A 60948-nucleotide genomic window follows, 5' to 3' on the forward strand; every position below is an offset into this window, starting at 1 on the left:
CCAAACAGCTTCAAGGTTCACGTAGCTTTCAAAATAAGTAAATTCACACAGATATTTGAAAATGAAGAAAAAATATGTTATTAATTAAATCATTCTTCAAAATATAATACCACAACCGACTCGTCGTTTACTCCATTCACAGTCCTACATTCCAGTCACACGTACTAAGATACGGGAGAGAAAATGTTGTTAGAAAGTCAATTTATAATCCGTTCTTCATTCTGTTTTGTTTATGTATTTAATATTTTTAAAGGCTGATTAGTTACAATTTACTTGTAAAACTATGTTAGAGTTATATCTTAGATACACGATAGAGAAGAACGGGCCCAAAAACTCAGGATGCTTTTTTTGTTATAAAATTTCATCGCAGTACAATTTCGTATTATGAAATTTATTGTTATACAGCCTGAGGGCGGCCGCTCCATTCTCATTCTGTGGTATCATTAAGAAAGTCATTTATGTTACTACTGGGACGTTACTCGTACATGTTAACCACATAAACGTTTTTTAACAGTTCTTTTGAATTTCGTAATACATTTGTGTTGTATATTTTCTGGGATCATGTTATAAACGCAGTTCTTTTCTTGCTAAGAATATTTAAAGCTGCTTTCAAGGGGGGCAAAGAGATAACCCTCCTACTTTGAACACCTGCATTTCCTTTCAACTTTGTCCATTCGGATCAGTCATTTGATAAAGGATTTTATGCGATCACTGATGTATTTTAGAATAAAACATGATCCGTCACGGGACGCTGCATGTTTTATTATCGGGCAGATGTTAAACATTACAATTATGCTGAATTTACAGGTCATTTGCATAAAAGGATAGTTCACGACAGGATCCCCGATAACCTGAGTTTCTGAACAACTAGTTGGTGTCAGATATTATGTTGCCAGAATTTGTTGACAACTTGGGGAGACAGTTGCCGTAATATTTCACTAGTTCCTTAATAACTCATCCATCAACTTGACATGAAATAGTTTCAAATAATAATATAAAACTATTAATAAAAGCTAAAATAAATAAAGGAAATGCGTGCTTGGGACACATGAGTAGAAGTGAAACTTCAACGGACAAAGTTTAAAATAAATTATTTAAAAGAAAAATATTAAAAAAAAAGTCCACAAAACATTCAGTAAACTAGATTGCCCGAAAGTGTATTGACCCCTCCTCCTTGCATCAAATTCAAAGAAAAAAAAATTATATCTTGATTTAGTAAAGTTTGCAGATTTCGCAATCTCGGAAAGGGAAAGTACTTCATTGCGATGTAGGTAATGATAGCTTAATAATAATACTTGCGTCGTGTTTCTTAACTTAGTTTTTTATCGTTGCTGAGTATCCATTATACTTCGTTATAACTTATTACTTGTATGCTTTCACAGATTATTTCAATATCATGTATTTTTATTCTAAATGTTTTATAGGAGGAGTGAATAACATTTAAAGTAATTATTCGACCGTCGGAGAGACCCAATTATAAAATATGAAAGATATTTGATAAAGAAAAAATGTGTCAACGGATACAACGTGTCTCAAAATTCAACAATTGCTTTTACTTAGAATACGGACAAATCAATGACCATTCAAAAATAAGAAAAAAAAGTGTCTGCGTGTAATCTTTACGCGCGATTGAAGTAAAACTTAATTATAATTAACTTTAGGAATAATTAACAGATAAGCAATATAATATATGTATATGCTTATCTGTTAATTATTATTATATATTATAGACAAAATATGTTATTTTCGTTTGCCGTTGTTTGTCCCACATATTCTAGGACATCCAGTATATAACAAATATTCATAAAAAGTTGAAAGACAACAAGATTTAATTTATACCATTAAATATATACTTACATTAAATTAAAGCCGTGTTTACAATAAATATTTGAATAAAAATAACTAAATTATTAATATCACACATATCAATATAACGTTGTTATTTAATATTAACGAATATGGCTCTATGGACGAAGAAAAATTAACGAATGTCGCAAACGTCGGACTGTAAACTTTTATTTATTATTTATAACAAAGCAGTCATAAATGAACAAATACACTTGGAGATTTTCAGAAAAAAATACTGAGCAATTTGAAACAATTGTTTGAACTGACTTTTAGTACTTCCGTCAGAAAAATATTCTGAGTTACCCCCAAGTCACGCCTAAAGAAGTTTTACTTCAAAAACAGTATTTTTTTAATAAAACGTATTATAACCGATACTAAAATCTATAACATATTAATACGCGATACAAAATTTATTGGTATTTATCGTGATGTGAAGAAATTTCGTTGAAAACCCCCTAATTGTAATTATTCAACTAAATGCCATGGATTTTCGGTATCAATCCACTTTGTGGCTTAAAATTCAATTATATTATTAAAGTTTTGATAAATATTATCTTCTTAGAATTAAATGAATGTACTATACGACCACATTATCTCTGGACCTCGCTGGATCGAGAAGCCCCCTCCCGTTCCTATTTAACCCCCTCGCGCTCGTTCTGTTGCGTCAGTACGGTTTGCAGTTTCATTACCATTAGATACGTCATGTTGTGATATTCTTATGCTGCTATGTTTTAAAATTTTTATTGTTTAATAGTTCCGATTTTTTTTATAGTAATTTTACCAGGAAAATAAATCTCGGAGATTTATTTGGATTTAAAATCGGGCGTCACGGTGTTGGTATCCTCCATGTTGTTTTAAGTCGATCAGTGCGCACAACTGGCGCGGGCGCTAGCTTGCAGACGAATGCGACTTCTCAATGAGCGCTCTACTGATGGACAATAATAACTAACTTCAATCGCGTCACCGACAGTCACGTACACAGTGACAACTTCAAACACACTTTGAAAGATGACGTTCGCTATCAGTTCAGCCCAATACACAGAGTAGAATATAATCATACAGGCCATATTACTTTTATATTCTAACAATTCTTTACCAAAATTCATGAACGATGTGGGACTCAAACCAGCGCCTCTCGGGCTCCGCCCGAGCCGCACCCCATCTGAACCAACCGTCCAAGCGACGCATCGACCGACATTTTAATATGTCTTGTTCAACTTGTTCAATCCGTGAGGGATATCATTTAAAAATAACAAACTGAACTTAAATTGCGTATCAATTTAAAATCACTTGCCATGGAAATATCAGCTCACGGCGACGCACCACACCTTTTCCGTAACTGTTGAACGTAACGCCGGAAAAAGCTTCAAAATCAAGCGGCATGGTTGTAAATGCGATCCCGGTCCTGAAATATCCCTGGTATCGGGTAGCAGACTTCCAAGAAAACAAATAGGATGTAAGCGAAGGCGATCCGACCGCTGCTCTCGGAGATTTATTTGGATTTAAAATCGGGCGACACGGTGTTGGTATCCTCCATGTTGAAGACGAATGCGACTTCTCAATGAGCGCTCTACTGATGGACAATAATAACTAACTTCAATCACGTCACCGACAGTGACGCACACAGTGACAACTTCAAACACACTTTGAAAGATGACATTCGCCATCAGTTCAGCCCAATACACAGAGTAGAATATAATCATACAGGCCATATTACTTTTATATTTTAATTCTCCGACATATATAAATAATATTAATAAGTAAAATAACATTTCATTCACGACCAATTATATTATTTAACGGTGAATATAATATCTTAACGATTCGATGTATCCTGCTTTTGGCGTTGAAATGTCGAGCTGTGTAACTTGCTGTAGTTCTTTTATTTTCAACACATCTGCGGGATGGTGTTTAGGTATTTTTAAATTGGTATCCTAACCTATCTATTTCTTATAAATTATGGCAGGCAAGCGTCATCAATACTGTTGGAAATTAGATTCAAATGCAGATTCAGGTGACGGATGACACAATATCTGTACCTATTCTTAAATATAATTTTAATTGGAGACTAGCTAATATTGATAAATTAACTAAAGTAAAAATATAAATACTTTTGAGGTTATTATGAGTACATCCATTATTTATATTATTTGCATTTGGTAGTTCAATTTAATGTTAAATTTAAAATTAATTAAAAGTGTGGTCAACTAACTATTATAGGTTAATATTATTTTTATTTCATGTTGCGAAGCTTTTAGCTATGTTCCACCAGGAATAATAGTAAATATAAAATACTTGACGTATAGACAATCCACTCAACTAATTTAATTTAATTTAAATGTTGTGAAACCAACTGTCTGTTACACCTTACACTAAATCAATTAACAGATGTCAATGAAGTTTAAAAAAATTTTTTGGCAATGAATTACGATACCAGGAAAACGTTCCTCTGAAAGTAGATAATACGCCCTGGCTATTACAATGCATTGCCGCTCAGGAGAAAAATCCTGAATAGGAAATTTTAAGAAAAAACCCAAAACTTTGAGCATCCGTGCAACTCTCATACAACATACCTATAATAAGTAGGTATCTGCAGTAATTTTTAATTAGTATTGCGGTTTCCTTGCCTTGTCTAACCTTGTCGGGTAGAACTTAAGAATAAACATGTTCATATTATCAAATGCCACATCCATTATAGTCTACTTTCAAAAGCTACGGCCGAACCATCTCGTCACTTTGAGACATAACATGTTAATTCAAACTGTTAAACGAGCCTCGCTACACGATGTTTCCAGGAAGATACGACATGAGTTCAAAACCCATTCAATGTGTATTGAACTCATGTCGTATCAAAACCAATTCAAGGTGTGGAAAACACCTATAGTGTCTCACTCAAAACAACATAATATAATAAATATACAGTATTATAGTACAATTAAAATAAGACATATAGGTTTTGTACAACAGGTACAATAGGATGTCGAAGTCGCAGGTCATGTAAACTCATGTACAATCAATTAAATGTATTTCATCAGTAACAATAATAACATAACGGGCTTTAATTTTTGTTTTATTTTTTTTTGCTAACGTTACCTCGTAGCACCTTAAATTTATCACAGATTCGAAAACAGTGGACGCGGCATTTCATAATACTACTACACACAAACCTTCCTTTGACTATTTAAAGTATTGAAACAGACCAATATTATATATCTCCAGTAATTTATAATTAGTATTGCGGTGTTTCAGCGTTCTGTGTTCTATGAAAGCCTTGTCGGGTTGTACTTGAGACATAAGATGTTCATAGTATGAAATGCGACATCCATTTTTAGTCTATTTTATAAATCTTTTAATTTTCATAATATTACGTATTCGTGTAATCCTTTCTCACTCCGGTGTCTCTCATAAGAATATAGTTTGACTGTTTCATTTTAATAGATTTCTTTTTTTTTATTTTAACTACCTACTTACTAGTGGAAAGTGATGGTGTGTTTTTGTTGATTTTGACACTCGCCATAAGCACAAGAAAGTATTTTTAAAATTAAATGAAATTTATATATTTGTATAATCGTACATACTTAGTTCTTAAAATTATTGGTAGTTCCATAATACAATTCGCCGATTAACCAATATACAAATATTTGAATGTCAATATAAAATTTAATATATTTTTTGTATTTTACACACATTGCTGCTCGAAGTGTCGGGGACCCAGTGCTCTGTGAATGGCTGGATCACTTGGCGCTGCGTAGAGACATCGCTTCATTGTGTGTCTTCCTACCGCATTTATCACGGGAAGTGTTCCGAAAAACTGTTCACCTCATTCCTGCCGCTGAATTGCACCTTCGCACAACACGCCACAAATTAGCATATCATCCCTCTGAATGTGTGGCGTTTCTCCATAGTGCCGTGTGCTTAAGTAAGTTAAGGTTACCTACAATAAAAGCACGTACACCTTTCTAAAAGGCCGGCAACGCTCCTGTGACTCCGCTGGTGTTGCAAGAGAATGTGGGAGGCGGTGATCACTTAACACCCGGTGACCCGTACGCTCGATTGTCCGACTCTTCCATAAACAATTCTTTACTTTTATACCGCTCAATTATGACAAGATGGGTATTAGAGTGAACAGCAGATACTTCTTGATGGCGAGCAATTCTTACTAAACTCACTCTGTCAACAAGCACACTTGGTATATTAGTAACATATAATTTATACGTATAGATATATGTATATATATTTCTCTTGCTGTAAGGTAACGCGTGACAACAGGCCAGGTTTATTACTTTTGTGTGAATGATAAACTACGTCTGTGGGTGTCGGGCAAAGGTAGACGTCAGGAACCAGGTTAAACAGCTCTTCGAAACACTCCCCGTGATAAATGCGGTAGGGAGACACATAATGAAGCGACGTCTCTACGTAACACAAAGTGATCCATCTGGTGACTGGTCTGGTGTCATCAGCTGAGTAATAGAACTATGATCATAAACTAGCTGACGCGACAGTCGTTGTTCTGAACATATTATAATAAATAAAATACTGCTATTTGTGGATTTGTCAATAATCTTACATAATATCAATAATTATTTCGTAAAATATGCTCTGCGGAGCGGATATGCGAAGCTGAGCGGAGCTCCCACCGGTTGACTCCAATTGATTTCTGTGTTAAATTGTTTCTCCGCTATTTTTGGACTGATTTAAAAAAAAAAATTAACTAATAGAAAGCTTTCGAAATTTTCTAGGTTATTGTCGCGGCATTATTTTGAATTTCGACTTGATTCCATAATTATAATTAAAAAACAAAAATTACTTACAAATTATTCTAAATTAGCACGCGCTATTTAATTGCGCCGATTAATCAAATCTTTTTTGATTAATTATGACCTAGTTTACCTCGCTTCGCTCAAAGATACGCCGCAGCGAAGTGGTACGACGAGCGACTGCGGCATTCTAGTATAATGAAATTTTTTCATAGCGTCAATAAAGTCTCTTATAGAAAATATGTCAATACAAAACAAATATTGGAAATAAAAATAATTATGGGTCCCAAATCGAAATAAAAACATTCCTGTCTCTCAAGTTGGACTTAACTGCACCCCATGAACTAATCCCGATTTAAAGCCGTTCATTCGTTTAGGGGTTCACTGGAAATAAATATCAGGACACTGAATTTATATATATTAAGATTTCACGTACACTAAAGTAATAAACCTGGCCTCTTTTTAAGCTATTGCGTAGCTTCTATCGCGGGCCTTGACCGAATCCAGAAATTCCTTAACGAAAATAACCTAACACCTCCCCACACACCAGATGTATATAGATATTTCGCCACGGTCGTTACAGTTGCCGTGGAACAGAGGTTTTCACGTATGCTTTTTGTGCAGAAGGTCCCAGGTTCGAGCCTGGGGTACTGGTTGATTTTTTTTTAATTTCTATATTTATTTTTATCGCGTTTTTTAATTTTCATTATTATGACAAGCATTTTTATTTCGTTTCACCTGTCCCGTTGTCTGTCTGTAATCAAATCTTGCAAGTTAAATTTTACTCACTTCCCGTTTGCTTTATTTTTTTAATTAATTTTATCAAAAATAACCTCAATATTATTACTTTTTTATTTTCATTGTTCTTTTTGAAATATTAATAATATGAAAATGTGTCAGTCGACAGTTGTGGTCCATTCAATGGGAAACGAGTGCCATCTTGTGTTAAAATATAAAACTACGATAAATAAATTTATCAGCTTCTTTTCACTTTTTTGGATCACTTAGTCCAAAAAATAATCCGAGCAACTGGAGTACACTGAAGAAGAAGGGTCGAAAATACTTGGTACAAATGGTAACAAATTTCCACTTTTTTGGCTGGCGATTTTAACATCAACTTTGCTGATAAAAAATCAGACAACTTTTCTTTCTATAATATTGAATTTGAAAATGAATAATGATCCACAAGAATCCACAACAAAATATGGGACCACCCTTGACGCGGTATTTTTCCATATATTTAGCTTAACTTGATTATTTCAGTTACCATAAACCTATAGTTTCAATGATAAATATTCCTGAATAACCTACATGTATTGTAAGATAATAAAAATATTTTAAACAATATTAACTTCTCATTTATTTAATGAAAGAAAAAAAATTGTTTTCTTATCGGTCACCACGCTCAAAAAGTGTAACTTGAATTAATATCAAAGAAAAAAAAACAAAGGAAAAAAAATACTGCATAAATAAAATAAATTAATTATTTTTTATCAACTTCTGCAATTTTAATTAATTAATTAATTATAATTGCATAAGTTGATAAAAAATGCTATGCAATAGCTTTACCGCGGCAGTCCCCGAGTGCCACACGTCTTTTTTATCAGTTGTCTATGAGGGTCTATCTAGACGTACTTATATATAATTAGAATGGATATTATTATAAAATATTTTATTATTATGTACTATACTACCACAGAACTATGGCTCCTTGGCTACCTTGTACGCCGGGCTCTCGGCACATTACCTAAAATACACCTTATTTCTGTGTTATTTTTTTTTTTAATACATATCAAATCAAGGCGATATTAGCGATGTTTAAGATAGAGTCAATAGTATATAATACATAGATAATATAATAGAGAGACACTGATAATTTTAGAGGTTTCTAATGTGATATCGTAAATATACACGTTTTGGCTAACACTTGGCTGAACCCTGCGAGATAGATCAAAATAAAGTACTTCAATATTGTACAACTTAACAAGGTCTACAAAAAAATCCGCGATGGTTTCAACCTTAACTGTTCAAATATTAATCAACATAGATAAACTTCTGAATATTAATTATTATAAATAGATACTTCTTTTCTAAAATTATCATAAATCACTATCATTTTTTATCAAAGTAGACGCTTTCTTTTCTAAAACTATACCTAAGTATACGTACAACCCGTCTAATATTATCTTGTTTTAGTAAAAAATTATATATTTAATCAAAACAAATCTTATAACTATATTTACAATACTACGACTACATAAAATTAAAACTATCATTACGTGGAAGCGTACCAAGAATACCGGCAGCATTACCCCGTTGGATAGCAAGGCTGATCCGTTGACCGAAATAGCTACCAGCGCTTGGGTTTCCAGTAGCCTTATTGAGGCGCGAAGATAGTATTTTGAACATTCTAAAAAAACATAAAAAAAAAAAATCTATCTAAAATGTGGCTGTCATATCATTCTTCCAAATCAGAATTAGGTACAATTCTTACATTCCTACAATACCTGATTGCATTTTGCATTTATTTAGAATGAGCGCATATCTTATTTGTAATGCAATCAATCCAATTGAAACTTAAATCTTAATATGTTCATATTACACACCACGTTTCATCATCAAATTAAGCAGTTCTTGAGTTTTAGACGTTGTCTCAGTCGTAAAACAAATATTTTATCACAAAATTGTACAAACACTTGTATGTATAGACAGAGCCTACAGCTGACTATAGTAAACATCTCACAAATTCATTTTACAAATTAAAATATTTTTATTCAAAATAGTATTTTAAATCGCTTATATGTATTGAACGTCACCACTACCTCCCAATCCAAAATGTATGAAGAAGACCGGGCGCAAGAAAATCATCGGGTATTTAAAAAAAAACATTTCGATACCATAAAATTAATTAAATAAACAGCCTGAGGGTCGTCGCTCCATCCTCAATCAGTGGTAAAGAAAGTCTGTGGTAAGAAAGTGTGAAAATTTATGTTATAGTAACTTTTACCACATAAACGTTTTTTAACGAATATTGTAACATATTTATTTTGAATATTTTTTTGGGATCATCTTTAAAATATATTATCCATAATATATATTAATTAATATATATCATCCAACAAAGAACTTAACAACTCAATTTAACCGAGTAGTAGGCGTAACATGCTCATGTTTGTTCCTTGTGGTAGCATTATAATTACCACAATAGTCGTAATTTTTAAGCTATTGCATAGCTTTTATCGCGGGCGTTGAGCGTGGGGACCTAATCCAGAAATTCCGTAACGAAAATAACCTAACACTTACTTACTAGATGTATCTATATATTTCGGCACGCTTTTTACACTTGCCGTGGACAAGCGGTTATCACATATGCTCGTTGTGCAGAAGGTCCCAGGTTCGAGCCTTTTATCACGTTTTTTTTAATTTTTATTATTATTACAAGCATTTTTATTTAGTTTCACCTGTCCCGTTGTCTGTCTGTAATCAAATCTTGCAAGTTAAATTTTACTCAGATCCCGTTTGCTTTTTTTAAAATTAATTTTACTAAAAAAAATACTGCATAAATAAAATAAATAAATAAGTTGATAAAAATGCTATGCAATAGCTTCACCGCGGCAGCCCCGAGTGCCACACGTCTTTTTTTTCTATCGATGTTAACGTGACGCACGACAGTGGAAACGCGGCAGGAAAGCAAATCCGCGTACATTATACGGACGTCGTTCAGTCTGTCCGTAACACGCGGAATACATATACATACGTAACTATAGTTATATATCGTGGTGTAATATACTTACTTGAAACTTAGAAGTTATTATTTTGGACACTGAAAAGATTTTGGATTTTAAAGTGAGTAAAAATTTTTAATACATTCTGAAATGATTATTTTTCATCGCGTTCGGGATTCGAACCCACGTAACTCAGTAAATGTATTAGTATCATAAGTTTTGACGGTAATTTTTTCTATGATATGTTGGTGATGCTCATGTGGTTCCATGTGGTCTATTATATACGAAATGGTTAGAAATATTAAGGAGATTCGATTTCGACATATATAAATTCGGCTATGTTGGAATTTATTTGTTATACTTTGTTGCCACCCGGAAAGCACAATTCACAGACAATAATCGATGTTAAGTATTTTCACCGACATAAAAAATAGGAGATTCTAGTTGAATTGAAATTGTATAATATTTACGCCCGTACGAGTAATAATTAATTAAAAATAAATAATTATTATTAATTAATAAATATTGGTGACTTAAAAGAATTAAGACAACAACTAGATGATATTTTCTATATTATATTTATAGAAACAATAATTATTTTATTTGGAATAATATTAACAGAAAGTTTTGATTTAAACTAAATATTCCAAGATCAATTTATGATGTTTTAGTTAAAAATTAAAAGCACAATAACCATCCGTTGTATTAATTTAGAGAAAAATACTTATTACTGGAGTGAATTATAGATATTGAACGTCGATGCAGGCCTTAAAATACAAATAAATGGTATGTTAGTAGTTAGCACCCGTACCTACAAGAAATTTTATATTTCGACAGTTTATAATATCTCCTGGTAGGTAAACAGTAACATAGTTCAAACCCAATAAAAAAAGGCAAAAAAGTATTTATCTTCTCAAAATTGATTCCTTTAGAATTCTTTTTGATGTCATTTTTAATACTACTACCGCTTCGGAAAAAAAAATGTAGCTCTGAGAAAAAAAAAGCGGCCCAAGAAACTCTCCCAGCATTTGTTTTTTGCGCTCTTTTTAATAAAATATGCAATATTGTACTGACATTGCTGTTGCTATAAAATAATCATAAGATTATGACTAGATAGTCCCAGGCGGATCACTTAGATATTCAGCTATGGAGTAGAAGGATTAACGACAGAGCCATTTTTAATATAACATTTAAAAAATTAAAATAGGGACTTCATTATAAAAGCAGATCCAGTCTAATATAATATTTATACTTTCCATCTCTTTAAGTTAAAGTACACTTGAATTGCACTTTCGTTTTCATTCGAATGGCCTCTATCGAAATGGTTAAGTTGGAAAGGTCAAAACTTGAAAGTAAAGAACTTTAAGCGTCATAATTATTATAAAAAACCGGTTGAAAGCGAGCGGGACTAGCACAGCGACGCTCGCAATATCTGAACTATTTAAAATATATTTTTACAATAAAAAAAAATGTGGGTGTGTCCCTACAATATGCACGCACGCAAGTAGTTTAAATAATTATTAATTACTTACAAATAAAAATCAGACATCCACTCACACAGATTGAAAAGAATTTCAGCATTTTTGCAAATAAAAATTATATATTCCGAGGTCATTTTATGATTTTTTAGTTACAACATGTGATTTAAAAAAATTAAAAGTACAATAATATCATAACACTATAATACATTTTAATTCATTAGAACTACTAGTTATATTTAAGTCCTATATGACAGAGGGGCGGACTGACGGACGACAAAGTGATCCTATAAGGGTTCCGTTGTTTCTTCTTGAGGTACGGAACCCTAAAAATATAATAATATAGAATGGAGCGTGGTGTGCACAATAAACGATAAGTAGACACAACTAGTTACTAAAAAAATAAGGAGAAAAACTAAAACAACTGTTGCATTGAGTTTTGAACTAAAACTTAAGGCGACACTAAATGCCAGCGACCTTGAGCGATATGAGTTCACGGCTGCCGGACCGCCATCTATGTAACAAAGCCAATATTTTCAAAATTCTTCCGTGGAAAACAGTTTATTTGCTTACAATTATCGTTATTCACTACTTATCTGAATAAATGAACCTACACAAAAAAGTACGTAAGCTATAAGAAAAACTTTTCTGAGAGAAATACCACAAAAAATACGTCACGCCATGCCAGAAAACTTGTGCAAAAAAGTGGTAGTTCAAAAAGGCTCGGCAGTGTTAACTATAACCAACAGCACGCATTAGCAACCTACAAATAAGACTTAAGGATATGTGTAACAGGATTAAGTAGTGTTCATAGTTCGAAATGCTATACTTTCACCACAAAACTTGTCTAAAAACACCATGTTTGCGTGTTTTCTGCTTACTCTTCGCCTTAAATGAAAATGGATGCCATGTTGTACCAATGAGAGATCAAAGAAGCCTAAGAGATGAAATAAAATGACGGCGCGGTCCATCTTGAATAAGGAACAGAGGCTTAATTTGATAACTTCTTATGGGAGGGCAAACCACTTCGTAACGTAACGTGTTACGGCGCCAGTTTGTCTGGCTTCCCTTTCTCCCACGCGTACGGCATCGGCAAGCAGGCTCCTCCTCTCTCACTATAAGCAATTATTACTTGTATAGGATTGAATAATGATACTAATAATGTACATCCGCAAAATTCTAATGTACATATTCAAGAATTGTTACTAAGAATAAAATATATTTTATAAAGTTTGCATTAATAAATAAACTTTCTTTACCTTATCATATTCGTATACTATTTAAAGTAATAACCTAAACTTAAACTCAAGTTAAACAAATTCGATATTAAATAGTTCAACTTAGATTAGTTTAACGGCCGCTTTCAATAACCTATCTATCCTTAGTTTAACTTACTAGAGGTAGACAAATCTATCCTTTTACGCTAACTTACATTTCAATAACCTATTGACAGATCATGGTCCATAACTATATTGGACATAACTATGGATAGATAAAATCTTGTCATCATAGGGTGACAGCAATGTATCCGTAAGTTAAATTAAGGATAGATAGGTTATTGAAAGCGGCCGTAAGTTATCACTTCTGTCGCGGGCGTCCTGAAACGCGCACATTTTTTTTTTTTTTTAAGATACACACATTCTTAATACATACATACAAACCTACATAGTTATTCGTGTTCTAATACTAACAAAGAAACTCGTTCTGACAAGGTCTTGCAATTCTTACGAAAAAACCAAATCGCATAATGAATTCAAACGATCGAATTAAATCTGCTCTCTCTACGTACCTATAGAGATTTCATATGTAAGCTTGAATTTTAAATACTTAAGTAATATCAATCCTACCATTTTTTCTCTTCCTATATGAATATAAACGCCGTTTACTAAATACCACCAGTGGCAGGCTCCTTTGCACAGAACGCCGTCTTGATTATGGGTACCACAACGGCGCCTATATCTGTCGTGAAGCAGCAATGTGTAAGTGTTACTGTGTTTCGGCCTGAAGGGCGCCGCAGCGAGCGAAATTACTGGGCAAATGAGACTTAACATCTTATGTCTCAAGGTGACGAGTGCAATATTGTAGTGCCTATCAAAATTTTTGGGTTTTTCATGAATCCTGAGCGGCACTGCATTGTAATGGGTAGGGCGTATCAATTACCATCAGCTGAAGGTCCGCTCATCTCGTCTCTTATTTTCATAAAAAAAGAAACGTAACTAAACAGGACAAGTTCCTACCAACTAAACAATTTGTTATATTTAAAGTGATATCTATCACTTGTGGGATTAATTATACAAATTAAATTTGTAACCAAAATTTATAAACGATGCGGGACTCAAACCTGCGACCACTCGGGTTCCGTCCGAGCGCTCTTACCAACTGAGCCAACCGTTCGAGTATGCATGGATCGTAAATGTTGGCGTAATATCTGGTTCAACTCTAAGGTTATGGCTTCATTTACAGGATCTACTTTACAGTTGATAACCTGCTCAACCCCAATATTTGCATATTAGGAAATCGACTTGAGATGTCGCTCTTTCTCAGAACGTCAAAAATCACCACCCATTCGATAATTTATGCCACAGGTGTGAGAACAACGGGCGCAATAAACCCAGCGGTCTCTTCTTTTTCTTTTAAATTTTCGTGAAAAAAAAAAGCTTCAAGGCGGTCAAGTAAGTTATTTACGCTATAGAAATCTTTACCATAAAAACGTTTTTTAATAATTCTTTTGAATTTAATAACACATTAATTTTGTACACTTTCTGGGATCATGTTGTAACTGTATATACATCGCCCAACAAAAGATTTACTAACTCGATTTAACCGACTAGTAGGTATGAAAAGTAGGTGATTGTTCCTAGTGTAAAAATATGATTATCACTGTTTCTAGCAAATACGTATTATACCCATAGTATTCAAAAACATGGCAACACCCACCGATCGTCATCATATACATTGATTCACCGAAAGCGACCAAATATATATAGCGTCATCCAAAATAGTCATATATATCGCCAAAATATGGAACCATCCAAAGTATTCTAAAATATGGACACATTTGTGGAAAATTAACTTTCAGCGTAGGTATATAGGATACAAATTAGATTGTCGACAAACTTTAAGTTCAGTTGATATAACATGAACTACCTATGAACATACTAACATAACATTATCGAGAATGTTTTGAGATGCAGCAATTAAAATATCGATGACTATAAATTTTCCATTAATCAAAATAGGTATTTCGGTTCGACAACACGTCAAAACACTCGCGTGAAATTTTTATTTTTTGAAATGATAAGCATAAATCAAAATTAAGAGTTTCATCTGAGAGTGAATTAAATATAATCACAGCTATAGAGACATGAAAGTTGTCAACGAGCTTCTAGATGCTTTCACTTTTTTAAAAACTGCAAAATAAATTTATAATTTAATTGTTTTAAAAGTATGAATGATCTCATTGAGAGTACATTTACGTGTGTAACGAGCGGAAAGCGAAATCGTGGTCATTATAAACTACAAAGTTCTATTATGTTCGTATCTTGAATGCATCTTTTGGCGGCCATATTGTTTTGTGATAATCGCTAGTGCCAATGATCAAAGAAGATTATCATTGTAATAGCAACCTAATTCCAACAATTTTTAGGCTAATTTTTACTGTATAAGTAATTAAAAATATAGAACGAGCAGGAAAAAGAAGCGGCAAGTATATTATTATTTTGGTTATTATACAATTTATTGTACAATGTCAAGTTTCAGGTTTTACACCAGTTTTGTTTTACAAAGGTGCGCTGAACTCTCGTATCTCTTCTACTTGAACTCTTGTCAAAGTTTGGAAGGATTGAGGAAGCAATAATTTTTAGTTTGTTACCTTCATAAATATAATAGTCCAAGTACATTTTATGTGATGGTTTGGCTGTTATTAAAATATTTGATATCTTCTATCTTTAAATGAGCAATTCTTGTATATATATATATATATATATAGGCACTAGCGATTATCACAAAATAATATGGCCGCCAAAAGATGCATTCAAGATACGAACATAATAGAACTTTGTAGTTTATAATGACCACGATTTCGCTTTCCGCTCGTTACACACGTAAATGTACTCTCAATGACATCGTTCATACTTTTAAAACAATTAAATTATAAATTTATTTTGCAGTTTTTAAAAAAGTGAAAGCATCTAGAAGCTCGTTGACAACTTTCATGTCTCTATAGCTATGATTATATTTAATTCACTCTCAGATGAAACTCTTAATTTTCATTTATGCTTATCATTTCAAAAAATAAAAATTTCACGCGAGTGTTTTGACGTGTTGTCGAACCGAAATACCTATTTTGATTGATGGAAAATTTATAGACATCGATATTTTAATTGCTGCATCTCAAAACATTCTCGATAATGTTATGTTAGTATGTTCATAGGTAGTTCATATTATATCAACTGAACTTAAAGTTTGTCGACAATCTAATTTGTATCCTATATACCTACGCTGAAAGTAAATTTTCCACAAATGTGTCCATATTTTATAATACTTTGGATGGTTCCATATTTTGGCGATATATATGACTATTTTGGATGACGCTATATATATTTGGTCACTTTCGGTGAATCGATGTATGATGACGATCGGTGGGTGTTGCCATGTTTTTGAATACTATGGGTATAATACGTATTTGCTAGAAACAGTGATAATCTATTTTTACACTAGGAACAATCACCTACTTTTCATACCTACTAGTCGGTTAAATCGAATTAGTAAATCTTTTGTTGGGCGATGTATATACTGTTACAACATGATCCCAGAAAGCTTTCAAAACTAATGTGTTATTAAATTCAAAAGAATTGTTAAACAACGTTTTTATGGTAAAGATTTCTATAGCGTAAATAACTTACTTGACCGCCTTGAAGCTTTTTTTTTTCACGAAAATTTAAAAGAAAAAGAAGAGACCACTGGGTTTATTGCGCCCGTTGTTCTCACACCTGTGGCATAAATTATCGAATGGGTGGGGATTTTTGACGTTCTGAGAAAGAGCGACATCTCAAGTCAATTTCCTAATATGCAAATATTGGGGTTGAGCAGGTTATCAACTGTAAAGTAGATCCTGTAAATGAAGCGACAACCTGAGAGTTGAACAAGATATACCTAAATTTATGACCCACGCGTACTCAAACGGTTGGCTCAGTTGGTAAGAGCGCTCGGACGGAACCCGAGTGGTCGCAGGTTTGAGTCCCGCACCGTTTATAAATTTTGGTTACAAATTTAATTTGTATAATTAATCCCAGAAGTGATAGATATCACTTTAAATATAACAAATTGTTTAGTTGGTAGGAACTTGTCCTGTTTAGTTACGTTTTTTTTTATTTTTTTTTTATGAAAATAAGAGACGAGATGAGCAGGACCTTCAGCTGATGGTAATTGATACGCCCTACCCATTACAATGCAGTGCCGCTCAGGATTCATGAAAAACCCAAAAATTTTGATAGGCACTACAATATTGCACTCGTCACCTTAATAAATAAAAATAATAAATTTATAATTTAATTATTTTAAAAGTATGAACGATGTCATTGAGGGTACATTTACGTGTGTAACGAGCGGAAAGCGAAATCGTGGTCATTATAAACTACAAAGTTCTATTATGTTCGTATCTTGAATGCATCTTTTGGCGGCCATATTGTTTTGTGATAATCGCTAGTGCCAATGATAATATCAAAGATTATCATTGTAATAGCAACCTAATTCCAACAATTTTTAGGCTAATTTTTACTGTATAAGTAGTAGGTACTCTAAAAATATAGAACGAGCAGGAAAAAGAAGCGGCAAGTATATTATTATTTTGGTTATTATACAATTTATTGTACAATGTCAAGTTTCAGGTTTTACACCAGTTTTGTTTTACAAAGGTGCGCTGAACTCTCGTATCTCTTCTACTTGAACTCTTTTCAAAGTTTGGAAGGATTGAGGAAGCAATAATTTTTAGTTTTTTACCTTACTAACTATAATAGTCCAAGTACATTTTATGTGATGGTTTGGCTGTTATTAAAATATTTGATATGATTATTTAAAAGAGCAGAAAACGAATCTATTGTTACTGTAACAGATTTTATTGATTGACAAGTCGTAAAAAGACAGACTTATGCCAAATCAGCTTCTTAGGAAGTGCTCGACCGACCGTCAGCTATGACCGTCAGTCGAGCACTAAATTCAGCTTTAGTATTTTGAATATTCCACAACTACCTAACGCACGCATTGACAAATCAAAAATCGTCATGCATCATCGGGCTGTCAGCTCGTCTCGACGCTAGTATATTTTCAATCAATTGAAAACTATTTTATTTCACGGGTAAATCATATTAAACTTGAAATATGTATTTTTTTTTCCATACAGCTCATTCGGAAGGCAGATTTAGAAGAACCTTAGAGAAGAACGAGAAAGAAACTCTTAGGTTGATCTTTCCAAAAGATATTAAAGTACATGTTCTTATTTTTAATGAAATTTACAAATCATTTCAATTATAATATATTATTATGCAAAGTGATGCAACAAAAATAATGAAATCGCAAAAACTAAATGGCTTACACAAGTAAGTAAAAAAAGAAAAAAAACTTAAGTAATAATTCTGTCAATACTTATTTATTTATTATTAAAGATACAATGTAACATTACACATTAAATCTAAAGCGTTACAAAGATATTATACTAAAGAAAATACAAACAATGAAAATTATAAACTAGTCTACTCTTATTTTATAGAGCTTACAGGCATCATACTTTCAAATATTTTCTTACATTTTTTGACCATTCTTTTCCATTGAGTACCCACGAAATAATGTGCTCAGTTACATTCAATTTTATGAATAGTCGAATTACTACCTATTGGTGACCTATTCAGAACCAACACTAACCAATCTTTTTTGAAATCAACAGAGGATCCGAACAATGAGAAACCGCATCGCTGTGGTGAAATGGCCGCTCAAGGAACTTTGCCCGAGAAATTTTCACACGACTGTTGCATATAGTCAAGCAGGTGATGATAAAGGTCTGTATTTGACACATAATAGTTATTTACAACAGCACATCAGACACAAGAAAGGTTGTACTTCTGGAACATTTAAAAGCTAAAAAGAAATAAGGATTGGCGAAAGCCTCGCGGTTTTTTTGGAGCGCAGTTTGGTATTTACGATCGAAAAAAAGTTATTAAAAATATCGTTTAAAAATAAGACACCTATGTGACCTCGCAAATCTAGATCACTAGACAACATGCAGGTGTGTTGCTGGCCTTTTTGGTAGATTATATGCTTTGATTGAAAGTACCTATTTTGACCTACCTAATTTGTAGGCACCTATGTCGCAACAACCAGGAAATAAGTTATAAGTGTAAGAAAGGTACGGTGGAATTCACCAACCACCGGTGGAACCACCAAGTAAATAAACCAATTTCTGAAAAATGGCTATTGATGTCGTGTACTGTTGAACAAACCTCATTTTAATGTAACTCTATTTGAAATGTTTGAACCTAAATAGCTTTTGATCCCGACCACCAACACAGACAAACTCAACGACTTATATTTTTCTCATCAATACCTACTTTACTTTACTCATCAGTCATCTATACCTACTGTGGTTGCTGAGGTATTATTTCATCCGTCTTTGTGCCTTATATACCTATATAGGTATAAGTATATTATAAATAGATGTGAAGCAATAGGTATGTTCCTTCAAGAATTAAAAAACTGTACAAAACTAATGTGTTATTAAATTTAAAATAATTGTTAAAAAACGTTTTTGTGCTGAAGGTTACTATTACGTAAGTAAATACCTTACTTGACCGCTTAGAGGCTATTTTATAAAAAATATGGAAACAAATCATTCTGTCTCGAAAATTTACAAAAAAAAGAAGAGACCGCTGAGTTTATTGCGCCCGTTCTTCTGATGTCTGTGGCATAAATTATCGAATGGGTCTCTGAATCTCAAGTCAATTTCCTAATATGCAATTATTGGGGTTGAGCAAATTATCAACTTTATAGCAGATCTTGTAGATGGAGCCACAACCTGAGAGTTGAACAAGAAAGACATACCAAGATTTACGAACCATACGTCACTCGAACGGTTAGCTTAGTTGGAAAGAGCGCTCGGACACATCTCGAGCGGTCGCGGGTACGAGTCCCGCATCGTTCATAAATTTTTAATATTTTGTATAAACGGTATACTTGTTCCATCATACGGCCTTCAACTTTTAATTTGTAATTACATGAAGTGGGTGCGCCTTATTAAACTAAGTAAACACAGGGGACACTTAAACTGTGTAAACATTACGTTTAACTGTTTGATTAATATAAACACGTTTTGATGAGATATTACAAGACTTTATCTAATATTGTAGCCAATGTCATGCGAAAATGAGAGTTGTGTTTGTTGACATTTAAAAAGATGTTAACGAACTGTCGTTTAGAAGTCGAATAATGACGGTTATGGATAATTGACGGCCAACGAGCAAGAGTTAATATTTAATTTTTTGAAGTGATAACTTTTTATGGAAGGATAAACGCCTTCATAACGTAACGCGTTACTCACGTCTTTCTCACGCATGAGACAACGGTAGACAGGCTCCTCCTCACTCACTCTCACTCTAACCAATTGTTACTTTTATAGGATTAAATAATGGTGGTAATAATGGATATCATATATTATCACGTCTTCTACTTATTCACGTCTACGTCTCAGACCAAAGAGTAAAAAACTCAGCGGGCTTCTTTTAGTGTCATAAAATATCGTAACAATATGTTGTCGTACAATAATTATTTAATAGCCTGAGGGCGGTCGCTCCATTCTCAATCTGTGGAATACCACAGATTGGGAATGAGCGACGAGAATAATAATTAAGAAATTCATTTATGATATTATAATTTCATTTACCACAAAAACGTTTAAACTTTTTGTAAATTTTCTGGGATCATGTTGTTAAAGCACATAAGTAACAAAAGACTTACTTACTTGCATTAACCGAGTAGTAGGCATAATAGGTTTATGTTTGATCTTCGTGTTAATATTTAGATTATCTCAATATAAGTATAGACTTTTAATCAGTTTTTGTTTGTCTTCTTGACTGTCTAGTCTATACTACGAGATAGCTTGACATTGTCAGTAGTTCACCAGTAGCTTCTTAGCATAGAATGCCGGCTAGATTATGGGTATCACAATGGTGCCTTTTTCTGCCGTGAAGCTGTAATGTGCAAGGATTATTGTTTCGATCTGAAGGATGTCGTAGCTAGTGAAATTACTGGGCAAATGAGACTTAACATCATATTTCTCAAGATGACGAGCGTAGTTGTAGGGTCGCTCAGAACTTTGGGTTTTTCAAGAATGCCGAGTGGCTGCATTGTAATAAACAGGGCGTATTAATTACCATCAGTTCAAAGTCCTGCTCGTCTCGTCCCTTATTGTCATAAAATAAAAATTGTCAATATATTAATTAAGCGGATTTCATCCCACACAGGATCAACCCTGTCTACACAGTGTCCAAGTCATCGGGCGAGGTCAACTCATGCAGTGGCAACCGTCTTCGAACCCCTGGCTTCATCAGTAAAGAGCTGGGATGAAGTACCTGGGCCGAAACCTTTACCATTGCTTGGAAATACCTGGCGATTTATACCACATATTGGTAAATATATAATAATAACTTAATGGATGGGAGTATATTGGTTATTTTAACTATATGTGTATATATGGTCAGGATATTCGTGGTTGTCCATTGTTGCGGGCGTTGAACATGACACCAAGTAAAACACAGTCTTAAACTCACAATTGTAGTGGTAGGTAAACTTCACAAAGCCTTATGATTATGTTAAAATATTAAGGTGTATCGAGTACCGAGTATCGAGGCTTGCGCGTGTGACACAACCGCCTCGCTCAGTTCTTCCCTGACTGCCTAGTGCTTGGCGGCGGGCGCCAACCCGTTGCTCGCCGCGGCTCGACCGCACTCGCACCGCACGCCCGATTACACCCGAGATAAGACGAGTACCGAAACATCTTCTTTTTCGCTCTTATATATAAATCTCGGAGATTCATTTGGATTTAAAATCGGGCGTCACAGTGTTGGTATCCACCATGTTGTTTTAAGTCGATCAGTGCGCACAACCGGCGCGAGCGCTAGCTTGAAGACGAATGCGACTTCTCAATGAGCGTTCTACTGATGGACAATTATAGCTAACTTCAATCACGTCACCGACAGTGACGTACACAGTGACAACTTCTAACACACTTTGAAAGATGACGTTCGCCATCAGTTCAGCCCAATACACAGAGTAGAATATAATCATACAGGCCATATTACTTTTATATTCTAATTCTCCGACACACACATATATATATATAAATGCACCCCTATATCTCCTCGTCACGCCATAAGTTGAGAACTGCTTTACCGATTTCATTCATATTTTTAAGTTATAAATTTTACTATTTTTATTTAATATTTCGTAGAAGCTTCTTACATTTAAAAACAAATAATATTGCACAGAAACATGAACATATTTAAAAAATTTAGGACTACCTTTATTATAAACTTTATGATTTACCTTTAGCCCCAACGTTATTTGAAATATCTGTCATAGTCTACGATCCGAACCTAAATCAACCTTCACCGAGCTGATAATAGAATAAAACTTATTTTATACAAAATTTAATATATAAAAAATGGGTTGCCAAAAAAGTCGTGGACTATATTTTTAATTATTTAAAAAAAATTAATACTCATTCAATGTTTAAACATATGGAAATCTGCACACGTAGGGTTGTGTATTATTAACCTAGAAAAACTAATGAGTTAGTAGAGACCTCTTTTTTACAATTGAGTTTTCTTATTACATTGTTCATGCATGATTGAGGTCGGTATAATATATTGGAACATAAACATTTCATCTTTTTGTATCTGATTCTATAATAAATATAACTCTAAAATCATGTTCAAAGACTCCTTTACATGCATAGATACATATATAATTAGATTCATATAGGTAGGTCAAGGTAATATAAAGTGTAGCTATGGAATATATTGCGTTTAGAATTTAGAGCTAGCTAAAGGTAGTATTATAATGACGACCCAATAATTCGTGACCAATCAGCTCGGTTATGTGTGCGTTACTTAATGGTTTGATATTCTAAATACTAAATAGCTCTTTAGTATTTAGAATATCAATTTGGCTGAGTGTTTACGACTTGTCAATCAAAATCGGTTACAATAACAATAGACTTAACTTCTCTACTTGTTGTATCTCCGTTACAGATATTCTATCTCGCACAGTTTGTTCTTCTATACACATTGTCTGTCTTACCAAAGAGAATTTAAACACTACGTTCATGTCTTACTGTCATATAATTCTGTAGTGACAGAGGTAAGATTAAGACAAAATGTTTTAAATTTGGAATAACTTTACTTCTCTTTTATTAATAACACAGTGTAAGTGTATAATGATTGAACTATCTGTCTCTGAGTTACATCGTTCAAATTCAAATTCAAATTCAAATATTTTTATTCAAAATCAAAAAAATTATTGAAAGTCAAAAAAAAAAAACTACCACCCGTTAACAAAGTAGTAACAAAGATCAATGACTCTTTAACCCAAAAAATAGTGGATTGATATAATTTATTAAGTCTTACGACTAGACGGCACTTTTTATAGTTTCACAAACCAGTTGTTTCCAACCGGTAATACAAGGTTGTGCGAATTTCTCGAACCTGATTCCCATGGCCCGTACGAAACAAATCTTAGTACTCATTAAGGTATTTACACACTAAAGGTACTAAAGTATCGTATTTGATTCGGAACACGTTATAAAATAAAGCCATCAATAACTTAACTTGTAAAAAAAACAATTTCTCGTAACTCAGTTCTTTTACCGTAAAAAGTTGTGAGATCCATGTAATACCAAGTCAGTCAATTTTTTGAGTTCCTACTTAGGGTTAAGCTTAGGTAATTAGCTAACCTTACAACATCTTTAAGGGGTTAACAGGGTTAAGCTTAGGTAATTAGCTAACCTTACAACATCTCATATTTATGTTCACTAACTTACATCTCCCTCTCAACCTCCGTCCGCCTCGCCCGCTCACTCGTCTCCCATTATCCTCCTCCCTCTCCAAGTCAAGTCATCCGTTAATAAATCTGTTCGACTCAGAAAGTTATCTTGGCATTCAGTTTCCAAAATTACGTGACAATTAGTTATTTGTTAGAGGAGGTAATGGCCTAATATGAAACCCGGTTATTTACTTTATAACAAACGACCTGTAGTTGGACCAGCTGTTATCTTTCCCGCACAGGTGATTGTCTCGTCCGCGATAACGACACGGTTTGTTGTTTGACAATTCTTAAATCCGAAAAAAGCCTCATAGTCAAATAAACTTTCTTCAAATAGGCTTACATTAAGCGCTTTTGAATCGTCACTATAAATATTTCTTTTAAATTACTGAATGTGCCATATGTTGGTAAAAAGTTGAGCTCGTGAGAAGAACATGCAAGAAACTCAACAGCCACTCTTTTTAGGCCTCACCTAATGTTTTCTCCTTGTCAAAATTTAAGCTGCCTTACTCTTAGATAATTTATTCGTCTAAGTTAATATAATTAATATAATAATTTATTAGTTTAAGGGACGATACGACATGGGTACCTTCAAAAAAAGTGCGTACACCTTCCTTAAAAGCCGGCAACGCTCCTGTGATTCCTCTGGTGTTGCAAGCGAATGTGGGCGGCGGTGATCACTTTACACCAGGTGACCCGTACGATCTTTTGTCCTTCTTTCCCATAAAAAAATGGACTTTTACTGTCCCTCTTTTTTATTAAATGTACTAAAACAATATGGTACATATATATTTTATTAGGAAAACTTCTAACTAAATATATTTGACCTTGAGGTATTCAAATTTAACCATTTAGCATAAATGTACCATTTAAGCAAACAATGGTCCGTACACGGTAGTTTCCGGCTCGAATCAATACGTCGAGATATGAATTAAATATACGGTTTGTTTGTTTTATATAATACTAGCTGATCCGACAGACACTGTTCTGTTAATAGAATGAAAAGCTATCAGAAATGTGTTATCTTATTTAATTAGATAAAATGAAACAAAAACGTATTTCTGAATTATCATAACACAGAATGACATACAAATCGCGAGTGTAAGTGTAAGACATCGATGTTCAGGCCGACCCACTTAATGATGAAACTGAAATTTGATTTAAAAATGGTAAGTTACCACATTCCTACTCGAGTTTTAAGTATTCTCGGAGTGTTTTAGTGACGTAACAATATTATAAGGTCATTACACACTAGAACAAGGCTGACCGCTATGACGGCTAATGGTGATGAAACCTCGATAAGCAATTGAACCACTCCCAAATATAATAAAAAGAAAACACAAAAGATACTGGTGTCATCCAACACTTTAAGCAAGCAATGAATTTGGTCAGTTTGTGAGGCGGAGATCTATAAAGCGTACTAAGACTTTACATAACACTTATGTCAGTGTGATAAAACGCGATCTTGACTTTTCCATTGGGCTATCTTAGCTTAAGCTCAGTATAATTTTAGCTGTCAAACGACTATAAAATCTTGAAATGAAATTGAAATGTGAAAATTTGTGGTGTTCAGGAAGAAAAGAAATAGACAAAGATGAATCTGCAACGAACTTAATATATAATATACGAGTATAACATAGTAATATAGAAGAATCACAAGCAAACCAAATATAGTATCATCAATAACATCCTATACATATTATAGATAAATCACGTCGTGTTATACAAAGCCGAAATACGGAATATGCCACAATTTACACCATAATAAGCTTCGACTATTATATCCATACATTGCCGTGTTTACTCCAGTTTTTTTTTAAATATTCTTAGTCAATAAACAGCAATGTAAAATTTTTTTTTATTCAGTTTATGTTTCTTTTTTATATAACTGGCTCCGTCGACTGAATGTCGACGATTCGGCCAACGTCAAGGTGGAGAGAATTTTTAATTTAATTTAGCTGATTGAAGTATATAAAGAGCTGATTTAAAAGGAAATGATCGGTTGATATAGCTCTGGTTTTTTTTGTGAACTGAAGAATAGGCAACAAAAGTTAGTACGGTTAGTAAGAAACACCCATAACACAACAATATTAACTACCTTATTAGTATCTAATCTAAGTTTAAGGGAGAAATATGTGAATGTAAGTATGTGCCTAATAGAAGCGAAGAAAGTATGGAGGATAGAAATTACAATTTAATATTATTGCTGGAGATAAATTTGTAAAGAATCTTTATGAAAGGGGAATGGCATAAAGTAAGAAGAAAAGGGATGTTGATGGGGCGAGGGATATCCTTCGGTAGAAGGTCATATAAAGGAATTGACAATTTAGGGCAATAGAAAAAAATATGTTCAAGAGTACCTTCCTCAAGGCCACATTCACATATAGAATGGTCCCTTACCCGGATCTTGGCCAAAAATACTGGGGAACAGACAAATCCCAAGTGAAGTCGTATGATGACAGAAGTGAAAAGTTTATTTTGTTTTTTTTGAGGAAAGAACCAGGGCTTAGAGGGGACAAAGGGTTGGATAGAACCATAGATTTTACCTTTAGTTTGTTTTGTGATTTGCCATAAAGCATTCCATGAATCAACCAGAAAGTGTTTAGACATAGCGCGTAGATCTCGAGGAAAACAGTAATTAAATTTTAATGTTCCAGACTGAATCGTGTCTTTAGCGCACGAGTCTGCAATTTCATTGCCAGTTATCCCTAGATGACTAGGTATCCAAGCTAATGCAACTTCTATTCCCATTATGTGACATCTGTACAGGGATGCCTTTGTTCTTAAATTAATTGTGAAGTTGTTTGAACGCACACTAATACAAATCGTATGTGTAAGACGTAGCTTGTCCCACACTAAAGTAATAAACTTAGCCTGTTTTTATCAGTAGTCTAGCAGCAACACGGTCTGTCTCGACATATAAATTATGTAAGATCCTTTAGTATGCTGTATTTTTAAAGTGGATGGCCAAATTCGAATGTATGAAGTAGCGAAATTAACTTAATTTTTTATTAGTAGAGTTCCAGGTCTTGGTCTCGACCTGTGGTGCTATTCTCAAATTTAACTAATTTCAAAATCAACACAAAAATTGAAATTAAGTTACGATATTATCCAAATATTAGAAGTACACGCTGGGCAATAATTTAAATTTATTCCACCATTGCAATACTAATGTGCTGTAAACTAAGAATGCTCAATACATTTCGTCATATTTATTATAATTATTGGGGACGGGGTCGTGATAGGTTCGGAACACGTGCAAGAATATCTAATTAGTGTTTAGTCTGTGGTGCCTTTGAGAAAAATGATGAAAGTGAATTGTTGCAATAATCAGTGAGAAGCAGATATTTTGTCACACACAGATACAATTAAATGTATAATCGATAATCAAATCAAATCAAAATCACTTTATTCATGTAGGTCATGGTAATGACGCTTACGAATGTCAAAATATTTTTCTCATTGAATCTACCGCTACTTCGTAAAGGGTTGAGCTAATGAGAAGAAGTAGCAAGAAACTCATTGACACTCTTTTATATCAAGATTATCATTTCCATCGATTTACAAATCATTTCAATTACAATATAATATGTAAAATTATGCAACAAACATACTCAAACGTCAAATAGTCAATGCCTTACACGAGTAAGTCAAGAAAGTTAATGTAAATTCATACAAAAGTTATTGAGTACAGTAGCTGCATCATCCACACACACCATAAATAAGTAAAGGTATTCTGTGAGCATCTTTTAATAACTTTTAAGAATCGGAAACCGAGTCTCCGATACAGTATATATATTATGTACGTATAATGAAACATTAACTCAGTACTCGTACCGTATTGCTCCAGTAACCCGCGTGTATATATCGTAACAGTCCACGTGTCAACAATTAGCACGCACATTGCGATTGCATTTCCTCTGATGCAACCATTGTTGCTAAGCCAACTTGCGAGGTGTCTTGGTTCAAAGACTAACGGCCGTTTCTAATATACTATCTACAGATAGAGATAAATTACCACCTTCTACTGTTAGTAATTAGCTGTCAATAATCTGAAGCTGTCCCAATATACCCGACAAGTCATTCTTATATTGGAACGCGTGCATTGCAATTTCCATACAAACTTCTATCGCTGGTAAACTATACGTCCTCCCATTGACAGACAGCGTGTACGAATAAGGTGAGTTGCCGTCGATAAATTTATTGGGGCTGAAAAGTCAAGGATAGTAACGATTTTTATCTCATGTAGGCCACAGCCGGAGATAGACTTAATATTGGGAATGGCCGTAAGCGGACAAACTCTATATTGGAGCACCAGTATAGGGAACACAGAATATTGCCAAATTTTTCGGGAAGGAGAAAAGCTAAGATTAAGGATTGGTCTCCGCTGTGCTCCAACTAGATACCGCAGGCGTAGTCGCAAAGTGAGGCAACTAATACTACGTTCAAGTAGGCGTATTCGAGCCAGTCTCGAACAATACGTGACGTTAAATGCCAGGTCGCGTAGTAAAACTTTGTAAAAATTATATTACAAGAAATAAGAAAGTCATTGGGATCACATATCATCAGTAAGAACGCGAAGCGTATGTTACAAATATTTACTTTTAATTTATGATTTTTAAAACGTATCCCTGACGTCACTATGACTGCAAAGTGAGACGTTTTACGATACGTTGGCTTGTCTTAAAAACAAATATTGGCGTAATTAACACTAAAGAAAACTTAAATCATTTGGATTAGTTGGCTGCCTGTCCCTGTCTTAGCACGCGAGGGTTATAATAAAAAGATTAACTGAATTTTAATCAACAGGAGGATACTCTGTGGAACACGTGGACAAAGTATGTATGTCGCTTCGTAAGCAGTATGGAAAGTGCGTCAAAATGGCCGGACTGATCGGTCGAGCTGATATGCTGTTTGTTTTTGATGCCGGAGAAGTTGAGAGAGTCTTTAGAAGTGAAGATACGGCACCTCACAGGTAGGTTATTAAAAAAAACTACTTAGCAATAACAATATGGCTTCTGTACTTACTATTTAGCAACTTCGTCTCGGTGTAATTGTTACTAGACTCAGTACTTATCTTCTTCTAATTGACCATATATAACATAGAGCGGCTCGAATCATTGACGATCAAAATACATCTAATTATCTTGACCCTTAAGGTACCGATGTGAAGTGTTGCATTTTGTACCGCATAAAAATTACGGAGAGTGCATTGAGAAATTGTTCAGGTAAATACTGGTAGTCAAACTTCACCACAGGACATCTATATGTAATATTAAACTTGCTCCAATGATAATATCTGGGGTTCCATTTACACGCGTTTTAAAACAAGCTTTTTGCCTCATACAGCTACTTTGGAAAATAATCTGCCGAGTGCAGTGTTCCCGAATCGAAACGACTTATCGAAACTTTCTGGTGACCTAATTGCCCCTTTCTTCCTGTAATATAAAACAAACTTTGTTAATTTTTAATGCACTATACGAATAAACAGTTTAAAACTGGCATCACCTATCTATATTTATCCCCAACCATGCCCTTATTGATGTATATTATAACCAGTTATATTTAGTTTTTATATTAGAGGGGCATACAGTAAAGAGGCTCAAATGATGTGAAATGAAGAAGCAACTGTCAATGGACATCTTCAAGAGATGTGTTACCGACCTTTAAGATGGGTGTATTGCATTAGCCAGACCTTAAGTCCATAAGTCGCTTCGGGAATACTGCAACCAATAATTAGTTCCACAAGGTGGTTGTGGGGAGCAAAATTCTTCCTAATCGTGGACTTCAATTTTGAATTTCTTATATTTCAGACCCTCTATGCCATCATTAAATTACTACAAACATAAGTTACGGAAAGACTTCTTCGGAGCGGAGAAAGATTGTGCTGGAGTTATTGCCGTGTGAGTATCTATATAGTATATAAAGTAAATATTATGTAGAGAAGTGCTTAATATGTGGCGTGCAATCTGCAGTGCAGTTTACAGGGAACTTTCTTCCACATGCAATTTATCTGTGGAATTAACCCTCACAAGTTTTCGGGTCGATACGTCATAGGAACCTTTGACGACTAACAAGAAAAAGCGATAAAATTAAAAGAAAAATAGTGTGCAGAAATAACATAAAACATTTGCATATGCATTAATGATATTGATCAGGTATGGAGCAACCGCCGTCAGGCTATTTAAATTGTAACTTTGTCTACAGTAACAAAATGTAAAAGACCTCTGAGTTTCTTGCACCCGTTTTTGGGTTTGGGTGCATACATTTTCGAACGGGTGGTAGATTTTGACGTTCAATACGTAATTTTAAATCCTATTTTGAATAACAATATTTGAATTGTAATGGACAGGGCATATCATAGCGCATGAGGTAAACGTCTCGCTCGTGTCTTCTCCATTCTAAATGGGATGTAGTTCTTTTTGAGGCCAGATTTATCAGGGAGTTAAGAATTGTATTTTGGTAAAGGCACGGTGAAAAAAGAATACATAAAGTAAAATGTGAAGGGATACGACGAAAAACAAAGGTTGTAGATGCCTTACATTACGCTCTGAAACAGAAGTGGAAGTGGGCTGGACATATAGCAAGATAGAGACAATAGATGGACCTCAGAGGCAACTATGTGGGAAGGGCCAATAGGAAAAAGGAAAATAGGACGTCCTAAGAAAAGGTGGATAGAAGACATTCAAGCGACAGCAGGACACTTATGGAAAAAGATAGCAATGGACAGAGAGGCATGGACCCAGCTGGAGGAGGCCTATACCCAAGAAGGGGTTCCAATCAATAATGATGATGACAGTACATAACATCAGTCATGAATACAAATAAAAATTATATATATTTTTTTTTTCTTATCTATGTAAATAATGCTAACAATAAGTTATATTTATTATAATAGATGTAATCATAGATATAACTGTAAGAATGTAATTTAATAGAAGATTGGAAATAAATAGGTTTTATTATTATTATTATTATTATTAAAGGCATGGTGATTCGTGGGCGGCGTTTCGGACGAAGGTGTCTCGAGTAGCGCTCAGCACGGGTGCTGCTGCTCAGTATACGGAACAAGTAGCAGATGTCGCCGACGCATTTATATCTAGGTACGTATTCAAATTCAAATTCAAAAACACTTTACGTCATGTAAGTCACGGAAATGACACTTATGAATGTCAAAAAATAAATAAAAGCATTGTTTCTTATTGAATTTACCGCTGCTTAGTAAAGGGTCGAGTTAATGAGAAGAAGTAGCAAGAAACTCATTGCCACTCTTTTAAGTCAAGATTGACATTTGAATTGTTTTACAAATCATTTCAATTACAAATTAATTACAATATGCAAAGTGACGCAACAAAAATACTCAAATGTCAAAAACTGAAAGGCTTAAACACAAGAGTTATTGAGTATAGTAGATGCATCAATCCATACATACCGTAAATAAATAGATGCATTATGTGAGCATTTCATAAAATAAAATATATAATTACTTTAACTTTAAATATATAATAACTTTACTATTATTATACACTGGCCTGCAAAAGTAAGTATCACACTTTTCAAATTATTTTTTTTTCTTAACTATAGAAGGTAGAGATTTAAGATTAAAAACCTTTTGTTGCAAATTTTATAGGCTTTAATTCTTAGAAACTAAAATTATACATTAGTAACATTTTTAACTTAAAAAAGATAAAAGAATGAAAATAGACATTTTTAGTTTAGTGTAAAAAAAATTCAACTAAAATGTATTACATGTTATTTAATTTTTAATAACTGGTATTGCCTCCTCGAGCTCTGATTACAGCTTCGAGCCGGTTTAACATACTGAACACTAGGTTTCGGAGCCGATGTTGGGGAATATTCTCCCATTCTTCTACCAGGGCCTGCTTTAGTGCCCTGAGGGTAGTCGGTGGTGGTCTGCGATTTCTGACTAGCCTCCCAAGCTCATCCCAGACGTGTTCAATCGGGTTGAGATCAGGACTTCTTGATGGCCAAGCCATCACGCTGATACCGACCTCCTGAATATACTCTTGTACGATATGAACCGTGTGTGGCCGGGCATTATCATGCATCAGCATCGATCCATCACCCAATTTACTAAATACGGCCCTGCATACTCATTGAGAATCTCTTGAGCATATCTTTGCCCTTTGAGGGTGCCATTTTCTATGGCTACTAGCTCTGTGCGACCTTCTGAAGATATGCCAGCCCATACATGTACACTGCCTCCACCGTATTGGACTCTTTCTGAGATGCAGGCTTCAAAGTATCGCTCACCAGGTCGCCTGTAAACACTTCGCCTTCCATCAGAAGTGTAAAGGGAGAATCGAGACTCATCTGCAAACAAAATTCTTGACCATTCTTCTTCATCCCACTGCATGTGTTCACGGGCGTATCGCAGTCTCGCTACTCGATGCTGTCTCTCAAGTTTTGGGCCCCTCGCTGGTCTTCGGGGTTCCAAATTTGCTTCAGCAAGTCTTCTTCTCACTGTACTGTCACTAATGTAGTCCCTCCGGGTCTGAAGTAGCTGTTGCTGGACTTCAACTGCATTTTGGTGGCGATTTTTTAACACAGTGGAAATAATATAACGATCTTCTCGGGCACTGGTACACCTGGGTCTGCCATTACAAGGTCTCCTCAGATGGTGTCCAGTCTCTTCGTACCTTCGCTTTACCTTCTGGACCGTTCGTACCGTCACACCCACCATTCTTGCAGTGCGACGCATACTGATGCCTAGTTCCAGAAAAGCCATGATCCTAGCACATTCTTCAACTGAAAGAGGCATGATAAATAAATGTTATGTGCTTTTTAGCATAAATTTTTAAAACAAGACCCATCGATCCTGAAAAAAATTTAAAACAGAAAGAAAAATGTGAATGGTAAAATTGTAATTCGGAAACGTCCACTTTGAAAAAGGAATGGTTTTGTTTTTGAAGTTTTTTTTCAGCCAATTCTTAAAAGAAGGTTACTGACTATAAAGTTTTTATGTACAAAATTAAATTCTCTTTGGAGTCCTTTTTATTTCGAAAGTATATCTTGTGAACTTAAAACGTTATCCCAATTTTAAAAGTGTGATACTTACTTTTGAAGGCCAGTGTATTATATACTGATATTGTAAGGAGTTCTTTGTGAGTTTGTAGGGAGTAAGTTCTACTGAACCGATTTTGAATATTATATAAAATAATATGAGAATGAAACCCATTGGAAAAGGAAGAGAATATAACTAAATGAAAGGAAAACTAAATTACGGGCGATCTGACGTAGGGAATCCACTTCACAGTTTATTTCAATTTATAATTTTTTGTCTGTCAATGTTTTTCGAGTAATTAAAGTGTAAAATAATAAATAGCTCAAAATTGTAAATGTAAAAAAAACAATTCGGATTCAAGTGTTTTTGTTTCTTTGCATTTTATAAAAGCATTTACTATAATAATGCAATTTTATTTACACCATCAAAAAATAAAGATTTTATCTAACAAAAAACCCACCGACTTTTATGAAAATGCTGATATTTTGACAAAAATAAAAAACCAAATACTTGGTTACTTGAATTTTTCACATAATATGTTCACATGTTAAAAGATACAATTTTTTAGTTTAGCGTGAACTGTAAAATTGCAAATAATACAAAATATACATTCCTGAATCGAAAAAGTTTCAAGCCTAGATCAGATCGTTTTTTTTATAAGAGAAGGTACGAAACTAGCACCACCTGCTGGCAGAGCATTGAAACCTCTTTGCTCTATTTTTTTGTTCCTTTTTATTGCACTGAAAAGACGATGATTACATTATACCCTGCGACAGTTCTTGCTATGTGTTTTAACACCACTGTTTGGAAGATTCCATATCCGAAGACTTAAAAACGGAATCCTATTACTAACACTCCATAATCCGCCCTACACTCTGTCAGCGGGTGTCCTATAGCCACACTTTATAACCCACCTCCTTTCCATGGTCTTACCGACCTTTTGGTCATCAAGACCTAGGTACCGACCGAAAAAACGGGAGATGTACCGGATTGGGGTCCGGCACATGTCTTGACTCCCTACAAGTTCTTATTTTTTTTTTAAATCAATAGATGGCCTCCTACCCCTTCTGGGGAAGGCTGGCCACAGATACAGCTGCTTTGTCGCAGGGCTCTCCTTGTTCATCCTCTCCTCTACTCTGTTATCTTTCTTACTTTGTTTTCATTACGATCCTGGTTTCCCTCCCCCATCTCTCTCCTGTCCTGGTACCAACTTGCTGCAAATCTTGCTAGCCTAGAGAAATTCTCCTTGGAGGAGACCAGATCAGTTTCAGCCATAGTTCGACAGCTGAAATTGTGACAGAGTGTGTATATGTATAGCCGCTGTAACAACAAATAATAAAAACAAGATGGCAGACAAAATGGCCGACATGTAAATAATAGAAGTGTTATACAAATTAAATTTGTGACCAAAATTTATGAACGATGCCGGACTCAAACCCGTGACCTCTCGGGTTCCATACGAGCGAAATCTAAAAGAATTAAAGAATAATGTAAATGACTTTCTTGCTCGTAATGACTACTGATTGGGAATGGATTGACCACCCTCAGGCTTTTTATTAATAAATTTTACTGTACGATATTAAATTGTAATGAAATTATGATTAAAAAATTCCCGCTGAGTTATTAGCGCCCGTTCTTCTCAGGTCTAAGGCAAAGGTACTATTTTGAATGGTTAGTAATATTTAACGTTCAAGTGATTGTAAATCCTATTTTGAATAAAAATGTTAGAATTTGAATAATGAAATAATAGAAGTGTATCCATCAAATTGATTTATCATATTTCAAATTCCAGGATGCGGAATATTCGAAACAAAGACTCTGAGACTCCTGCCGATTTTTTAAATGAAATACACAAATGGTCTTTAGAGTGTAAGTATGAAAATATATTGTGTTTTATATATTAAATATGCACTATGAATATCCTTAAATTTTCAGATTGTACTCAAACTATAAATTTAAGCATGTTGATCGCATAGATATTATTAAGACTATTACACTATTTTAGAAAACTAAAGATCTCTCGGAAATCTCTGTTAACGTAGTGAAATCTGTAATAAAAATTGTTGCCACAGACTTAGCTTTAATATTAAATGATTGTGTGATTATGGTATATTTCCAAACACAGCAAATTATTTGAAACACAGCAAGATTATTCCTCTATTCAAGTCAAGAGATAACGCTGACCCCACCAATTTAAGACCCATATCGGTACATCTTTAGTAAAATTTTCGAAAAAATCATGTCAATGCAACTAATTTAGAATTTTTAAAATAATAACCTCATGCATAATAAACAATATAATTTTACTAACTGTCGTTCAACCACAGATGCTAGTATCGAGTTAATAAGAACTATTTTGGATGCTTGGGAGGATTCGTTTGATGCGTTAGGGTTGTTTTGTGATTTATCCAAGGCATTCGACTGCGTCTATCATGAAATTCATACTGTCATGTCATGGGGTTGAACCGCAGATATTGACAACATATTTGTGCTACAGAAAAGGGCAATTCGAGTAGCCTATAAAATGTGTTCAAGACATTAATTGAGAGAAAAGTTTAGTGAAATGACAGTACACTGTACTGTATATATATACGATGACTTCCTGTAATTTGCTCATAAATATATTAGCCAATTTAAAAATAATACTGATGTACGTAATTTCAATACTCCAACCAAACATAAACTCGCAATTCCATCTTCTAGGCTCCGTAAAATTACAAAATCTTTTAAACTGTATTGTGTTAGATGACAATCAAATTAAAAGTTTCAGTTACATACATACATACAGGCGAAGCTTATAGCGTTTAAAATATTTTATTTGCCTATTTAAATGATGCGCTAAATAGATATTTTTGTAAATAGTTTCACCTTCTCATTTATAAATAAATGTATCTCTTATTTTTCTCAGCTCTTGGTTTGATAGCACTGGACACAAGACTGGGCTGTTTCGAAGCCACCGACGGATCTGATAGCCAGCAATTGATTGATGCCGTTCACACCTTCTTCCTCTGTGTTGGAGAGCTGGAGCTACGAGCTCCGTGGTGGAGGATCTATCCCACAAAGATGTTCAGAAGATATGTCGCCGCGCTTGATACTATACTGAGGTGAGTTAAAGATAAAGAGAGTGGATAGGTCACGAAGACGAAGTTAATAAATTTTTATTGGTCTTCATTCGTAAATTAGTAATAACATTCATAATATACCTATATCATTATTATTGTGTTGTTTACTCAGGTAAATTTTGCTGTGACTAATTGCACTTCCGAAGGTGACGCGAAATTACCGAATGAGCGTTACATAGCCAAGCGTAAAAGGGTCAATATTATTCAATAGCAAAAAAAATATAGTGCCTTGCTTGCCTAAAGAAGTTTTCACTTCAACAATCTGTACGAACTTGTAACATAACGAATAGTTTGCGTTAAGTTACTGTGATTTTATGATCTTGGCTTATTGGCGTTGACTTTTTCTTCTATATATCCCCAAAGAAAGAAGTCCAACGGTATCAAACCACATGATCGTGGCGGCCAATTAACATCGCCACAACATGAGATGACACGCCTATTGAATTTCTCGCACAAAAGAGCTATTGTTTCGTTGGCTGTATGGCAAGTGGCACCATTCTATTGGAACCACGTGTCATCCAGGTCCATATCCTCAATTTAGCCACAGAAAGCACACCATTCACGGTAACTGCTTGGCTGACCTCATTTTCGAAATAAGTTCCGATGACGTCACCAGCCAATAAACCGCACCAAACAGTCACTCTTGTGCACAGGTGTTTCCACATTTACTACAGACCTGGTTTGCTGAAATTTGGGCACAATTCACACGATTGTGGACACATTTGGTCGATTAGGCTCATTAAAAAAATTACAATGTGCACGAAATGCATTTTTATTTGATGCCCATTTTCGTAAAAGGTTTCAACAATTTTAACGCGCTGCTCAATTATTGTGCATATCTCCATCGTTGAATTTGACAAACAAAGAAATGTCAAGTAAAGTTGGGCAAAAAACCTGGTGTAAGGTGTGATTCCCAATTAACATCGTACATGGTTGGACCACCCTTTATATATTATATATATATATATACTTTATATTACCCGTCGCCAAATGTATCTTGTACACATAAATTTTTTTTCTTGCGTCGCCGCTGGTGGAACTAACTGACTCGAAAACGGAAAAAGAAAAAAGAAGAATGGAAAGGAATGATGGGATTTTAACCCAACTGGAATCCATTCGAAAATTAGGAAAATATGAACTTAATTAAACTAGTTTGTAAGGCAATTAATATAACTAACTAACATAAATGTTAATAAAAAATAATATTTGTCCACTTATCTTAGTATACAATAATTAAAAAATGGAATGGAAAATTGATAAAAGGATTAAATATTATTATAATAATGTTATGCATATATGTAAGCACATTAGCGAATATACTAGAATTTGAGATACCACAATGTTAAAAGTAGGACCAAAATAAACTTGTTATGCCTACTACTCGGTTTTCGAGTTAGTAAGGCTTATGTTGGGCGTATATTACTATTACAATATAAGTACACAAATTGTACGAAACAATTGAATAACGAAATTCAAAATAATTGTTCAAAATATTTATATGGTTACTATGACACAAATGACTTTCTTAATGATGCCACAGATCGAGAATGGAGCGACCGCCGTCAGGCTTTTTAATTTATAGATTTGATTGTATCAAAATTTTATTTAAAAACAAAAGAAGAAGAACAGGCGTGTTCTCCTCAGGTCTTCTCAGGCAGACTATTTTGAATGGGTAGTTTTTGACGTTCATAAGTGAATTTAAATTCTATTTTTAAATAAAAATATTTAAATTTGATAACATGCAGATAGAAGCATCAGCCCGTCATTAGTTATCAATACAACGTATTCCCGTTTCAGTGTTACTCTCAAGCACGTGGAAAAAGCGCTTCAGCAATGTGGCAATGGGAGCAGCAGATCTCTGTTACAAGACCTGGTCACAGCTGCTGGCACCAGGGTTGCGGCTGTAGCAGCTCTTGACATGTTTCTTGTTGGCATTGACACGGTAATTTTAAAAAAAAATACTTTATAGGCTTAATTGTACAATATTACTTAGTAAAATATTTTTTTGATGCAAAAAAAGTTTGTTGTGCCTATTTTTCTCAGGTCAGAGGCATTCATTTTGGAATGGGTGGTAGTATTTGAATTACAATAAGTGACATCACACGTCACATCCAACTTTGAATAAAAATATTTGTATTTGAATTATTTTCTTTCCTTCACACCATTGAACAACAGTACAATTGAGCTAATAGTTCTGGTGGCAGGGCTGTCCCGTACTGACTGACGTACCCTGCCATGCACATGCAAGTACTTCTTTTAGCTACTCCTATTTCTCAAGCTGTTCACGCTCACAATTGGTGCTTAAATTTATTCTTACCATTGCAGACCTCAAATGCGGTGGCATCAACTTTGTACCAACTGTCACGAAGGCCAGAAGTTCAGGAGCGTTTGCACGAGGAAATATGTAATGTTTTGAAAGATGCTCCACTAAAGCCAGGCGATATTAACCGCATGCCATATTTGAAGGCTTGTATCAAAGAAGTTATGAGGTAAGTATCTATGTATTAATTTCACGCTATTGCATTTCAACTCATGTAAAAATGTGCAAAATAAGTTGCATATTTTATATAGGATTCAAAACCACCCTAAACTGGTTTTCAAGCAGTTGATTCGCTAACTCGAAAAGGTACAGAAATATATATTAAAGAACCTGAACTGTTCTACCAGCTCGCCAAGATAAAGAAATGTCAATTATAGGACTGGGCTAGAAACTAGAGCAAACAGCACATATAAAGCTGAAGGCCAAACTCATTTAAGGACACATCTCAAAAGCTTTGATACAAAATACTCTGAGAAGTCGCTCTCCCACTAAACACAGAGACAAGTTGGGAGTGGGTACCTACTAAGAAAGATAGGTACTGGCCACTGTAAACTACACAACTATCTTCATAGGTATACCAAAAAGGTGCAAAATATATATAAGTAAGCTGTAATATTAGCAACTGACAGGATGGTCCTTGTTTCAGATTGTATCCAGTTGTGATTGGCAATGGGAGACAATTAACGAAAGATACTGTAATATGTGGATACAATATACCGAAAGGAGTAAGTGATCACTTTATTAAATATAGAATAATATTACGAGTGTGACACTGAAAGTATTTAGAAATGGCCACTTGTAAACAATATAAAACAAAATAAGCCTTAATTTTGAAAATGGAACTCTTTGCCAATATTATTTTGTATTCGTTTGACATTAGTTTTACGATTTGGCGGCAAATTGAAAATTATCTGTGTCATGTCAGCATGGACGCCAAATTATTTTGCGGATGCCAGATTGGGAATCTGAGTGTGAGCACTTGTGGGTAAGATAAAACTAAGAAATTCAGATAGCCAATTTGAACTTATTCATATTTGCACCGTATATTTACCTCCTCCACTTAACAGGACAGATCTTAATAAATTTATTGAAAATACTCATAGCAGACGACTTCAATCTCAGAAACTGGCAAAAAAATCTTGATTTCAAATGTTTATCGCCTATTTTTAAAATTAACTGTAATATTCATAACCAGTTTTCGGATTTTCTTGCATTAAATAACTTAAAATACTTCAATTCCAATACTAACTGGGAAACCCGTACTCTAGAGTCTAGACCTTATTTTGTGTAATTCGGATATAATTACTCTCACAAAGTGTCATCAACCTATTCGTAATGTGGACGCCTGAACCCTCTTGACAAGTTTGAATTAGACGTGATTGCAATGAACGTATTACAAAAACTTATTCAAATTATAATATAAAGAGACATTGTAAATGATAATTAAAAACCATAATATATTTTTGGACTTACATTAAATACTCGTAAAAGCTATACCAATAACCCTAACACTTTAATTTATAATGAGGTACAAACAGATTCAAAAACCAGAACGAGTATTGTTGATTTCAAACAAAACAAAACTCTCTCTTTAAAATTAAATCTAATTACAGATCATTCCGTATTAAACATAGCTGCTCCATAATATAGTAAAATTTATCACATAATTACAAAAAATAATAGTTTCAAATAATGTCTGTCTGTACATTCAGATTACACAATATTAGTAAATTTTACTAAACTTATAATTTTAGACAGAGTACCTAAACTACAGAGATTATAATTATTTTAATGACTTAGTAAGCTAGACTATGAATATACCATTTAATCTAAGTTATTATAATTCCCAGACGCAAGTAATATTTCAACACTACGTAATGGGAAACAGCGAGGAATATTTTGAAAATGCATCGGAGTTCCTTCCGGAGCGGTGGCTTGATAGGTCCTCGTTCAAACATCCCTTCGCGTCACTTCCTTTCGGATTCGGAAAGAGAATGTGTCTCGGAAGAAGATTCGCGGAACTTGAAATGCATGTTGTAATTAGCAAGGTAATGTTGTTTTATTTAACTTCTACAAAGGCCAACGGAATGAGACAAATAATGTAAACAAACGGACGGTTATTGAGTTATATAGCGATAGCGAGCGAATACCTCCCTGTCTCTATTATGTCCGCCATTGTATGAACTAGTTTATTCCAGTTTGGATTGAGTTTGAAGTAAGTAATACGTATTTTTTCGTTTCCGTATTTAGTTAGTTTTTTGTTATTATTAATCCGTTACTGTTTGTTTTTGTTAATTTTTGCTATTATTGTAAGTCGTTTGTGATTTTGTATGGAATCACAGTCTAGACAGCCTTTGAAAGATATTAATTCTTTGAAATATTCAAAGGTATCGTCTCGTTGGCTTTACTTTAGATATTGTATCAAAAATATATTGAGATAGAACGGTTAGCACGCCATCTCCACCAATTATTACGAAGATTAACAGTAAATAGGGTATGTTTATTTAAAAAAAAAACACATTTTTAATGCAATGGGCTCCATACACAATCCCATACCATCAGGTGTGTTAAACAATTGCCCCTTGATGACTGCTATAGAAAGTTATTAATATTTTGTACTAGCCCCCGGCTTCGCACGGTTGCAATGCTGATTCTTCATATAGGTACCACACTGTTTTTATAACGTTTACAGCTTTTTAGTTATTAGACAATACAAACATGTTTTCTTTAGAGGTAACTCTTGAAAGAGCGACTTATAATTGGCCATGTGAAAAACTTAACGCTCAATTCTAAGCCGCTAATCATAGAGTGATTAGGTCGAAGCACGGCCTTCGTAGCGCTATTTATGGGCCCCCGGCCTGTACCGCCGCAACAGCTATGTCCGTGCATTTTAAATCTGTTATATCTTTGAAAATATTCATTTAAATTACATGCTGTAAAGTGCCATATTTATCTATATTAAATGCACAATGTATTTAATGTACTTTATTGGATAAGAATTAATGCTGTATTGCTTAAAATTACTTCGTAAATAAGCCATCATTTATCGTAAAAAGGATAAAAAATGGTTATTGTGGGTTATCCCTAAGAGATAATGAAAATATGTGGTATATATACCATCGTAGAACTTTTTAAGGTGTATAAAATATTTAATTAAATATTCTCATTGGAGACTTATATGTAACATCATAATAATATTGTAAGCAACATCTGTTTGTAATAACTACTTTTCTTTCTTGTTACCTAACAATTATATAGTAACCCGTGGACATTGTCGTTGGTTATGCACTTCGTACTAGTTATGTTATTTCTTCCTCTAATGTAATCATCTAGTGTGTAATTATTTTGTGTCCCAAATAAAATAAAATAAAATAAACTATAGAATATTATTTTGATATATCTCGTAGGGTTAAGCCAGCGCTTGCAATGTAAACACAAAAAACTGTGTTCATTTACGACATCATATTAGAAACCCCTAAAATTATCAATGTTTCTCTACTGAATTATACATGTATTATACATAAAAACTCTCCTCTTGAATCACTCTATCTTTAAAAAAAATTAAAATCCGTTCCGTAGTATTAAAGATCTAAGCATACAGACAGCAGGAAATGACTTTGTTTTATATTATGTAGTGATATATAAGAAAAACAATTATATTGATCATCATAATTTTATAATAAAACTCTAATTTCAGATAGTGCAAGCCTTCAAACTGGAATATCATCACGAACCCCTGGACTACCATATCCATCCAATGTACACTCCCGATGGACCACTGCGCCTTAAGCTAATTGAAAGATAATAATTGCATGTATCTTAAGTTTATCTTGTATGTCAAACTAATGGACTGAAAGTACCTATTAAGGTATTTGCAAAATAAATTACTTACAAAGGAAAATCCCGACTTCAAATACAAAAAAATCAATGCTAAACGCATTATTCATAATTGTTTATCGAACATAATATAAACCAATAATAGTTAGAATGTATTTTAAGCCATTTGTTCTTTTGAAATTCATCTTATACCATTATGTATGCTATATAAACATAAGATAGCTATTATATGCCTTCATCGTATACAGTGACTACTATTTCGAAGTAAGACACGTGATTTTATTCTATTTACTTCAATTTTTTTCTAAGAACAAACGGACGGAAGGACACGAAAAAAAAATGGTGAGATATAGAGTTAGAATATACTAGTGTTACTTAAACAGATCACGCCAGTTGAATACAGTCGGGGTCAGGTGAAGAGAGGGAGCATCTCCCCCCGCTGTCCGCACACCTCGCCCCGCGTGTCTGTAGTGTAGTGATGTGCAGTAGTCGTCAGTTATCGTACGATTACCGTGTTATTGCGGTAATACTGAAGTTGCGATCTCGTGATATTTTTTTTATTTTAATAATGACTGATCCGTGTCGATCAGGTTCCGTTCCAAAAGAAACGAGTTTTTATTAATCACCAAGCAAGAGAAATGGCGAAAAATGTCTCAGACATGTGTGTTGAAGAAAGGCAGAATAAAAATTAAATATTAAATATTTTTTTTCATTTTAACCTAGTGTAAAATGGTAAACTTAAAGCATGGTTTAATTTTAGCGACACACACATGATTATGATCTTCAATTATAATAAGGTCACATCACTATTGCATTCTACATTGAACTCTACATTCAACTCGCGAGTTATATGAACACACGGGGTGAGCGTGTGGCAGTAAGGGACAAGATAAATAAACGTCACCATATTTAGGGTTACCGTGTAAGATACATTTTTTCCACAACTAGTGACAGAATAAGAAATTATTATTACAATACCAAACTAATGTCTGTGAAAGAATATATTATTGTCTGATATAGAAGTAACTATGTACTTTGGACCTACGCAAACCTTTTTACTCTGGGAAACAGCCAACGGCCAATCACCATCATAAGGTTAATGTCTGTTAAGACCATAATTATTATCTCTGTTTTTAAAGGCTGGCCGCGGATTTTTGCAATAGTCTAACGGCCTTACAAATAAAATTGGCACAATGTTATAACTAAGCATAAACCAAGAATATGTAAAATGTTTACAAATAGACATTTTGCTTACGAATGGTTTGTTCGGACGTATAACGTTTCCCGCGTTTATTTGCAAGGCAGCTTGTCATTCGGAAGACTTCAGAATTATCATTGTATTAACAGTGTTGTGAATGATATTGTAAACATTTTGCATTTTTTTTTTGTTTATTATCAGTTATAACTTTATACCAAGTTTATTTGTAAGGCCGTAAGAGTTAAGTCATAGAATAATTTGACAGTCCATCGGCCGCTCGAGGTGGAGTGCTGCTAGCACGGAAGTGAAATAATTTCATCCATAATTGCATATTGTACTTAGATACCAAAACACTTAAAAGCCGAAAAAATTTTTTTGAATGTCTGCCCTTCTGATGTTCATTGCTATGCCTTACGAAGTGCATTTGATGATTTTGTAAAGTACTTTAAATATTTGTTTAGTAACTAAGTCACAATAGATATATATTATGTAACACAATTTATGAATAAATAAATAATTAAGATTATTTTCAACTTTTAATTTAATAATAAATAGGTACCTAGTTTGATTCGTTGATAAGCATACATAAAAAATAAGATTTATGAATTATATATTAGCAAATAGTTCAATGGACAGATGGTTGGTGGGCAGTAAAGTCCTCGAATGGCAAACACGTACCGGAAGACGTAGTGTTGGTAGGCCAACACAAGATGGACCGTCGATCTGGTCAAGATTGGTATAGGTTGGATTAAGGCAGCGCAGGACCGATCATCGTGGAGATCTTTGGGATCTTTGTCCAGCAGTGGACGTCTTTCGGCGGAAGTGCTAATGACGTTAATCATCAGGTTAGGTATTGTTATATAATTATTATATACTTATTAATTAGTAATTAAAGCATTATTTTCTGATAATAGTATTTAATTGAATGACATGTGACGGAAATCAAACTAGGGTAACTCGGCCGTTTTCAGTAACGTATCTCTAGTTACTTACATTGCTGTCACCGCTTGATGACAAGATCTTATCGATCCATAGTTATGTCAAGTATAGTTATAGAAGAAAGCTCCTTGAAAACCGCACAGTGGAAGACCGCCACACATCCAGATGGTGGGGATGATATCCTAACTTGTGGCGTGTCGTGCGAAGGTGGAATTCGGCGGCAGGAATTAGGTTAAACAGCTCTTCGGGACACTCCCCATGATAAATGCGGTAGAAGATACACAATGAAGCGACGTCTCTACCCAACGCCAAGTGATCCAGCCGTTCACAGAGCGCTAGGTCTGCGACAAGTCGAGCTGCTCTGCGTTGCACGCGGTCAAATGGATCGAGCTGATACTGGGGTGCGCCAGACCAGAGATGACAGCAATACTCCATGTGTGGCCGGACCTGCGCTTTGTAGATCACTAGAATGTGGGCCGGCTTGAAGTTTTGCCGTGCTCTATTTATGACGCCCAGTTCCTTCGAAGCCAATTTGGCTTTGCCCTCCATAGAATTTGCCACGGAATTGGCAATCGCTCGAAATTTCAAGACCCAGTATTCCGATACTAGGCGAGGCGTTAAGGGAAGTGTTGTCGAAGAGCGGTGATATGGCAAATGGGGTTTTTTTAGTGGTAAACGCGCAAACTTGAGTCTTCTTCTTGAGGTTAAATTGGACAAGGTTCAACTTACCCCATTCCCCGACCTTCTCGAGAGAGTACTCGATAGAAGACACAACTTTATCCCGGCACTGGTCGACGTTTTCCCGAGAGAGACTTGCATGGCCCGTATATACGGCATCACCAGCGCTATCGTCTGCATAGCAATGAATGTTGGCGGTGTCCAACATATCATTGATATGCAGAAGAAACAGCGTGAAAGATAGCATACAGCCTTGGGGCACTCCAGCGTTCACAGGCTTGGGATTTCTAGCAATAACCATCGACAACGAACTGTATGCTGCACCCAGTGAGGAAGCTGGAAGTCCACTTGCATAAGCTCTCGGGAAGCCCAAATGATGGAAGTTTTGCGAGGAGCGCCTTGTGCCATACACGATCAAAGGCCTTCGCTATATCCAGGCAAACTGCCAGGCCTTCCCCCTTGCTTTAAATAGCCGCCGCCCATCTATGTGTTAGGTATACCAGTCGACCGACCATGGCGAAAGCCGTACTGCCGGTCGTTGATCAACTGGTGACCCTCAAGGTATACCAAGAGCTGGCGGTTAATTATGCTCTCCATGATTTTGGAGAGTAGGGGGGTTCCAATCTGCTGACTTGTAGTGCTAAGCGCGGCGGGTCGCGGGTGGTCTGCGACGTTGGCGTCGGATAGGCACTACACTCCTGACCAGGCAATGGTCTGACGTTCAGAGAGGGGCGTCGACAGAGACCTGGTAACCATCGGGCTGTGGAGTCAGCAGAAGATCTAATAAGGAAGGCATGTGACTATCCACATTCGGGAGCCGCGTTGGCGACCCAACCAATTGGGACAGACCATGCGCCAATGCAAAATTATGCACGTAGTAGTCAGTAGCACGTGATCCAAGCCATTCGGCATTGTGCCCGTTGAAATCAGCGTCATCAAATGCCGCTTGAACGCAGCCCATGAGGTGATCCGTTTCTGCGTTACCACTATGGGACCTGTAGACACACGCATAGATGCGGACGCGGTCCTCTTAATCTACGCGGAGCCAGAGAGTAGACAGGTCCCTACCCTCAAAATTGCCGAGACGGCGACAGCAGATATCCTTCCTAACGTACACACATACCCCGGCATGAGGCATAAAATCATGCTCAATTTTGTGCCCGGGGTACGTTAAATATGACGTATCGCTAGGTATCTATCTGCTGATATATCTGCGTCTCCGTAAGAAAACTCAAGGCCGGCTGCGCCATCTCAAGGTGGTGGTGGACGGCATTTAAATTGGAGTGAATTCCCCTGATATTACAGAAGTCCACATTAAGCGTGGGGAGGGGGAGAGGGGGAAGGGATGGCCTCCGGTCCTCGACACTTACCTATGCGAAACATAGCGGCACTAGGCCGCTACTTCACGCCGGTTTTCTGTGCGAGTGTGGTAAGTAACCCGGACGATTCTGGCCCGATTGTGCTGACGTCATAAGACGGCAGCTTGACTCTCCCACTTTCAAAAAGCCCGTAATCGCCTCTTACGACACCCTTGGGACTACCCTATTCTTTTTACGCCCCTGGGCAGCACAGGACAGAAAAAAAATCTCTCAATGTCTCTCAAAAATTTCAAATGTTTCTAACAAACAATGGCATAGTGCATGAAATAATCGCTCAAGCCGAACGCTTCGTCCAAACAGTTAAAAGATCCCTGCACAAGTTAGAGGGGGAGAGTGGAGAGTGGTAGGATATTACATAATACATAATGACATAAGTATAATTATTAAGAATATTTGACATTTTAGGCTTGGTGTTGGTGTAGTTAGTTTTTCCCTGTTCTGTTCTTTATTTATATTATTATGGTACATGGCAACGTTAACGATAAAAATCAAACAGAAAAATATCTGCTTTAATTATTGTATTTTGATTAGATTTTTATTCAACATTTGCTATAGTGAAATAAAATCTAATTCAATTACCAATCTAATATTCTAAAATTAAATTCTCAAATTATTGATTTTTTCAAAAAAAAAAATGCTTATATTCAATCAAAATGTTCCTTAAGAGATAAATTGTAAGTAAACAAATTAAAAAAATTCAATTTTACGCTGAAAGCTTCATTTATAATGGGACTATATTTTTGTATTATCGCCGATGTGAACGCGTAAGAGGTTCTATTCGTTCGAATCACTAATTACATGGTTAAATTTTAGTTTAAAGAGAAATAAATATAACCATCGACATGGTTCTAGGTGCTATCTTCATCTCCCGAGATAAAATCTTTTGCTTTCGTACAGGATTTCTTTCCCTTACTGCTTTGACCACTTTTTTCGGACGAACACTACGTGGACGGCTAGATCTTTTTCTGTCACAAACTGAAGAGGCCCCATTGTACCTATTAATAATGGAGAAATTTAAAATTGCATTTGGCTCCATACCTACTTTGTATAATGCAACCACAACGATTCTCTTTATCACCCCACTCCATTTTAATATCGCAAAATATTGTACATTGTATTGGCGCCAAAATGAGAAAACTCAATGAAGAATCATATAAAAATGACAGATTCATTTATGCAAACCTTTATCTTTAATATTAACAAAATACTATTATTTATATGTGGTATCTATTGATAGGTTTTAACTTGGTGCCAAGCCAAATGGAATAGTAGGTACCTACCTAGAACAAAACAACCCAAGCGGACAGACACGCGCGGCCATACATTCTTTATTATACAGTTAGACCGCGAACGTCTAGAGAACTAATTTTGACGTATAATACAATTGGCAGCGACGGAACGTACAATACTCTGAAGTATTTTTGCATTTTGAATTAATTTCGATCGTTTTCGTGTTGTTTCGTCTTCAAGAATCAACCTAATAAAGTACACAATTTTTTTTGTAAATAGTTTCCCACTATCTATCGATGTTTGCTGAGATGTTTCGGACTTCAAGACTGGCCGTCGTCTAGTCCCGATCTTAATCCGTTGGATTATGATTTATGGTTTACTAACCAAACTCTCTAAAACTTTAGAGAGTACGGCTTGCTCTAAACGCCATGATAATTTGGAGTCCCTTAAACAATCCGTACGATTGGCCGTACACAATTTTTTTTGTAAATAGTTTCCCACTATCTATCGATGTTTGCTGAGATGTTTCGGACTTCATCAAGAGCTGAAGACTGGCCGTCGTCTAGTCCCGATCTTAATCCGTTGGATTATGATTTATGGTTTACTAACCAAACTCTCTAAAACTTTAGACTTTCAATAAAAATATACAATATTGTACAGTCATTTCTATCGCTATAAAATAATCATAATCTAGTCCCAGGCTGTCTGATCACTTAGATATTCAACTATGGAGTAATAGGATTTACGACAGAGCCATTTTTTATAAAACATTTAAATTTATTTCTAGATAAAGCCTGATGGGGGCTGTGACTTTATTATAAAAGTGTATACATTTACCCTTAAAGCTATTATGTATCTTATGAAGCCTATTAGTAACAAGCAATCCTTTATTTCTAGTGTTATTTTAATAAAAATCACTAATAAGAGTAAATGATGTTACTATTTCTTAAATAAATAATGTAATATAAGAAATATATTTTTATATATCTGCCATCATTAAAGTAATATATTTTATCAGATTATTATGAATGACTCACGGTATTTTGCTGTGGGGTCATGCTGCTGATATTGTTTGCTCTGCAAAAGAGAGCTGTTCGTGTTATATATCAGCTTGGTTATAGACAGTCTCTCAAAGAAAAATTTAAAGAAAGAAATATTATGACTGTTAATTTTCAGTACATTTATGAAAATTAAATAAACGTTCACAAAAATCGTCACCTTTTTGCTCTAATGTCACACTTGCAATACGAGTTACTGTATTGCCACATTGTGGCTGCAGTCAGGCAACAGCCATTGCGATCAAATTACATGGTCCTTCTTGAGTGCCGGAACTGGTGCCTTGCGGTTGATTGTGTCAAGTCCGTTCAGCGCCTGTTTGTGGTGATTGGTACTCTTCGATGTACCGAGAGAGCACCTATTTGCGCCTGAACTTTTAAAAATTGAGGGGAGCCCCCCCCCTTAGTCACCTGTCTGGAGAGGCGTCAGGCGGAGCAATTGCGGAGGGGAGTACCCTCTGAGACACCTGTCTGGAGAGGAGCAGCAATTGCAGAGGGGATCACCCCCTGGGACACCTGTCTGGAGAGGAGCAGCAATTGCAGAGGGGAGCACCCCCTGCAACACCTGTCACAGCAACCCACGTGCCGTCCAAAGACAAGTAACGTCAGATGTCATCTTACGTCAGAAGTTAAGTGTGTGTATGTGTGGGACAACTACCGAAGATTAATCGTGAGTACAAGTTTGAACTTTAATTACTAGGAAGATTTAATTTAGAAAATTAATCGTGAGTACAAATTTGAACTTTAATTACTAGGAAGATTTAACTTAGAAAATTATTCAAGATAGAAGTTATTATTGACTTGTTAAATTCAAAGTGTTTAGGACTTAGAATAATTTGTTAAAAAGTGATCCGACGGGGAACCTATGCCCGATTTTAAAGTGAAAAGAATAGTGTTAAAAGACTTAGAAAAATTTCAACGATTTTGTCCTTAACTTAGAAAAATATTTTAACATTTTTGAGATTTTTGTTGATTCAATTTTCATATTGTTTTCGATTTAAACTAGATTAGTTGTTTTAACTTTTAGTCATGGGTGATAATTATATTAAACTTCAGGATGATATTTTAAGTAAAATTGAAAGAAATTTATGTAACCTTAAAAAATCTCCAAAGGTATATAAGCATAGGTTATCTTGAAACGCGCTTAGAAGCTTTAGAGAAATTGTGGTCTTCTTTCTTCTCAAATCATCAAAAAATTGTTTATGAAATGAAAAAGGAAGTGTTGATACAAATTGATTATGTTTTAAATGAAGTGTTCGATAACTGTGAGGAAATGTATCTAGATTATAAGTCATTATTGAAAGATAAATTATTAATATTAAAAAAGTCAAATGTTGTATCCGTTGAGAATAAAACGAATCAGAGCAATGTTAAATTACCTAAGATTGAGATACCTAAATTTAGTGGTAAATATTCGGAGTGGCCAAGTTTTAGAGATTTGTTCCTATCGTTGTTTCATAATGAGACTACGATTGATGATGTACAAAAATTGCACTATCTTAAGGGTTGTCTCACGGGAGAGGCGGAGCAGTTGGTGAGACACATTTCATGTACTGCGGATAATTATTTAATTTGTTGGGAGCAGTTAGAAAGCCGGTATAATAATAAAAAATTTCAAGCTAACTGTATTCTTAAAAGGTTAACAAATCAAAAAACTCTGTCGTCTGAGTCATCGAGTGCAATCAGAAATATGTTAGATACTAGTAAAGAATGTTTGAGTGCGTTAAAAAACTTAGGTATCGATGTAAAGTCATGGGATATAATAATTATATTTCTGATAAGTCAAAAGTTAGACTCAGAATCACGTAAACAGTGGGAACAAAAGGCAACCGAGATTTCTGATTTACCAACTATGGCATCATTGGAGGAATTTTTACAAAATCGGTTTAGGTCCTTGGAGTTTTTAGACCCTAAATTAATTAAGCAAGAGAAACCTACGTGTATGTGTGTGTCATGTCGCCACTACTAGTTTTAATTGTGTGTTTTGCTCTGAAAATCATAAATTATATAATTGTTAGAAATTTTCTAAGGAAACGGTTGACTCACGGCGTAATTTTGTCCAAACCCAGCATTTATGTTTTAATTGTTTGACACCTAATCATTCAGTATACCAATGCAATCAATCTACAAGGTGTCGAATTTGTAAGAAAAAGCACCACACTTAACTTCATACCAAATCTCCCAAATCAGCAAGCTTAACGCAAGCTGATCAACCTGGTGAAGGAAATACTTCGGTAGTAGGTAACGTTATTCATTCTTCCTAGGCTCAAGGTGAGGGTACTGATCGTCCTATTTTATCTTGTTTTTCAAACACAAACCATCAAGTTTTGTTAGCGACTGCTTTAGTGAAAGCAGTTTCACAAGCTAATACTACACCGGTTGTATTGAGGTCCTTGATTGATCAAGGGTCTCAAGCCTCTTTCATTACAGAGGCTGCAGTTCAACTGCTTGGTCTCAAAAAGCATTGTGAGACAAATTTTATGTCAGGTTTAGGCGGCGACCAGAGTTTAACTTTGTTATCAAAGTCCTCTGTAGTTTTGAAAATACAGTCACGTCTAGATCCGAGCTTTGTCATTACAATCAAGGCTCATGTTTTGAAAAAACTCACAACATTCTTACCTAGTAAGAAAGTTGATGTTCAAATGATACCAACTCTTTCGTCCATGCAGTTGGCGGATCCCTCGTTCCACACACCTAGCAAGATTGATCTTCTTTTAGGTGCAGACGTGTATAGCCAAATATTGTTGAAAGGTTTAGTCAGGGGTCCGCCAGGATCTGTAATTGCGCAGCAAACAGCACTTGGTTGGATCCTCTCTGGCAAAATGCACAATGGAGAAACTGTAATTAGGAACGGGACGTGTGACAATGTAGTTAGCATGCATTTGACACACTGTTATGAGAACGAATTATTAAAAAGATTCTGGGAGTTGGAATCTGAATCAAGTAAACCTAAGAAGTATTTCACTCAAGAGGAAGAAAATTGTGAAAAGTTATTCAAGGCAAGTACTTCTAGGGATGAAACTGGTAGATTTATTGTCAAACTTCCTTTTAAGTCGTATAATCCGCAATGTAAATTTGGTAACTCAAGAGATATAACTCTTAAGCGATTTCTTATGTTAGAAAAACGCTTAATTAAAAATCCTGGTCTTAAAATTGAGTACTCTAAGGTAATTTACGAATATCTTGATCTTGGTCATATGGAAGAAGTTTTAGCAGAGGATGTTGATAAACCAGACGCTGTTTACCTACCACATCATGCGGTGATACGTCAAGACAAACTTACATCTAAGGTCCGTGTAGTTTTTGACGCTTCATGCAAGGGATTCAACGGGGTATCATTAAATGATGACTTAATGGTTGATCCCACACTTCAGCCTGAGTTACGACATTTACTCATGCGATGGCGTTGTTACCCGATTTCACTCGTCGCAGATATTGTCAAAATGTATCGACAAGTGAAGGTGGCGGAGAGCGACGCAGATTATCAACGTATATTATGGCGTGATGACCCAAACGATGTAATAAGACATTTTCGTTTATTAAGAGTCACTTTTGGTACATCATCAGCACCATATTTGGCTGTGCGAACTCTTCAAGAACTAGTCCGTAAGGATGGTAAAGAGTTTCCGTTGGCTTCAGATATAATACTAAAGGAGTTCTATATCGACGATTTAATGTCCGGATGTCATACGGTAGCCGAAGGCATTCAAATATATGAAGAGATGACGGAATTACTGAATCGTGGTGGATTTCCATTACAAGTTTTCTAGCAATAGTCAGGAGTTGCTTAAAGAGATTAAGGCGGAAAACAGCGAGTCTAATCAAGCCATGGAAATTAAAATTGATGAAGTAATGAAAATACTAGGACTCACCTGGAATAGAGAAGAGGACAAGTTTCAGTTCACTGTCAAGCTTTCTTCGGTGGAATCACCAATAACCAAACGAAAGATTATTTCCGACATTGCTCGTCTATTCGATCCATTGGGTTGGATAGCGCCAGTTGTGACCAAGGCTAAAATATTTATCCAACAGCTATGGTTATCTGGCGTTGATTGGGATAGCGAGCTTCCTAAATCATTGCTTAAAAGCTGGTTGGAGTTCAGGAATGATTTGAAATCTCTTACAACCTTTCGCATTTCTCGATGGATACGATCGAATTTAACTGATCAATGTCGAGAACTACATGGGTTCTGTGATGCATCAAACGCAGCCTATGCAGCTGTTGTTTATGCTCGCATAATTGATAATAGTGGCAACGTGCATGTGAGTTTGATAACTTCAAAAACTCGGGTAGCGCCCATAAAGCAGGTCTCAATTCCACGTCTTGAGCTGTGTGGAGCTGTTTTGCTAGCAAGACTTTTAGATGAAGTTGGTCTCATTCTTGATGTTCCTAAACATCAAACTCACGCGTGGACGGATTCTTCTATCGTCTTGGCTTGGCTCAGAAGCCATCCAAGTCGATGGAAGACCTTCATTGCCAATAGTTTCCGAAATACATACCTTGTTGGATGGAAATCAGTGGTCCCATGTTATATCAAAAGAAAATCCCGCTGATTGCGCTTCCAGGGGATTATCTGCAACAGAGTTCGTACACAATGACCTCTGGAATCTGGGCCCTGAGTGTTTGTACAGTAGGTACATAGATTGTAGCAAGGGAGAAGAGATAGACACATCTTTGGAAGAACGCAAACATAAGATTAGTAGTCACACTGTAACTAGTGATAAAGACGAAAATATATTTTCGAGATTTTCATCTCTAAGAAAACTTACCAGAGTGTTGTCCTTCTGCCGTCGAGTGTTGTACTGGAACAAACCTGAAAATGAAAGGTACATTAGTAACATTTTAACTGCTAAAGAATTACAAGAAACACTTATGATTTGTATTAAGATTTGTCAAAAAGAAAATTTTGAAGAAGATATGGGAAATATAAAGAATAATGAAAAATTAAATAAAACAAGTAAACTTACCTCGTTGAATCCATTTCTGGGAAGGGATGGTATTCTTAGAGTAGGGGGACGGTTGCATAATGCTTCTTTGTCCGATGATATGAAGCACCCTATCATCATTCCACACAAATCACATTTTACTTACCTTCTTATACACGATGCTCACGAAAGGACTCTTCATGGTGGTCCACAACTTGTCCTTAACTATTTGAGACGCAAGTACTGGGTTATTGGAGCTAAAAGTGTTGTAAGACAATTTGTTAAAAAATGTGTGATCTGTATTCGCCATTCAGCCCAGGTTAACCAACAGATGATGGGACACCTACCCGTGTCCAGAGTAACAGCACATCGACCTTTTCTTAGAAGTGGAGTGGACTATGCCGGTCCAATCAGTATTCGTACCACCAAAGGCCGTGGACATTGCTCAATGAAGGGGTACATTTGCCTTTTTATATGTATGGCTACACGTGCCATTCACTTGGAAGTAGTCAGTAACATGACTTCTGAAACCTTTTTGGCAGCCTTTAAGCGCTTTGTTGCTCGAAGAGGTCACGTTTGTTGGCAGTGCACGAGAGCTAAAGAATTTATTCAATTTGGAAAGGTCTACTGTTGCTGAAGATATTCTTGATTTTTTATCCTCTAATGGTACTGCTTGGCACTTTATCCCTCCTCGTGCTCCAAATTTTGGAGGATTGTGGGAAGCTGGCGTAAAGTCTACTAAGTATCACCTTAAGCGTATTGTAGGTGACAAGACACTCACATATGAGGAGTTATCTACCGTATTGTCCCAGATTGAGGCTTGTCTTAATTCTCGACCTTTGACTCAGTTGTCCAACAATCCGGAGGATCCTCAGCCTCTAACACCAGCGCATTTTCTGGTGGGAGAACCATTAGTGTCTGTACCTGATGCTAACTATGAAATGTCAACTATAAGTAGCCTAAAAAGGTGGCAGTTAGCTCAGAGAATGGTTCAAGATTTCTGGCGTAGATGGTCTCAGGAGTACTTGACGCAATTGCATCATAGATATAAATGGAACTCTACCATTCCAGAACCAAATATTGGAAGTGTGGTTTTAGTAAAGGAAGATGATTTACCTCCAACTAAGTGGCTTTTTGGTCTAATTGTATATAAACATCCAGGTTTGGACAATCTTACTCGCGTAGTCACCCTCAAATACAAGGGAAATCTTATTAAGCGGCCCGTATCTAAATTGATTATACTGCCTGTTAAGGATTAAATTTTTATTTTGTTGTAGATATGTAGATGTTATATATATAAGATTAACTGTATATAATTTTACACTGCGAATATTTTTCTTCATTTGTATTACTTGTAAGTCACTGATGTTTGCTGTTAAATTTACAATTTAGATTAAGATTCATAGTATTGATAAGTTGCATATAATATGTAAGTATTGTTGTTTTGGCTGGACTACGTCCATGGCGGCCGGTATGTTAAGGTTTGTAATCGATTACAGTTTGATATTGTTCATAGATGTCGCCCTAAGCCATCAAGGACGCATTATCTAAGTTTATTATAGAACTGTGACCTTACTTATTATGTAACTGGTGAATATACGATTGGTACGCCCCTATTAAGTGTTGTAATACTTTAGTTAGTGGGATATTTTTGGGGTTTGTACAAAGAAAGAAATATTATGACTGTTAATTTTCAGTACATTTATGAAAATTAAATAAACGTTCACAAAAATCGTCACCTTTTTGCTCTAATGTCACACTTGCAATACGAGTTACTGTATTGCCACATTGTGGCTGCAGTCAGGCAACAGCCATTGCGATCAATCCACTTTTCATCACAGTTAGGCCGGTCCCACATTGGAAGCGGAATTTCTCCCGACCATACGGTCTAGGCGGGTCTGTTTGGGACTGAACAAAATAAACATTGACACGTCTCCTCGTACACTTACGTATATACTATACGTATTTTAATGCGCAATCTTAACCCTCCAAAACTTTGAAATGGAACCAGACTTCAGGTCAAGACCTTGCATAAACAGGTGATCGAAGCCACCATTATTACTGGCGTCAACAAAGGGCAAACCCTTCCTTCCTTCAAAAGATTCCCTTGATACTATCGGATAACCAATTTCAATTGAAACGTCTGCAATTTCCAGTTAAACTATGCTAAGCGATGACAATAAATAAAGCACAGGGCCAAACTTTGAAACTAGCCAGTATAGATCTCAGAAATGATTGTTTCTTGCATGGCCAGTTGTATGTGGCGTTCCGCAGAGAGTAGACGAGTAGGAAGTTCAGCTGATGATAATCCATACGCGCTGCCCAAGACAATGCAGTGCCACTCAGGATTCTTGAAAAACCCCAAAAAATCTGAGCGGCACTACAACTGCGCTCGTCACCTTGAGTCATTAGATGTTAAGTCTCATTTGGCCAGTAATTTCACTATCTACGGCGCCCTTCAGACAGAAACATAGTAATGCTTCCAAATTACTGCATCACGGCAGAAATAGGCGCCGTTGTGGTACCCATAATCTAGCCAGCATCCCGTGCAAAGGAGCCTCCCACTGGTAACCCGAAAGAAAAGCAAGAAATGTTACAGGGAAGTTTTAAAAATTAGGGCTGTCAATTCTTTTTTCCATACCATCGGATTACCAATTGAGTTATAATAATAAAGCCAGAATCAAACTTTGAAAACAGCCGGGTTACATATCAGAAATTGTTTCTTTCACGACCAGTTGTACCTACGTGGACTTTATTCAATGAGGCTTAAACTAAGCGCTTTTGAATCGTCACTACAAATATTTCTTTTGAATTACTAAATTTACCATAATATGTTCGTAAAATGTTGAGCTCGTGAGAAAAACATTTATAAGAATCTCAACGGCCACATTTTACAATCACATAGAGTACTTTACAATGGCTGTAATATACAAAACAAATTAGTTTGTAAGGTGCTGCATCCAATTTATGAGTCGTGTTTAAATAATATAAATCAATTCATTATAAGAAATAAAGACTTAACTGTATAAATATAAATTATCGTATATTGGATGCATCAACCTTTAGAGCTTGCACTCATTGTTTCTGTAAGGATGCTCCGTGAACATGATTACTGTCATAATTATAATAAAGAAATACAATGATTTAACTATAACAGGCGACCTGGCACGAACTAAGATGTTGGACATGTGATATTATTTGGAATTTTAGTAAAGAACTGCACACTGAGACAAAGATACCAGAAGATGTGAAAATGTGAATCATTTATTATTATGTAGGTATCTGTTTCATAAGTTATTTAATGATTTATTTATTTTATTTTATTCGGGAAACAAACAGTACAACTTAATACACTTAAATAATAAAACTAAAAATATAAATCACTGACCAATAAAAGTTGCCACAATTAAATAGTACATAGAAAAATGCGAGCAAATTAATTACAATTTAAAAGTACCTATTTGTAATGAAAATAATAAATATTAATTAAATATATTGAATTGAAAGTAACAAAATATTTATAGAAAATTATAGATGATTTTGGTAATAATATTAATAATAATAGCATACATTTTTAAGTTGATAAAGAGATGCAATATTATTTAATACTAATGAGAATAAATTAAAACTAAGCCATTTTCTTAATTTGTTCAATCAACTTATGTAACCACCCTGAAAAGTAATCAATTGAACAGTATTATTTGTAGTATACTAAACAAGAACGATGAATGAAGGCATTTTGTGCATAGTTAGTGCGTGTAGTATGTAAATTAAATAAAGATTTAATTCGCGAAGATTGTCTTGGACATCGTAAATTAAGGCAATTAAGAAGAAAATGATATTTAAACATATTGATTTAAATACAAAATTGAATATATCTCGGTATGAATTTTATAATTCTTGAATTCTGCCTTAGCATCCAACCACCACCGTTCGTAAGAGCCATAAAAATACGTTAATATTTTATTATCCAAAATATATTCTGTAGTTAGATTTAAATAATGAATATTTCAGTTATCACGAAAAAAATACCGACGTATCAATTCAAACATTCTTATTAATATTAAATACCGCGTTCTAAATATGACGAGGTAATATTATTATAAAAAAAATAACAATCAACATTTGATTTGAATCACCATAACGAAACGAGCGAGGTAATAAACTGCCTGAAAAATAAAGATAGGTGTTAGTTACACCTATATATAGGTAACATCATATAAAAATAAATAGTAGAAACCAGTTATTCGATACCGAAAACTGTTTACGTTTTGGTATTTGAGAAACGCATACCGACGACACACATCCAGCTGTAGTATGGATGCTACTATTTTCATTCAAATTTCAATTATTTTCGAAAAGTAATTAATTCAGTACCGTTTAATATATCGATGGCTCCTACGTATATAGTCGTATGTTTGATATGCAAACTTTTCAGGACAGAGCTTTAAAGATGTTATCTTGCATCGTATCGTTGAATTTATATCTTTTGTTTTGAAATTTACAATATGCATAGATAACATAGGAATTCACAATATGAAGTCGGAATGAAATATTAATTATTTGTAGTTTTTTAAATATTGCAGTTACGACAGTTTACATCGGATATGGATATGGTAAAGGAATAGTATGTCATACTTACGATTTTTTACGCCTGGTTGAAATTTTATTGAAATATCGTATATAAAACTTATGGTAGTTTATTGTATTTATAATTATAATAATCTTAAAATTTATCAGCTGGATATTAAGTATCATACATAATTCAATAGTTAAAATAAGATTGTAAAAAACAGTGGGAGGTTCCTTTGCACAGGATGCCAGCTAGTTATGGGTACCACAACGGCGCCTATTTCTGGTGTGAAGCAGTAATTTGTAAACAGTACTGTGTTTCGATCTGTGGGGCGCCGTAGCTAATGATATTACCGGGCAAATTAGAATTAACATCTTATGTCTCAAGGTGACGGGCGCAATTGTAGTAGTAATTAGTAGCCGCTCAGAATATTTGAGTTTTTCCAGAATCCTGCAAGCGGCACTACATAGTAATGGATCGGGCGTATCTATTATCATCAGCTGAACGTACTGCTCGTCTCGTCCTAAATAAAAAACAGTCAAGTTTACTTTGTAATAATTATTTTGAAGAGAACGTTTCTTATACAATAATAGTTAGTGACCAAAAATAATTTTCGATTTTTTATTTTCTATGAATATAACTAGAATAAAAACAATTATAGGTCAAAAAGAAAACAAAATTTTTTTGTGTAAATGTCATCTTTAACAAACTAATAAAAATTTCTTTTATTTTTATATAATTACTATTCGTTTCCTTTAATCACAGTGATAATATGGTAATAAGGTATAAAAGCTTATTGTTAATACTAGATATTCTACCAATAGAGTGCTAGTCTTACAATTTAGCATCACATTTTTGTATAATAGTCTTTATATTAAGCATTTATTATAAGTTCATAACAAACAGTATTTTATATATATTTTATAGGAGAAATCTAGTAGTTAAATTAAGTTACATTTAGTTTGTAGGTGTCTGCAAAAGTGGTAAAAACTATAGAAGAGCACATGTATGCTTATTTACTATCACACAATAATCGAAAATATAATTTAAGGATTTCTTGTACTTAGGATAATCAAGACTAAAAGAGATCGCGTAAGTTTCATGAGGATCAATCGGTATTTCCTATAAACCTGAGAGAACATATAAATATCTGAGTCTGAATCCATTTCATAAGTATTTCTACAGGTTGAAGTTTTTACTGGAAGGCCGGAATAACACCGCTAGTACTAATCAAATAAGTTTTTTGCTAGAGCTATCGGAAATACATTATTGTAAAGCGGCTTTACTGAAATGTTGATTTGCTGTCGGCGCCGGGTATTAATTTTTCTCACAAGTACCATATACTCCTTCAATTGTTCATTCATATCATATTTATACAGAATATAAGTAGGTTCTCCAGCAAGTATTTTCAATCTCGTAATCTTAGTCCACCGAACAGTATCACCCTGTAAATAATTTCCCTTATTTTTACCTTGTAGGGTCTTTCATCTGTTTTATCCCACCGGACAAATGTAAACCATTCAAAAGGAGTTTATATATTCATTTATTTTTTAAATTCTCCTCTAATGATTGCACGCTGTCTCCTTCTTGCTGATCGTGTCTTTCTCTTGAAAGCTATGTTTGATCGTTATATTATACTTTTCTGCCAAAAACATATTATGCAGCGATCATGCGGTTCCAATTTTGGCCATTACAGTTGTGTGAGAAAAACCGAAACTCCACTGCCCCACCTTGCATACCATTTGCTACAAAATCCGTTAAACAACTAGCCACTTCGTTTGCTCCTCTTTTTCCTTCACCCACAAGATCAAATACGGTAAAATTAGTAGTCCCTAACTTTCGTTTGTAATAAAAGACACTAATTAACCCACAGGGCGAGATTGAAACTTTTTGAAAATCAAATGTGGCTGCTATAATTTTGCATTCAGATGATATTGCCTCCTTTTTGTCTGCTGTTTTAGCGCCCGTCCGAAATATGAATTTTATGACTTCACGTTATTTATTTGTGATAAATATAAGGGTGGGTTTATGGCATATGTCACATTAGTAATTTTTTGAGATAAAGAAACTCAATTTCAAACAAAGGATTGAACCATTCCTTATACATAACGAATAACTTTCGAAAGTTTCAATCACCATCTAAATACATTTTGATGTGTCTTTTCTTATACAGTGAGTTATTTAATGAATGATAACACTTTTCTTAACGTCATCTATAACTATGCGGGGGTGGTTTTCGTTCTTACTCCGATCACCATACATCATTTTCTAAAGTTCCACTTGGTAAGTTGGTTTTACTTGTGGTATACACGAATTGCTCATTAATCCCAAGTGTCACTAGAAACTGCTTTTTACACACGTAAGGTATTGACTATGGTATTGTTTTCACAATCAGGAAAAGGTAATTTACATTTGTTAATTACATATTGGTTATTACGTAACTCCGCGTGAATTATGACGGACCAAGTGGTTATTATTATTAACGAATTTTTGGCATTTTATCAAAATAAAATAGACATTATGGACGAGCTGAGCATTGTACAAATATGCGCCTCTAATTTTACTGACGAGGAAGTAGAATCAGGTAAAAACAATCTTTTCAACGCTCTTGCTGGTGAGGGACTTAAACTCATCCAACGGAAGGGTGAAGACAAGCGGAAAAAAAACATCCGTGACGTCCTCAAGGTGTTTCACGAGATCAAGCCCGAGTTGCAGCCTACCTACGTCGCGAAAGACCTTAATCGACTCCCACCTGTGTCATTTGATCACGT

General features: G+C 34.9%; 1 protein-coding gene across 1 annotated transcript; it reads left to right on the plus strand.

Moving 5' to 3' along the window:
• The first annotated feature begins 10336 nt into the window (after nt 1–10336).
• LOC126971061 (probable cytochrome P450 49a1) lies at nt 10337–44308 on the plus strand. The gene is made up of 13 exons (XM_050817210.1): nt 10337–10451; nt 18749–18860; nt 21318–21482; nt 28705–28870; nt 29709–29798; nt 30882–30998; nt 34713–34789; nt 35829–36024; nt 37840–37984; nt 38368–38531; nt 39009–39087; nt 40213–40410; nt 42060–44308. Exons 2-13 carry the CDS (start codon nt 18761–18763, stop codon nt 42165–42167), a joined length of 1605 nt encoding a protein of 534 aa, XP_050673167.1. The 5' UTR covers nt 10337–10451; nt 18749–18760; the 3' UTR covers nt 42168–44308.
• Nucleotides 44309–60948: the final 16640 nt, after the last annotated feature.

This window comes from Leptidea sinapis, chromosome 22 (assembly GCF_905404315.1).
Source record: "Leptidea sinapis chromosome 22, ilLepSina1.1, whole genome shotgun sequence".
NCBI classification, from domain to species: domain Eukaryota; kingdom Metazoa; phylum Arthropoda; class Insecta; order Lepidoptera; family Pieridae; genus Leptidea; species Leptidea sinapis.

Bases quoted from the DNA above. Each gene is read 5' to 3' on its own strand.
- LOC126971061 (XM_050817210.1), top strand. From the start codon at position 18,761: ATGAGAAACCGCATCGCTGTGGTGAAATGGCCGCTCAAGGAACTTTGC. The intron at 37,985-38,367 runs GTAATTTTAAAA...TTACCATTGCAG, and splicing joins TTCTTGTTGGCATTGACACG to ACCTCAAATGCGGTGGCATC. The intron at 38,532-39,008 runs GTAAGTATCTAT...TCCTTGTTTCAG, and splicing joins TGTATCAAAGAAGTTATGAG to ATTGTATCCAGTTGTGATTG.